Below are 72,089 nucleotides of genomic sequence, written 5' to 3'. Positions count from 1 at the left end.
ATAGCCTTTTGTCACCAGACTTCAAAGAATTAATTATATTCAAATCAGTTGGAGAAGTTTTAACAACAATTAATTATGAAATAAATCAAGGGTGCTGTCTCTTTTTTACCAGTGCAGACAGCTTTCAATCACTTTATTGCACATTTACAAACATACATTCATTGTCATTGGAACCACTGGGCTTTGACCCCTGCAGCAAAAGGTATAGGAACCAGATCACACAAATTGGAGGTAATTGAGTTGTTAGTGTTTGGATTGCATTGTCAGGGAAGATTTTTAACCATTGTTGTATTTTAACTGTTGGTGATTAGGGAAAGGGAGAGGGTTGGTGGACAGGAGGAGGGCTGCATCCCAGCGTCCATGCTACAGTCTCTGAGGCTGATGTGAAAAGATTCTTCAGGAGGGTGAATCCTCGGAAAGTGTCCAGCCCAGACGGTGTTCCTGGCTGCATCATTAAGACCTGCATGGACCAGCTGTCTGGAGTTATAATGGACATTTTCATCCTCCACTACTATGGTCTGAGATCCCCATCTACTTCAAAAAGCCTTCCATTATTCTGATGGCCAAGAAGACCAAAGTGACCTGCCTCAAAACCTATCAGCCCGTAGCACTGACATTTAGCTTTGAGAGGTTGGTTATAGAGCAGATCAATCTTATCTCAGGAAAGACCTAGACCAGGGGTCACTAACACGGTGCCCGCGAGCACCAGGTCACCCGCAGGGACCACATGAGTCATCTGCGGGCCTGTTATAAAAATAGCACTAGTCACCAATGAGCTCCATCTAAAATTTTATTTAATTGTGTTGCTATTCTTTTTGAATCACACTTTCATTGATATAGATTTGAAAACGAAAATACAGGTACCGGCAGCGCGAGTCGAGCGGGTGGGAGACCGGCAGTGCAAGTCGAGCCGGTGGTGGGGGGAAGATCAGCAGCGCGAGTCGGGTGGGTGGGAGACCAGCAGCGCAATTCATGCAGACGGGAGACTGGCAGCGTGAATCGGGCCGGAGATGGGGAGAGACCGGAAGCGTTAGTCAGGCCGGCAGGTGGGAGGGGAGAGACCAGCAGCGCAAGTTGGGTGGGTGGGAGACCAGCAGTGCAAGTCGGTCCGGCAGGTAGGAGGGGAGAGATCGGCAGCACATGTTGGGCTGGCGAGGGGAGCACAATTTGGGTGGGTTTAAATCTGGCTTTCCGAAATCTGGAAAAATCCAAAATTCAGAACACACTATCCCCCAAGGGTTCCGGATAAAGGATTGTGTTGTACCTGTTGGTACCTGTATGAAAAAAAAACATATTTAAAAATAAAAATGTTTAATATACATGAATTCTGATCTAGTCTGGTTCAGAGGTCAGTATTGTGTGCATGACAACCCTCAGCGTTTGCTGAATAAGCTAGCAGGTGCTGCGAAGATGACGAGCTAAATGCGGTTTCTACTCCCAAAAACATGGCAGAAAAATGAAAGAAAACTTATCATTTTCACAGTGATTGGGAGGAAGAGTTCTTTTCTACTACTATGAAAGAAAACTGTGTGTCTCATTTGCGGGGCGAGTGTGGCGACGGCAAAGCGGCACAATGTGGAGAGACACTTCAGTACGTGTCACAAAAGCTACCCTGCTAACTACCCACCGGGCAGCGCACTACGGGCAGAAAAAACCCGTGACTTAAATGCAGCTTTGGGCAAACAGCAGTCTTTCTTCACGAGGCCGGTGAAAAATTCCCGAAAAACAACCGAAGCCTCATTCAGAGCTATACATTTTTTGATAAAGAAGAAGAAAGCATTTTCAGACGGGGAGGTTTTCAAAGAAGCAAAGATGATAATCGCAAACACGGTGTTTAAAGACGAGAAGAATGGAGCCGATGTCATATCCACTCTCTCCGATGTCCAACTGGGGACAAGAACGATGGTTAGAAGAGTCTTGGCTATGTCCGGAAACTTGGTATATGCACAGCAGCTATGAAAGTTGCCAGACTGTTTGGTTCAACCTACCTCTGTGAATCAACCTTTTCTGTCATGAACTTCATCAAGAACAAACACAGAACACGCCTCACTAATGCAAGACTCACGCAGAGTTGCAGTACAGACAAATAAACAGATACCAGATGTTGTCAGTGGCAAAATGGCCGTGCCATAGCAAAGTTAAATTCTGTTGGAGTTGATAAGTTTTTATATTAAATTACCCATCTTTTAATGTTTATTTTTAATGACTCCAACAAATTCAAATATTGAAAAATTGTGACAAATGTGTTTGTAAAGTGTGATAGATTTTGTTAAAAATGCTGAAGATTTGGGGATTAGTACAAATTGTGATAACATTTATTTAAAGATCTGAGAGTTGATTTTTGTTCAATCTTACATAATTGTACAAACATGGTACATAGTTCATGATTTGTTAAAAATTGTTAGAGTTCGTGGCTGGTAAAAATGATTTCCTATGAAATGTTGCAAAAGTGATCATTTGAAAATGAAACAGTTGCAGAAATTAATAGGAAATAAAGTGTTGCATGTTGAAACGTATCTGTTTCCTACCTTGATAAATCATTGTTAATAATTATTGTGAGGAGTCATTAACGTGATCAGCGTCTTCACATATCATTAATCATTAATAATAATATATAATTAAAGGTAAACCGTGCAACTTTGTTATTTAAGGTGTGTACTAAACTGGTAGCCCTTCATATTACTCAGTACCCTTGAAGTCGCTAGACCCACTTCAATTCTCTTATCACCTCAACTGGTCAATGGCAGATTCCATCTCCCAGGCTCTCCATACTGCATTAAATTACATACACCACAAGAACACATACGTCAGGCTGTTTTTCATTGCTTACTGCTCAGTATTTAATGCTGTCATACCAATAAAATTAATAATGAAACTCAAGGATCTGGGATTCTGTTTGTCCATCTGTAACTGGATCCTTTATTTCCTTATCGCAGAGCCCCAATCAGGGCAGATTGACAATATCACCTTTTCCTTACTGACTATCAGAAGAGAGGCATGCCATGGCAGTGTCCTTAATCCCTTGCTCTCATCCCATGAGACTCATGATGGCATAGCCACGATCAGGTCCAACCGAATCCATAAATTAACTGACAGTACCACAGTTGTTGGCCGAATAATGAATCAGAATACAGGATGGGGAATGAGAACCTCATTATGTGGTCCCAGAACAACAATCTTGCTCCAAACATCAGCAAGACCAAGAAGCTTATTGCGGATTTTATGAAGGGGAGGCTAAGGGACTGTGCACCAGTCTGTATTGATGCGATGGAGGTGGAGGTGGTTAGTACCTTCAGGATCCTAGGAGTCCTCATATCAGAGGATCAAATGTGGAGCCAGCACATTGAAACAACCATGAAGTGGGAACACCAACACTTCTATTATCTAAGAGGTCTGAGGAGATTTCGTATGACCTCTATTGAACTGCTTTGGACTACCCCTGAAGTGAACTTGAACCAAACATTCCAGTGGAAGGGATAATAAAAAAGTTTTAAAATGGTAGATTGTACAGCAAGTGGAAATAATTGGCACTTAAACGGAAGGAATAGCAGTAGAGGACAGTGCACAATAGGTCATAGAATAACCACAAGTACTCAGATTGGGGGTAACCTAGAGAAGGGGCTGCCTCTGGGTCAAGGAGCAAAGTAACTGGCTGGAGGAGTAAAGAAAGGTAGTGGCTGAAGACCAGACCATCAGGACCTTCAGGTGGTATTAAGACCATGAGCCAGTTCTATGGACCATCAGGAGGTAGGGAGCCCCACGTGACTATGTGCTCAGCTTCCTCCTATGCTCCCTGTACTCTCATAACTGCATGGCCAAATACGGCTCCAACTCCATCTATGACCAGCTCCTTAGGTTGTCCTGCCACCAGCCCATCAGTCCCCCTGCTGGTGAGGAGATTGGGGATTAATTTGCAGAGAGTTGTGCTGAGGGCAAGGTCATGGTGTTTGGGGATGAGTTTGTTTGGTGTTATGGTCTTGAATGTGGACCTATAGTCAATTATCATTAGTTTCACATAGATGTCCTTGTTATCTAGGTGTTCCAGGGCTGAGTGTAGGGCTAGAGATATGGCATCTGCTGTGAACCTGTTGTGGCAGTATGCAAACTAGAGTGGGTGAAAGGAGGCTGGTAGGCTGGCATTAATGTAAGTCAGGACCTACCCCTCGAAGCACTTCATGATGGTGGATATCGGAACCGCCAAACAATGGTAATTTAGGCCTGTCACTACATTCTTCTTCGGCACCAGGATAATAGGGGCTTTTTTTGAAACGTTGAGTACCACATCTGGCGGGAGAGTAAGAGTCTGTCTAGAGTAGACTGATGTGCCTTGCTGGTCTGTGAAAGAATTTTGAGAGGGTCATAAATACTTTAAGAGAAATGAGAGGCCCCATTATGTATGTTGCCAGGTAACCCCAGCCTAGAGTTCTCCAGACTTATAAAAGCAATGTCTGGGGGAACAAGTTTCTGTGATTTGATTTTCAGATGAATAGAATAATGTTTGTCACTCTTTTGTGATTGGTTAAATTAGATTGTGGCGGAAGTATACAAGCCCATGCGTTCTTATGTTCGGGGTGCTCCTTGATCCACTATAGAGGTGACGGACCTCTCACCAAGCTTGTGTGAAAATAAAGAAGTACTGGGAAACGAAGTGTTTAAGTTCTCCATTCCTTATGATACATTTATTGAAGAATAGAGCACCTCTGTGGACCTGACGAAGATAATCGAAAGACGACCATCCACAAGAGAGGGATTGAAGATGACTGTGAATACAGCTGCCAGTTGGTCTATACAGGTGTGAACGACATGTCAGGGATTCTGTCTGGGCCAGTCGCTTTCCACAGCTTCACTCTCTGGAAGGGTTATCTGCTGGAAGGGATCGGAAGAGAAAATCATACAAGGGAGTCTTGGAGCAACTGATCCCGTGAAAAGCAGATAGAGGTGAGGAGGGGAAAAATGTGGCATTGAAGTTGCCATTGGAAAAGGAAGGTGGAAAGTGAGGATCAAAGGGACTGTGTGTGTGCAGACTTTTGTGCTCCACATTGTCAACCTGGAAGGAGGTGGGGTAACAGCACAAATGGAGGAGACGCAGGAATGGGCTTTATTAACAACAGTTGTGGGGGGAGGAGGAAATCTGCATGTCTTAAGCAAAGAGGAATTTTGAATATTCTGGAATGGAAGGTCTCATCCTGAGAGCATTTCAAAGTTCAGTATTCAGCTTTATTGTCAAAGTACATTCATTACATCGCATACAACCCTGAGATTCTTTTTTCTGTGGGTGAGGCAGGAGTGGAATCCGACCTCCTTTTGATGAATACGAAACTTTTAGGAGAAAAAAAATACTGGTTGTGCAATAAACTTTACATGTAAACAAATAATAAAGAAATGTAAACAAACTGACTGTAACACAGAGAGAAAAAAATCAATAGAATGCAAAAGTAAGTCCTTAAGTGAGTCCTCGATTGAGTTTGTTGTTAAGGGGTCTGATGGTGGAGGGGTTGCAGCTGTTCCTGAACCTGGTGTGAGTCTTGTGGCAGCTATACCCCTTTCCTGATGGTAACAGTGAGAAAAGACCGTGCGGTGGGTGGTGTGGATCCTTGATGATTGCTGCTGCTCTCCAAGCAGCGTTAGCTGTAGATGTTCCTGATGGTGGGGAGGGTTTTGCCTGTGATGTCCTGGGCAGTGTCCAGTACCTTTTGAAGGGCTTTAGCTCTTTTGAAGGTTATTCCCATATCAGATCGTGATGCAGCTGGCAGAGGTGGAGGAATTGCGAGAAAAGGCATATTGTCAATGCAAGAGACAGGGTAAGAAGAGGTGCCAGGGAAGAGAATCTATGAGGGACTAGAGGACCTGAGCATGATTCCTTGGGATACAAACAGGAAGTCTGTCTGATACTGGACTGAGCATGCTGGTCCTGACCTGGTGTATTGATGCAGTGCTCCATCTGCAGGGTTGCTGGAGGCATTGCACTGCTTCTTCCTTCTTTGGCTTGGCTTCGCGGACGAAGATTTATGGAGGGGGTAAAAGTCCACGTCAGCTGCAGGCTCGTTTGTGGCTGACAAGTCCGATGCGGGACAGGCAGACACGGTTGCAGCGGCTGCAGGGGAAAAATGGTTGGTTGGGGTTGGGTGTTGGGTTTTTCCTCCTTTGCCTTTTGTCAGTGAGGTGGGCTCTGCGGCCTTCTTCAAAGGAGGTTGCTGCCCGCCAAACTGTGAGGCGCCAAGATGCACGGTTTGAGGCGATATCAGCCCACTGGCGGTGGTCAATGTGGCAGGCACCAAGAGATTTCTTTAGGCAGTCCTTGTACATTTTCTTTGGTGCACCTCTGTCACGGTGGCCAGTGGAGAGCTCGCCATATAACACGATCTTGGGAAGGCGATGGTCCTCCATTCTGGAGACGTCATCTTCAGCAGCGTGGACTCGATGCTGTCGACCTCTGCCATCTCGAGTACTTCGACGTTAGGGATGAAAGCGCTCCAATGGATGTTGAGGATGGAGCGGATACAACGCTGGTGGAAGCGTTCTAGGTGCCGTAGGTGGTGCCGGGAGAGGACCCATGATTCGGAGCCGAACAGGAGTGTGGGTATGACAACGGCTCTGTATACGCTTATCTTTGTGAGGTTTTTCAGTTGGTTGTTTTTCCAGACTCTTTTGTGTAGTCTTCCAAAGGCGCTATTTGCCTTGGCGAGTCTTTTGTCTACTTGACTGCTGAGTAATTGATACAATAGATGACATCAGTCCATTGCAAATAAATTGGAAAGCTTACTGATCAAACCTGGGCTTAGACAAGGCTACTATTTCTCCTATATTGTTTCTGTTGCATTGAGTGTTTTGTGAGTCCATCAGGAAGGTTGCAGGTATACGAGGGGTAATAATCCTAAGGCAGAATAAGGCCAATGGATGCAAAGTGAAGATTCCCCTGTTACCCTCTGGAGGCAATGGCCTGGGGGTAGGGTCATGGTCCAGTGGAGGATAAGAAGAGGTTTCTCAGAGTTGACATTCAGCCTTTCTGGGGTATGGGTTATTTCATCTCTCAACTGGACATGCTGTAGCCTAAGACAGTTAGTATTTTACTGAACATCTTCAGATATCCACCCTTTATTTTCCTCTTCACAGATATGGTTGTCACTTTGAGACTCAAGTGGCTCATCATCTTAGTTTCTTTCTGAGGTCCTAGTAATCACAGGAGCCAAATTTCACTTAATTCATTTCACTCCTCATGGCATCAGAGCTGACTGGGCAACTCTGTGGGGCCTGGTGGCGTTTTGGCTTAAGATGAGCTCCCAAAATGCTCCATCTGATGGCAAGTCATTCCAGCATGCAACGAGAACAGTTAACTCAGGTTGGTAAGTGCAAAGAATATTCATCCCATGAAGGTACCAGACAAACACATCACACCCTAGACACACCCTCTTCACCCTCCTTCCATTGGGAAGAATGTGAAAACACACACCAACAGGTTTCAAAACAGTTCCTTCCCCTCAGTCATCATGTTCCTCAATAAACTCCACAACAGTGTTCTCAAGTTTTCCTTGATCTTTTTAACATTGGAACTTTATACTCTGTAATTTTGCTCTTTTTCTTTGACGTTATACAGCTGTATGAATATTAGAGTTAACCTGTTAGATTGCTCACAGAAGAACCCTTCTCTTTTTTTAGAAAATTTTACTTATTAATCATAATAAATCATACAATAGAAGTACAAATCAATACATAATATTTTATCCCATATAATCCCCCAACCCCCAACCCTAACCCACCTAACCTCCCTCTAAACTACCCCAAAAGGAAAGAAAGAGCAGATCAAATAAATGGTTTGGAACAACACCATCAATGTGTGGGAAAAATACATTAAAATAATTGGACGGCATATATTTCATATACTACGGGCTCCAAATTTTAACAAAAAAGGAATAATTATTACGTAAATTGTATGTTATCTTTTCCAACGGAATACAAGATCTCATTTCCACATGTCATCTTTGAATACTCAAGTTAGTCTCATGGAAGAACCCTTCTCATTAGTGAGAAATAAACTTTAATTTGTTTCTTGTCCACTTGGAAAGATAAAATATCCATTCTTTATGAAAGACGAAAAGGAAGTACAGTAGTAATTATTGGATCACTAAAAGTGGAAATTTATCCTAAGGTGCTTACCAAAATTTTGACAAAATAAGGATCAAACCAGACAAAAAATTTCTCTCTGCCAGTGCCTTTAGGAGCAATGGTGCTTGGTTGATTCTGTTAGATACAACGCCCTATATGCCCTGAGCTGAGTTTCCAATCCTTTATCCCTTCCTTCACAAGGCATTCACTATTGTATATATTTGCCATATGTAAATGTCATGACCTTTCCTGTTTGACCCAGTTCTCACTGACCAGCTTGTGACTTCTCCCCCTTTGTTCCCCATAAAGGCTGTCATGCCACAAGCCTGTCCCCAGTTCGAGTCCGGGACAGTATGAGCAACTAACACAGGGATGCTGTCCATCTCTTATAAATAAAAGCCTTCAGTCTTTGTGTAATTGATCGTGGTTCAATTTTATTTTCAAGAATTTTTTTGAGAACATGGACATGAAGTTGGATCACCTGGAAATCAACCTGAGAGAACCCGAGTCAGCCGACAAGTTCGTGCTCTGGCGTGGCTGCTTCAAAAAATACCTCATGTCCTCCGAAACTATCCAGATGATGAGGACAAGCTCCATCTGCTGTACTCATACTTCGGGCACTGGGTCTACTGGATGGTCTGGGACTGTCAGACATACGGAATGGACACCCTGAAAGACCAGTATAAAGTCCAGGTGAATGAGGTCAATGCGTGGCATGTACTCCACTCACACAGGCAGCAACCTGGAGAAACCTTCAACAACTTTGTCAGGGCTTTGCAGGAGCTCGCAAGGGAATGCAACTGCCAGGCTGTGAGTGCAGAACAGCACACACAGCTGCTAATCAGAGATACCTGCGGAACAGGCATCTGCTCCGACCACGTGAGGCAGAGGCTACTCGAATCGAGACAACTGAGCCTACCTCAAACCATCAAAGGGGCGAATACTCTAGAGGTGGCCATCCACAATGCCGAATCATTCTACAACGAACACGTGGCCATCTCACGGGGAGCACAGGGGCCATCATCTTGGGAGGAGGTATCACAAGCTTCCTTCCATTCTGAACTGACTTCCACTGCCATTAGTGACCATCCAAAGTGCTACTTCTGCAGGCAGGCTAAGCACCTGGGGAAACGCTCCCCTGCCAGGGACGCCACCTGCTCCAACTGTGAGAAGAAAGGACACTTTACGAAGGTCTGTAAGTCCAAACAAATCCCAAGTTCCACTAATGCCATGTGTGAGTGGGGCAGCATCTTCAATGTCATCACTTCCAATGACCTGGGATGGCCATGCACACACGCTATGGAGGCAACCACCCTTGATGATGTCACTTCCACCTTCTTCCTTTTCTTTCCGGCAAACTACGATGGGGTCACGTGTGTGCCATCTTGGGCGCCATCTTAACGGACTGCCAGCAGGCAATGAAACTCCTCAGATGACAACTGACACTGGCATCCATAACCCTCAATCAGGACAGACCCCATCAACTTTCCAGGTCCATGACGGACATCCAGGTAAACGGCTGCCACGCCGCTTGCCTATTCAATAGTGGAAGCACCGAAAGCTTCATTCAACCAGACACTGTACAGCACTACTACCCTGGGGTGAAGTCCATGAGCCACTGCACCTCCATGGCATCCAAATCTCACTCAGCAGAGATTCGTGGCAGTTGCACAGTAACACTGTCTGTCCGGGGCATAGCATACCTGGACTTTAAATTCCTCCTACTGTCACAGCTCTGTGCACCCATCCTACTGGGATTAGACTTCCAGTGTAACATGAAAAGTGTCACCATAGAGTACAACAGGCTCCATCTTCCCCTCACAGTCTGCAATGAGCAGTTTTTAAACCGCCCGCCCTCCTCTTACCACATGGCTGACTGTCAGCCTCAAACCCAATCACTGCATCCAACATGCGATCTCTCCACGCTCTGGATCTCTCCCCACCCCTGTTTGCCAATCTCACCTGTGACTGTAAGCCCGTCACCACAAAAAGTCAGCGATATAGCGCTGGGGACAGGGTACAAACCCCTGGAGTGGTGGTGAAGAGTGGAGAGAAATACTGGATGGTCACCAGTTACTCCCAGGACATCAACAGGTTCATCAGGCTGGATGCATACTGCCTGCCCAACAGAGTCGAGATGGTGAACCAGATTGCACAGTACAAGGTGTTCTCCAACATCGATCTTAAGTCTCCCTATCACTGACTCCTCATTCAGCCTGAAAACCGCCAGTATACTGCTTTCGAGGAGGATGGCCGGCTTTATCACTGCCTGACTGGCACATTTGGAGTACGAATGGAGTTTTTGTCTTTCAGAGGGAAATGGATCAGATTGTGGACGCACACAGGCTGCGGGGCACTTTCCCATACCTCAACAATGTCACCATCTGCGGCCAAGACCAGCAGGACCATGATAGGAACATCCAGAAATTCCACCACACTGCAAAATGCCTAAATCTGATGTATAACACAGGGAAATGTGTCTTCAGGCTACATCGTGGAGAATGGAGTCATTAGCCCCAACCTGACCAGATGCGTCCCCTGTTAGAAGTCCCACTCCCCAATGTCTCAATGCCTTGAAAAGGTGCCTGGAGTTTTTTTCTTATTAGGCTTAGTGGGTCCCCACCTACGCAGAGAAGGTCTGCGTAGACCAGGACCACTATTTTCCCCCTGTCTGTCAGAAGCTTGAGAGGCATTCAACCATATCAAAGCCGACATTGCAAAGGCCGCAATTCATGCAATGGACAAATCCATCCCGTTCCAGGTGGAGAGCGATCTGAGTTTGCCCTGGCCGCACACTTAACCAGGCGGGCAGGCCTGTAGTATTTTTTCATGCGCCCTTCAGGGCCCCGCAATCCAGCACTCCTCCATCGAGAAAGAGGCCCAGGCCATCGTTGAAGTAGTACGTCACTGGAGACATTGTCTCACCAATAAGCATTTTACCCTGCTGACTGACCAACGGACAGTCAGCTTTATGTTTAACATCAGCAGTGGGGTAAAATCAAAAATTATAAAATCCTGAGGTGGAGAATTGAGCTCCCCACCTACAATTATGACATACTGTTCCAGCCCGGAAAGCTCAACAATCCCTTGGATGCCCTGTCTCAGGGGACTTGTGCCAGAGCACAGATGGATCGGCTGCAGGCATTGCACAATGACCTCTGCCACCCCGGGATTACCTTTTTTTTTCCTTTTATCAAGGTTCGTAATCTTCTTTATTCCATTGAGGACATCAGGACGCTGACCAGAAATTGCCAGGTCTGTGTGAAGTGCAAACTGTGCTTCTACCAGCCCAACCGGTCACACCTGATCAAGACCACTCGCCCCTTTGAACATCTAAGTATGGAGTTAAAAAGACCCCTACTCTCCATGAACCGCAACGTGTACTTCATCAACATCATTAATGAGTGCTCGCGGTTCCCCTTTGCCATCCCCTGCCCAGACATGACTGCAGCTACCATCAGAAAGGCTCTGAACAACCTGTTCACCATTTTCAGATACCCCTGCTTTGTCCACAGCGGTAGGGGTTTGTCCTTCATGAGCGACGAGCTGTGCCAGTATTTGTTGTCCAAGGACAATAAGCTATAACCCCAAAGGGAATGGCCAGGTGGAGCGGGAGAATGGCACGGTCTGGAAGACAGTTCTACTGGCCTTAAAGTCCAAGGGCCTCCCCGTCTCTCACTGGCAAGATGATCTCCCAGAAACCCTCCATGCAATCCGGTCCCTCCTGTGCACAGCCACCAACAAGACAACTCATGAGAGATTGTTTACATTCCCCAGGAGATTTGAATCAGGAACCGCTGATGTTCCTTGGACCGGTCCTACTTCGTAGGAATGAGGACCATAAGTTCGACCCTCTGGTCAAAATGGTCCATGTGAACCCACAGTATGCCTACATGACATTCCCAGATGGGTGTGAGGACACAGTGTCTATCCGGGACCTGGCACATGCAGGAGCATCTGGACAACCCCTCCCCCCCCCCCAACCAGATGACAGGTATCCTCCCCAGCTCTCCAGGGCCCACCTTCCCAATGCTCACAACGCCTGCCAATCTGATGGTCGACACCCCCCCCCAACACCCTCCCCACCCCCCACAACCCAGCCAGGCCAACCGAGATGGACCAGCCGAAACCAGTGGAAACCTCCACGGATCCCCAGATGGGGACTTGCCTGTCACAACGCCAAAGAAGACTGCAGGACAGACTGAACTTAACCACACCCGGGGACTTCTTTTTAAAGAGAGGGTGAATGTGGTGAAACCACTATTGAAAATGACATGACCTTTCCTGGTTGACCCTGCTCTCACTCTCCTCCCCTTTCTTGCCATAAAGACCGTCATGCCACCAGCCTGCCCCCAGTTCCAGTCCTGGTCAATGTGAGTGAACAGCACAGGGATGCTGTCCATCTTTTGCAAATAAAAGCCTTCAGTCTGGGCAGCTTCAGTCCTTGTGGAATTGATCGTGCTTCACCTTTTCAAGCACTTACAGAGGGAAATGGCTTCCTTTGGTTTGGTTGCAAAACTTTTTTTCAGTTTTTTAAAGCATCTTGATTTGATTCTCCACCTTTAACATGTAACTCCTGAGAATTTAATGACACAGAAGGTGGATTCTCCGCTAAGAATGCGCCTGAAGAAGAGAAAGCGGCCCTTTGATTTGCCGTTCAGGTGGCAGCGCTAAAAGCGCACCGCTGGCCACCAAAAGGGACAGCTGCACCGGGAGGCGCATCTGAACGCCCTCCTGCTCCTGTCCCTTGGGCTGTCAAGTGAGGAGAGCTGGCTATCAGCTGGGACATCTCCTGTGGAATGTCCCCATACTGATCCTCCTCCCCCGCGGGGGAGAAGGGGGCTGGAGCGGCCGCCAGGGGGTGGGGGGGGGGGGGAAGGGGGGCTGGGGTGACCGGCGGGGGGGGGGGGGAGAAAGGGGGGCTGGAGCGGCCGGCAGAGGGGGAAGGGGGGCTGGGACGGCCGGTGGGGGGGGGGGGGAAGGGGGGCTGGAGCGGTCGGCGGGGGGAAGGGGGGCTGGGGCGGCCAGCGGGGGAGGGGAAGGGGGGCTGGGGCGGCCAGCGGGGGAGAAGGGGGGTTGGGGCGGCCGGAGGGGGAGAAGGGGGTTCGGGCGGCCGGAGGGGGAGAAGGGGGTTGGGGCGGCCGGAGGGGGAAGAAGGGGGTTGGGGCGGCCGGAGGGGGAGAAGGGGGTTGGGGCGGCCGGAGGGGGAGAAGGGGGTTGGGGCGGCCGGAGGGGGAGAAGGGAGTTGGGGCGGCCGGAGGGGGAGAAGGGGGTTGGGGCGGCCGGAGGGGGAGAAGGGGGTTGGGGCGGCCGGAGGGGGAGAAGGGGGTTGGGGCGGCCGGAGGGGGAGAAGGGGGTTGGGGCGGCCGGAGGGGGAGAAGGGGGCTGGGGCGGCCGGAGGGGGGAGACGGGGGGCTAGGGCGACCGGCGTGAGTACGGCGCTCGAGTCGGGTACCGGCATTGTTTCGGCCAGTCCCCTTCTCCCCCGCCGGCCGCTCTCGCCCTGCAATCCCCACGCTGACAGCCCAGCCAGCTGCCCCTGCCCCGACGTCCTGCGCCGGGGGAAGGGGCAGCTGGGAGAGGTGCTGTCAGGCGCTCGCCAGCTGACTGTCATCCCGAATGCAGCCGCTTTCAGGCGGCTGGTATCAGATGGCTGGGGAGGCCACTGTGCTGCAGCGATTACCCTCTCGGAGGAGGGTTACAAAGTTGGCCTTGCAGGCGCCTCCTGCACATTCAGGTGGCCTCCCAACACCTGCCTATGGCCAAAATTTGCAGCTTCACAAGCGGGGCAATTGGGCCACCTAAAAGTGCCTAGAAATTACTTCCTTTTCATCTATCACAATGAATGGCTGTTACACTCCTCTAAGAGACAGGAGGAGGAGGAAACTATAATCCCCCCTAGAGCCAGCTCTGCCATTCAGTAAGATTGTGGCTGATCTGATCTTGACCTACTTTTAAACTGACGTCTTTGTTCAGAACATTATTAGATCATATTGTACAATGTTCTAAAATCTATTTTATTCAGTCTGTGGGTGAGTGTTTGGAGAGACATTAACTTGTGATATTTCCTAAAACTGTAAAGCAATGGATATAAATAATGAAAGGATGGCACAATTGTAAGGCTAATCTAAAATCAATGCCTTCTTAAATACCTTTCACACAATTGGTTTCATAGTTATTATGGCAATTTGACATTTTTGACTGTGAGGATCAAAAGAAAGATTAAGATGGTTTCTATAAAGGAGCCGCACAGATATAAAGCTTCCTGTCAGACAGACTCACTGAGTGGTTGGTAAATCCCATTTTGAACATAATCAGGGCCTGTCATCTGAACACCACCAAAGTGCTGCCTGCACTATTGCAAAGTTGTTTTTTGCACTATATAAGTATGCATGATATATTTATCTTTTGTATTTGTTGTGCCTTTAATTCAATGCTGTATGCTATTGTGCAATGGATAAATAGGCTGGAGAATCTCAGCAGGTCACACAGCATCTGCAGGATGTTAAGGGTAAACAATGTTTTGGGCCTGAGCACTTCGTAAAGGTGTGAGCAAAAACGAAATCAGGAAGGCCCCTGAATGAAAATGTGGAGGGAGGGGATGGAGGAAGGGGCAGGGGGAGCAGCGCAGGCTAACAGGTTAGAGGTCATAGATGGGTACAGGTGGGAGGGTCGGAGAGGAAAAAAAGCTGAAAAGTGGCAGAGGGAAGGGTAATTCTCAGAAGGAAATGGGTGGGGAAAGGAGACAGGAGGATAGGGAGAAAAAGAGTCTCAGGGAGGAGTTTAATGGAAATTTGAGAAGTTGATGTTAATGCCGTCTTTATTTTAACCCTTTTGATTCCATGTCCCAGTTTTGCAGGACCACCATCAAGCGAAAATACTTCATGTCCTGGTTTTCTGTGACTGGTTTTATACCCAACCACCAGCTGGTTTGTACTGGTGTTCATACTGTAAAAGTTTACCCACAGACCCTGTGGTGATACACCACTAGCCGACTGCAGAGGGCAACCTATGTACCTGCAGGAAGAGCACTGGAGGACAAGGCAACATCTGACCGGCTGTCAATCAGCCGACCTGAATGGACCAAACCCCACCCGGTCGGCTGCCAATCACCCTCCGGGATATAAGCTACATCCGGCCTCTCGAGGTCAGTCTCAGAGCCAGCACAGCTACTCTCACAGCCAGCTCTGTGGAAGTTTGTGTGGAATAAAGCCTGTTGAACAGACTTTATGTTTTGCGTCTGCTTTTCTGTTCGATAGGGCATCACAGGCCCAGTCCGGAGTATGGTATATATTATGAAAGGTTAAAAATTACCAAAGAGTACCAAAGGTTAAGGGTCACCTCAGTTCAGTGAATACTATTGTAATTGTTTTACAAAGTATCTGCTTAGCTGTAGCAATTAAAAGTGATGCTTAGAAAGTGCAGGATAGTTTGCTGTTGGGATCCTTCCCAGTGAGCTCCTATTCTCTACAGTATACCGAACCTCAACAGCTGTTAGAAGAGTGAAATGGCCTCAATTCTTTTTCAGTGATAAACAAAAAAAACACACAAATGCTGGAGAAACTCAGCAGGTCAAACAGTGTCTTTATGTAATGCTGCATCACCAATGTTTCGGGGTGGGGGGGGGAACATGAGGGATGTCTGAACAAAAGGGGGAAGGGGTGAGGGTGGGAGATGATAGATGGAGGGGTGGGGTGGGGGGGGGAACATGAGGGATGTCTGAACAAAAGGGGGAAGGGGTGAGGGTGGGAGATGATAGATGGAGGGGTGGGGTGGGGGGAGTCTAGGCTAGGTGGAGAGAGAGAAAGGAACTGGAATGGCTAGTTAAAGGGTCGGGGGGAGGGGGAAAAAGGAAAGCTGGTTAGTGGAATGCAGTGAACTCAGTGTTCATGCCCTGGGGTTGGTGAGTGCCCAGACGAAAAATGAGGTGTTGTCCCTCCAGTGTGTGGGTGTCAGGGTGGGGTAGTATGAAAGGCCATGATCAGACATGTGAGCTTGAGAGGGTGACTTAGAATTGAAATGGTTGGCTATGGGGAGGTCGCTTTTATTGCGAACAGAGAGGAGGTGCTGGGTGAAGCGATCTCTTAATCTGTGACTGGTCTTTCCGAAGTAGAGAAGATCACCGGATGCAGTAAATGAGTTCTTTGGAGGTACAGGTGAAGTGTAGCTTCACCTGAAAGGTCTGCTTGGGACCTCAGACCGTGATGAGGGGGGAGGAGGAGTGGGTGGATGTATTACACTTCCTACGACCACTGTGGAACGTTGATTATGTACCTTTGCTACATAAAGGCACTGTTTGACCTGCTGAGTTTCTCCGGCGTTTGTGTTTTTTTCCATTTAACCACGGGGTCAACAGAATCCTGTTTTACCTTCATTATAAATGCGCCATCTAGTGGGATTGAGAGGCAATTAGTCTTTTATGATGAAACCTGGTACTGTAGTTTCAAGAGCCTCAGGAGAAATAGCAAATTTTCTTTTTAAAATATTTTCTTTATTTTAATAAAGAGCTTATAATATGAATATTATATAGATAGTTACACAATTCATAAAGCAATCAGTATATCAAAAACAAATGTAAATTTTGAAACATCCATAATTCGTAGACTAGGTAGTATTTTTTTTAGTGTTGTATTTAAAATTTTCATTCATGTAATTGAGCTTAAAATCTAATGTTAGTGATATATTTTGTGCAAGGAATTTATGAAGGGAAGCTTGTAAATTAAAAGCTCATTCTTTTTGGTGTGATGTAAGGAAGCAGAGGGATCTGGGAATTCAGACACATAATTCCCTGAAAGTGGCATCACAGGTGGATAGTGTTGTAAAGAGAGCTTTTGGCAAATTAACCTTCATAAATCAAAGTACTGAGTACAGGAGTTGGGATGATATTTTAAAGTTGTACAAGACATTAGTGAGGCCAAATCTGGAGTATTGTATGCAGTTTTAGCCACCTAACTACAGGAAAGATATCAATAAAATGGAAAGAGTGCAGAGAAGATTTACTCGGATGCTGCCCGGACTTCAGGAACTGAGTTACAGGGAAAGATTAAACCGGTTAGGACTTTATTTGCTGGAGTGCAGAAGAATGAGGGGAGATTTGATAGAGTTATTTAAAATTATGAGGGGGATTGACAGAATAAATGTAAATAGGCTTTTTCCACCAAGGGTAGGTGAGATACAAACCAGAGGACATGGGTTAAGAGTGAAAGGGTAAAAAAAAATTAGGGGGTACATGAGGGGGAACTTCTTCATACAGAGAGTGGTGGAATGAACTTTCAGCTGAAGTGGTGAATGTGAGATCAATTTTAACATTTAAGAGGAATTTGAATACGTACATGGATGAGAGAGGTATGGAGAGCTATGGACTGGGTACAGGTCAGTAGGACTAGGCAAAAAAAAGTGGTTTGGCACAGACTAGAAGGGCTGAAGAGGCCTGTTTCTGTGCTGTAGTGTTCTATGGAAACAAACTTAGCACAACCTGCCTCTTAATTATAATTATACGGAGTCAATACTTAATAAAGTTTGAAAGTTACAGTGATTACATGGTATTAACCCCTCCCCTTACCCTCTCTCCCTTCCCTCTTATCCCCCACCTACTCTAAAGATAATTTTGACAATAGTTACAATATATAGTGATTTAAAAGAATTGCAAACAAAGCATAAATAAAAAAACAGTAGTAATCTGGATTGCCCAAAGGATTAACTCACACACTGGAATCTTCCAGTATTTATATTAAATGGCTTTAGGGAAGAAGATTATTACAGGTCTTGAGAGGCTGGAAGTACATTCTTACATATTTAGCTCTAAACTTTCCATATCCAGGCTTCAAATTTGTTCAAAAGTTGAATATTTATTTCTCAAATTATATGTATTTTTTTCCCAAGGGTATACAACTTTGAATTTCTGAATGCCATCTTTCCATGTCCAAATGCACATCTGATTTCCAAGTCTCTACAATACATTTCCTTGCCACCGTTAAAGCTATTTTAATAAATTTAACGTGATAAAATTATAGTTTTAAATCTGGTCTTGTTCTTTCTGTATTCCCTAACAAAAATAAATCTGGATTTTGTGGAATAACAATCCCAGTAATCTGTTCTAAAATCTTTCCCAAATCCGTCCAAAATGTTCTAACTTTGGAACATGACCAACTAGAGTGTAAAAATGTTCCTATTTCTTCACCATGTCTAAAACATTTATCTGATAAATCCAGTTTCATTTTGTGCAATCTTGTTCAATATAATTGATGTAAATAATCATATTGAACCAAACTGTCTAACATTTATAATATTTGTTACACAGTCTTGCCAATTTTAGTTGATAATCTTCATTTGCTCCTATTTCATTATTTATCTTTTTCTAGGTAGTAATCAAAGGTGCCTCCTTCACACCATTTATTAACTTTGAGTCCCATATATATCAATTTCTCTGCTAATTTCTCTCCTATTTTAGCCATCTCTACATGGGCTCAAGGCAGTTTCCTGATCACTCAAATAAAGAAGTAAGAATTCTCAATTAAGCCACTTGATAATAATTCTAAAAGTTAGGAAGTTGCAAACCTCCCAGTTCATATTTCCATGTTAGTTTTTCTGTAGATACTCTTGACATTTAACCCTTCAAAAGAAATTTTCTTATATGTTTATTTGATTCTTGAAAGAACTTTTGTGGTAACCATACAGGGAATGTTTGAAAAAGATATTTTATCTGCAGAAAGATATTCATCTTAATACAGTTTATCCTACCTACTAATGTCATTGGTAAAGTTGTTCATTTTTTCAAATCTTCTTCAACTTTTTTTAAGCAATGGAAAATAATTCAATTTATATAAATTATTTAAATTATTATCTATCCAAATCCCTAAATATTTAATCACATCCTTTGGCCATTTAAATTGAGTATTTCTTTGACAAAGAGTATTATTTCCTTGTATTAGGAACATAACTTCACTTTCATCCCAATTTACTTTATAACCTGAAATTACCATATTCTTCCAAATTTAAATGTAATTTACATAAGGAAGTCTTTGGTTCAGTCAAACAGATCAAAACATTGTCTGCAAATAAACTAATTTTATACTCTTCATGACCAATCTTGAACCTTTTAATTTTTAAATCACTCCTAATTATTTCAGCTAGTGGCTCTATAGCTAAAATAAACAAATCTAGGGATAAAGGACAACCTTGACCACTGGACCTCAACAAATAGAATGGATCAGAGATTTTTCCATTAGTTATTACTTTTGCCTTAGGATTTTTATATAATGCCTTGATACAATTTATAAAATTTTGTCCAAACCCAAATTTACCTAATACTTTAAACAAAAGTCCCACTCCAATCTATCAACAGCCTTTTCTGCATCCATTCCCTCTGCTACACTTAAATCTTTCCTATTTTGTACTGAACGGATAATACTAATTTATCTGGCTACATTAACTGCTGACTGTCTCATTTTAACAAATCATGTCTGGTCCATGTTTATTAATTTAGGCCATAATTTAGTAACTCTATTTGCCAGAATTTTATCCAATATTTTATCATTTGCATTCAATAATGCATCTTCTTCTTCCCAGCCCCACCCCCAGTGCTGTCATTTTCATCACCATGTGGCCGCCGTTCAGGATCATTGTGGGATATTAGGAATGTGCTTTCTTTACCATCATCTTCTTATCCTTCTTCCCCATCACTTTAGCTATTATTTGCTTCTTTCTACACTGTTTTTTAAAATTTAAAGTCCTTTTTGGCCACTTTTTAAAACAAATTTACTTTGTTTTCCTTGAAGCTCTGGTTTTCTGCTCCTACTCCCTCCTTGACATCACGTGACTCCAAACTATCTCTTCTTACATATGTTTAACAGTCCTTATCTGATAATAATACTGAATTAAAGCACCAGTGTCTTTTAGCTTGAAGCAAATTAGGAAGAGTCAATGATAATGGAACAGAGGCATGATCAGCTATTACAATACTGTGGTATTCACAAGAATAAGTTAATGGAATTAATTGATTATCAATAATAAAAGTAATCAATACATAAGTGTGATGAACATGAGAAAAGAAAGAATACTCATGGTTAACTATATAACCGTTTACAGGGCGGAAACAGGCCATATTGACCCTTTGAGTTATAGGATTTAAAAAATGCCAGACATCTGAAATGCCATAATCCAATAGAAAATAATGTATTAATAAGGCAGATTTGTTTAATGTGGTAGGGTTAGAAAATGAATGATCTAAGATATGGTCTAACCATAAATTCAAATCCTACCTAGAATAAGTGAATTTCAACTTAAATCCAGCAAAGAAGTAAAAACATTTTCAGAAAACTATGGATCATCAACATTAGGATAATAGACAGCAAAAACCCTAGTTTTATCATGTAATTTCCCTGAAACAATAACAAAACAACTGTTAGAATCCAAAACAATATTATACATACTAATGGGAATAGTTTGATTAATAAAGATTGATACCCCTCTAGATTTAGCTGGAAAGGAAAGATGATAGAAGTGGCACTTCCACCACAACATCATGCACAAAACATCCTTGCCACGAACATGTCTCCTGTAAAAATATAACCACAGCTTTAAGATTTATTAAATGTGAATCCACTTTCCTTTGTCTTACTGGTTGATTCAGGCCTTTACATTCCAACTGAGGACATTAATATAATCAGCCATATTAATATAAAATAGTATGGGTTTTCTCTTTTTTCTTTTTTTTATAACTAGAAGAGATTGGTCTATTTAGATAATCACAATGTATATCTCAATATTAGAATATGTGAAATTCTCATAAGGATTTTTCACTTTTTTTGAGAATTATAAAAAGACAATATATTATTGATATGTGACTCATATCCTGTATAGCATTATATAAAAGCTAAATAATTAATTAATATCTAAACATATAAATGTAATATTTCTCTCTTTCAAATTAATAAAAATATTTTAAAATGATGTATCATTTGTAGGTTTAACAAACAATTGTTTAATAACTCAATTCAAATATTGTTTAATAATTCAACAGTTCATTTCAAATGTTGTTACCCACAGTTGAAAATGTGACTCAACTGTCGAGTCAGAGAGGAAAAGCAACCGCCCTGCTACCCCCAACCCATCACATGCCAGGCACCTGATCCCGCAAGAGTCCCTACCTCCAAATGCTGGTTCAAGAACCAAGTGGCGCAATCTGCCACATGACCCCTCCCCCCCAAACTGGAGTATTGGAGGTGTTCAGGTTGTCGAGTTGAGGGTGGGTTTGTTGTGGTGGTGGATGTCCTCTGTAGTGGAGTTGTGCCATCTGCACTGGTTGGTCAATGTCCAAGTGTGTCGGCTTGAGACAGTACACAGAAACAGTCTTGGGTCTGCCGCCCACGTCGATGATGAAAATCATGGCATCGTTTTGTAGTACACTGAAGGACCCTTTGTATGGCTTTCGCAGAGGTGTGCGGTGGGAATCTCTGCAAAGGAATACATACTGGCTGTTCTGGAGGTTGGGTGGGATGTATGTGGTTGTGAGACTGTGTCGGGTTTTTGGGACTGGAGAAAGCATGCTCACCTTCTCACAGAGGTGTGTCAGCATGTTTTTGATGACCACGTGCTGCCAGGATAAAGTCCCTGGTATGGAAAGTGGGGTTCCATACACCAGCTTGGCCAAGGAAGTTGCCAGGTCTTCCTTTGCTGCAGTGCATGTTCCTAGCATGAACCATGGCAATTCATCCATCCAGTCTGAGCTGTTCCTTGAGGAATGCTTTCGGAAGCGCTGGTGAAAATATTGCACTATACCGTTTGCTTGCGGGTGTTAGGCCACTGTGTGGTGCAGCTTAATGCCAAGCAGCCGGGCCATTGCTACCCACAGCCCTCTCCTGGCAAGCCAAAACAGGCTATCCAGTAGGTGGTGAGGGCATGTGCACAGGTCACAGAGGAGGTGTCTGAGAGTGGCCATCTTGTGAATCTGTCCACAATGGTAAAAAGGTGGGTGACACCTCTGGATGGGGGCAGCGTTCCCATGATGTCAATATGAATGTGGTTGAAACATTGGTGTGTTGGGGAAAAGTTCTGCAGCAGCACCTTGACTTGATGTGTCACGGAATCTTGGAACTTTGACAGAGAATGCACGCTCTGGCCCAGTCGCTGACCTGTTTGCACAACCCATGCCACATGAACTTGGCTGCAATAAGTTATTTTGTTGCCTGAATGGAAGGGTGAGCTACACCGTGAACCATGTTGAAGATCCGCCCTTGCCAGGCACTGGGGGTGAAGGGTCTTGGATGCCCCGTAGACACATCACAGTGGTGTCAGTGGGCACAAATCTCACATCCTCTAACTTTAGGTTTGAGATGTCAGTGCAGTAGGCAAGCTTCTCTTCATCCTCTGGCTGGGCAGCCGCCACTCTGCGCAGTCGACACCTGGGGCCAGAGCGTGGATGGCATTGATGGCCGTATGGGATAACACATCAGCAATCTGGTTGCTCTTGCCTGTGATGTGCTGGATGGAAGTCATGTATTCCAAGACGTACATCAGTTGGCGCTACTGTTGAGCTGACTAAGGATCAGACACTTTGGTAAAGGCAAACGTGAGTGGTTTATGGTCCACGAAAGCCGTGAAATCCCTGCCCTCGAGAAAGTAGTGGAAATGTTAGATAGCAAGGCAGAGAGCGAGGAGCTCCAGTCGAATGTGATAGATTTCTATTCGGGGAGTCTCAGGTGATGACTAGAAAAGGTGTTGGGCTGCCAGCTACCGTTGATCATTTACTCCAGCATCCCGCCCACGGCTGTGTCAGATGCATTGACCATAAGAGCAGTTGGTGTGTTGGCCCATGGATTTATCAGCATTGCTGCCTTTGCCAGGGCTTCCTTGGCATTGTTGAACGTGGTCCAAAATAGCTCTTTCGGCTTGTTGGCCAGGACCTTGAAAAGCGATTGCATTATCTTCGGTGCTGCTGGCACGGATTGGTGATAGAAGTTGACTGTGTCTACAAACTCTTGGAGTTCCTTCACAGTAGAGGGTTTGGGAAACTTGCAAATGGCCTCGACCTTGGACGGGATCGGGGCTACTCCATACTGGTTGATGCGGTGGTTGAGAAAGTTGATGGCAGTGAGGTCAAGCTGACACTTGGCAAGGTTGATTGCCAAGCCATGCTTGTTGAGCCTCTGGCAGAGCTGTTGGAAGTGTTTTAGTGTTTCTGGCGAGAGCAGCTGGCAATGAGGATATCATAGAGGTAGATGAACATGAAGTCAAGCCCACGGCTTACCGTGTTCTTAAGTCTTTGGAAAGCTTGGGCAGTATTCTTGAGGCCACAAGGCATGTGCAGGAACTCAAAAGAGCCCGAATGCGGTGATGAGAGCTGTCTTGGGGATATTATCCAGGTGGATCAGAATCTGGTAGTAGCCACATTCCACATCGATCTTGGAAAATTCCTTGGCACCGTCCAGATTTGCTGTGAAGTCCTGGATGTGAGAGATAGAGTACCGGTCAGCTGTTGTGACCTCATTAAGATGGTAGTAGTCCCCATGGGGTGTCCAGGCCCCAGATGTATTGTGGAATGAACTATGCCCATTTCCTCCATCCTACAGAACTCATCTTTGGCCAGATAGAGCTTGTTAGGGGGCAGCCTGCGTGCGTGTGCATGGAGTAGTGGTCCAGTAGTGGGGGGGTGGCTATGATGGTGCACCCCATGCTTGGGGCTGGCCATTGTGAATTGGAGAGTTATGATGTCCAGGAAATCGGCAAGGATCTTGGCATTCTTGTTGTCGGAGAAGGTCACTGAGCCGAGGTGGGGTGCAGTCAATTTGGCATGGCACAAGTTGATCAATTCAAATATCTTGAAATTGATGAGACATTGTCTTTCAAATTGACCAGCAGGGAGTGTGTCCGGAGGAAGTCGGCAATGGTAAAGGTCCACTTGAAATGGGAGGAGTTGAAGTTGAGTGAGATCGTGAAGACCCCATATATCTTGATGCTGCTGCTGCTATTGGCAATGCCCTGTGGGGGCAACACACTGACCTCCACTCCTATGTCAACGAGAAAAGACCGCCCCAAATGATGATCCCAAATGTAGAGGAGTCAATCTTTTTGGCCTACCACTGTTGCTTTTTCTGGATGCATGCAATGTGGTCGGCATCAGCAGGCCACAGCGCTCCATCGTTAGTGTATTAGCACCACTTGTCCTTACTGGTACTGATCGAGGATGACGTCGCTGTTGCCCTTTCCGTAGAGGCTGGGGCCATCCGTACCACCTGGTGAGGCACAGCCGCAACCTGGTTGACGGTTGTCCCCCTCTGCTGTTTGACTTATCATTGAACATCTGCACAGGCTGCTGGATGTCAGGGGCCAGTGATTCATTATTTATGAAGATCAGGCAGATGTCCTCAGGCATTTGCTCAAGGAAAGCAGGTCCTATGTTCATCCATCAGGCATTTGCTCAAGGAAAGCAGGTCCTATGTTCATCCATCAGGGCGAGCATTTCATTCATGAGTGTGGACGGTTTGCTGCCCTGTCACAGCGGGAGAGACCAAATATATGCTTGAGGAGAGTTTTGATCCTTTCGTACTTGTTGGCTGGTGGTTAGTGAAAGAAAATCAATGATCTGCCCGGTGTTTGGGGAACCATGTGGGTCAAAGCCATTTTAATCCCCTCACTGTTCCCACACAGACATGTCAGTCCTTGGTCTTATCCATCACAAGGTGAAGCTAAATGTAAACTTGAGGAATAACACATTATATTCCTCCTGGACTGCTTTAAACCTAATGGTGTGAACATGGACTTTTTCAATTTGAGGTAACCCATCTGGTTCCAGTTTCCATTTCACCTTTACCTTCTCTTGTTATTACTTTTTACTCTAAAATTCCTGCCACCGGTACCCTCCAGTGGATGTTTATTTTTCAAGTTGATGCAAGTAGAGGTGATGCAATTTTGTGTTATGAACACCACTATATGGATAGTTTTCTAAGAATGCAATGTCCCCCATAACTCAGATGATGTCTGTATATAATGCTTGAAAATTTACTTTTTCTCATGAGTCTTTTGAATCCACCAGTTTTCTTTTTTAAAAATTAAATTTAAATTTAGACACACAGCACGGTAACAGACCCTTTCGGCCTATGAAGCCCATGCCACCTAATTACACCCAATTAGCCTACACTCTGGCATTGGGAAGGGTTGTGGCTGTCATGTGACAGCACTGCCCCCTACCTAGTCGGAGGAAACACCAGCTGCCAATCAAGATTTGGTTCCACCCCACCCATTAGTACGCACCTTGCTGTTGGTGCTATGTAAATTACCTGGATGGGACTCTCCATCCTGCCTGTACAGCCATTGGCTATTGTAATTGGATCAACCCTCCTGGGACTGACCCATTGGTCCTTCCAGCACTATAAAAGTGCCATGTGCTCTTTGTCCTCTCTCTCTTTGCCAGCTTGAGACTAACCTGCTTCACTCCAGGCTTAGAAACATGGAAGGGCACTGAAGAAACTTGATAAGATGTGCACTGTTAAAAGGGTTGGAAGCATCTAATTAGTGTCTCTTGTAGCATAGAGCTGGGCCTGCACTGAGTCAAGGGGTGATAGGGCATCATAGTGATTTTCCCCTGATCACTGTGTGTTAATGTGTGTGTGTGTGTGTGTGTGTGTGTGTGTGTGTGTGTGGTGTGTGTGTGCTGCATTGGTTTATTATTTCCCATACTTGCCTTCTGTAAATAAAATCCTTCCCTACCAAAACTGTGTCAAGAGTCCTTGTCTTTGAGACCTACCAAACCAAACTATCGGCCTGTAAGTTTGACGTCTGTGGTAGGTAAATTAATGGAGAAAATTCTTAGAGATAGTACTTATAAACATCTGGATAGACAGGGTCTGATCAGGAGCACTTAACATGGATTTGTGGGAGGAAGGTCATGTTTGACCAATCTGATTGAATTTTTTGAAGAGGTGACTAGGAATGTGGATGAGGGTAGCGCAGTGGATGTTGTCTATATGGACTTCAGTAAGGCCTTCGATAAGGTACCACATGGAAGGTTAGTTAAGAAGGTGCAGTCATTAGGTATAAATTTTGAGATAGTCAAATGGATTGAACATTGGCTGAAAGGGAGAGGCCAGAGAGTGGTAGTGGATAATTGTCTGTCAGGTTGGAGGCCGGTGACCAGTGGTGTGCCTCAAGGATCTGTATTGGGCCCATTGTTGTTCGTTATATACATTAATTATCTAGATGATGGGGTGGTAAATTGGATTAGTAAATATGCAGACGATACTAAGATAGGTGGAATAGTGGATAATGAAGAAGGTTTTCAAGGATTGCAGAGGGATTTGGGCTGCTTAGAAAAGTGGGCTGAAAAATGGCAGATGGAATTTAATGCTGATAAGTGTGAGGTGCTTCATTTTGGTAAGAAGAACCAGAACAGGAAATACGTGGTAAATGGGAGAGCATTGATGAATACAGAAGAGCAGAAAGATTTAGGAGTAACGGTACATCATTCCCTGAAGGTAGAAACTCACGTGAATAGGGTGGTGAAGAAGGCTTTTAGTATGCTGGCCTTTATCAATCATTGCATGGAATATAGGAGTTGGGAGGTGATGTTGAGACTGTATAAGGCGTTGGTGCGGCCTAATTTGGAGTTCTGTGTGCAGTTCTGGTCGCCTAATTATAGGAAGGATATAAACAGAGTGGAGAGAGTGCAGAGAAGGTTTACCAGAAATCTAGAGTATAGGGAGAGATTGGACAGATTAGGTCTTTATTCTTTGGAGCGTAGAAGGTTGAGAGGGGATTTGATAGAAGTATTTAAGATTATGAAAGGGATAGACAGAGTGGATGTGGATAGACTATTTCCGTTAAGAGGAGGAAAGATTAAAACAAGAGGACATGAGTTAAGAATTAAGGGGCAGAGGTTTAGAGGTAACATGAGGGGGAACTTCTTTACTCAGAGAGTGGTAGACGTGTGGAATGAGCTTCCGGGAGAAATAGTGGCGGTGGAGTCAATTGTATTATTTAAGAAAAGGTTGGACAGGTATATGGATGAGAAGAAGATGGAGGGTTATGGGCATTGTGCAGGGAGGTGGGACTAGAGAGGGGTGTTTGGTTCGGTGTGGACTAGAAGGGCCTAATGGCCTGTTTCCGTGCTGTAAATTGTTATGTTATATCACCTGGTACGTTTTGAAGGATGGGAGGAAACCGGAGCCCCCGGGGTAAACCCATGCAGACACGGGGAGAACGTACAAACTCCTTACAGACAGCGAGGGATTCAAACCTTGGTCTCGATCGCTGACGCTGTAACAGAATTGCACGAAACACTATATTTGCTAACCATGCCACCTAACCGAACCGTTCATCAAAGGAACTGCTCCCACTAACCATCCAAGATCGTCATATTCATTAAAAATTTTAAATTACTTGTCCTGCATATGTTTGTCTGTATATGCGTTATGTCTGGTTATTCTGGTCAAGTGTCTGCATGTTTTGCACAGAGGACCAGAAAACACTTTTTTGTTGGGTTGTACTTGTTGTGCAATCAGATGACAATAAACTTGACGATTTAATTTTTTACATCAGTTATACTAATACTCCATATAAATTAAATGGACAACTCAAATTATTCTTTTTTTAATAAAAAATATGGAACGCTTCACGAATTTGTGTGTCATCCTTTTGCAGGGGCCATGCTAATTTTCTCTGTATCGTTCCAATTTTACTATATGTGCTGCCAAAGTGAGCACCTAACTCAAATTATTCTGATAAATGTTTTAGATGTAACAAGGAAGTAGGGTCCTTTCTACATTCAGTTTGATCCTGTGTTAAAGTGGGAAAGATTTGAGTATATTACTAGGACAAATTATGAAGATAAAAATACAAAATGTCCCTAGAATACTTTTACTGGGTAATACATATATGAAGCAAATATAAAATTGAAGTTAGATAAATATCAAGTACAATTTTTGAGTAGCAAAACAATGTTTGGCAGTAATGGGGAAAACAGAAAACTTTATAATGATGGGTAGTTGGAATCCTGAAATACAAAATTGTATACCATTAGAAAAAAATTACATAGTTTAAGGAATCAGATGGGGAACTTTTATAAAGTTTTGGAACCATATATGAAATTTGTTAACAAAAGTCCATCCACAGCATCCACATCATCCACTCCTCTCAATCAATAATTAGAAGATGCAAAATTATGTTAGGAAAATATGAATAGTAATTAATATATAGTTTAGGTGTTTTCTTTTTTTTTCTTCCTTTTTACAGGGGAGGGGAAGAAATTTAAAAAATTAAAAACCTGACTATTTGTTTTTAGCATAAAAGGCCTAATTCCCTCCGAATGCCAGTAGATGGCACATGTCTTTCATTGAAGAAATATTGAGGCTCATTCAGTCACTCACAACAGCTGTTAGGTCCAGTTAGACAGCACATGTGTCTCTCAATAGCTGTATCTTCACCTCTCTCACCTTCTGACCAATCCCCTCACCTCCTAGCCCCTCCCCAAGCTTCTTCCTCTGCTCTCTCTGATATCACCCCTTGCAGTGAACTGAGATTTACTGGTGGTGTGTTGTACTGATGGCTGGCTCCGCCCTCATCTACCCAGATATAACCCTGGTTTCCCACCTAAACCCTGAGCCCTTCCGAAGACCATTGTAAGACCCTACCCTCAGTTATGCTAATAAAAGCTTATGTTTTCCCTACAGCCGTGACAGCTTTTATTTGCACTACAATTACATCAGCTTATATTTCTAGGATGGAAGCGCTGTTCAAGCCAGGTTTGCTGCTAATAAACCTTCTGTTCCCTGATGTGGTAGAGGAGTTTACTTATTGGCTAGAATGCTTCCAGGTCTACCTGAACGCGATCAGAGATGTCTTCTACACTGTAATGTTATGGATGTATGTACAGGCTGCCCACCCTCCTGATGACATTCTCTACTAGATTCCTTCCTGGACTCCTCCCATGTGACCCAGGCCATAAAGTTCCCTCTTCCTCTCCTCATTTCCCTAGCCTTAACCCGGGCCAGCAATCTCTAGTGGAATAAAGCCTATCGTTCCCCTCAGTCTTTGTCTGTGTATTATTGGGGCAATTGGTAGTGCCCAATGATTTATTACACCCGATTTTTGAAGATCTCTGGTAATGGAGAAGTTGCTGCACCCTGAACAGCTAGAAGTAGACCCCCAAGTCCCAGATGCACCTGAACTCTTCAAACAGTGGGTGATCTGCTTTAATAATTTCCTTAACGACGCCGCTTAAGTGGTCGATTCCAACGAAAAGAAATTGAAGATCCTACAGGTGAGAGTCGGCCAGAGGGCCTACCAGGCCATCCAGAGCAGCACAACTTACGTCGAGGTCATGGCTGAACTACGGGCGCTGTACAAACCAAGGGTGAACGAAGTTTACTCCCGTTACTTGCTGGCGTCCAGAAAGCAACAGCCTGGTGAGTCCGTTGAGGAGTTAATCCGATCTTTGGTCACAGTGGGAAAAGACTGTTTGAGGAACCCCATGGCCACGATATCGTTGACCCACTGTGTGGAAGACCTGATCCGGGACACCTGTGTGTCGGGGTTGAGGTCAGACTATATCCGACAGCGTCTCCTTGAAGAGGATCAACTCCTGCTAGAAAAGGCGATCAACCTGGTCAGGACTCTAGACTCGGCCCAGCGCCACGCGGTGTTGATCACGGGCAGAAGTGGGCCTCTGCATACGTTCCACCACGAGGTCTGCTGTCATGGGACTCAGTGTCGAGGGTTACCGACCCGACCACTGCTGTGGTGACACCAGCATTGCCATGATGCAACTTCTGCGGGCAGGCTAGACACTCAAGACACCTCTGCCCCTTGAAAGGAGCCACCTGCTCGGGCTGCGGGACGAAAGGCCACTACCAGAAGATCTGCAGGTCCAGAACTCTGTCCAGGAGCAGCGACGTGTGTGTGCCTGAGGAGCGTCCGGTGCCGACCAGGTTGCGCGGTAAAGGGGGCGCCATCTTACCCGCTCCCAACCTCTACGCCGCATCCTATCCCTATGATGACATCACTTCAGCCCGCCACAACTCCACTTTCTCCTTCTTTTCCAATGAGTGCAGTATGGTCAACATGGAGGTCACCATCTTGGGCGGGCCTCCCCCCAAACAATGACGATGATGAGATGCCTATATTGGCATCAATCACCCTGGATCAAGCCAGCCCCCACCCAATCATGAACTCCATGATGCAGATCGAGGTGAATGGGCACAAGACGATCTGCCTCTTTGAAAGCGGCAGTACCGAAAGATTTGTCCATCCCGACATGGTCCGTAGACTCTCCCTTCCCGTCAGGCCGATGACCTGATCAGTATTGATGGTGGCGAGGGATCAACAAACTTGTATCCGGGGGTACTGTGGGGGGGGGGGGGGGGGTGGGGGGATGGTACAATGACTTTGTATTGTTGATTATGGCCCATCTCTGTGCGCCGATCCTCCTGGGCCTTGACTTCCAGAGTCAGTTCAGAAGTGTGACAATGGCGTTCGGGGGCCCCCAACCGCCACTGACTGTTCACAACCCCCAGCTCTTGGACCCCACTCCCCAACCAAGCACCCAGTCTCCAGCACCGTCCTGCAGTCTCACCACCCTGCAGGTGGCCCCTTCATCATTATTCACGAACCTCACCCCAGACTGCAAACCAATTACCACCAAGAACAGGCACTATAGCACAGAGGATATGCAGTTCATCCGGGCTGAAGTTCAGCAACTCCTGGCAGAGGGGATCATAGCCCCTAGCACCAGTCCCTGGAGGGTGCAGGTCCTCGTGGTCAGAGGGGCAGGAAAGCCCCAGATGGTGATCGACTATAGTCAAACTATTAACCGCTTCACCCAGTTGGACGCATACCTGCTACCCTGGATAGCTGACTTGGTCAATAAGGTTGAGCAATAGAGTTTTTTTGACCATTGACCTCAAGTCGGCTTACCATCAACTCCCCCTCCGTCCGAGCGATCAAATATACACAGGATTCGAGGCCGATGGGGATCTATTCCACTTCCTGCGGGTGCCTTTTGGTGTGACTAATGGTGTCTCTGCTTTTCGGAGGGTGATGGACTGGATGGTGAAGGAGCACAAGCTGATGGCAACGTCCCCATATCTCGATAATGTCACCATCTGTGGCCACGACCAGCAGGACCATGACTCTAACCTCACTATGTTCTTGCGTACGGCCAAGCCCCTCAACTTGATGTACAATAAAGTCAAGTGCATGTTTTGTACAGAACACCTGGCCCTTCTCGGATCCGTCGTGACTCATGGTGTCATTGCCCTGGACCCCGACCGCATGTGACCCCTCATCGAGCTCCCAGTCCCAAACACCCCGAAGGTGATGAAGAGGTGCCTGGGGCTGTTTTCCTATTATACACAATTGTTGCCCAACTACACCGATAAGGCCCACCCCTGATTAAGTCCACAGCCTTCCCATTATCACCACAAGCCCAGGCTGCGTTTCACCAGATCCGAGGAGACATCACAAAGGCCATGAAGCATGCCTTGGATGAATCCATCTCCTTCCAGCTGGAGACCAATGCCTCTGACTTCACATTGGCCGCCACACTTAATCAGGCAGGCAGGCCGGTAGTGTTTTTCTCCTGCACCGTGCACAGTCCCAAAGTACGGCACTCCTCTGTCAAGAAGGAGGCACAGACAATTGTTGAGGCAGTGCGTCACTGGTGACACTACCTGGCCGGCAAAAGATTTACCCTGTTGACAGACCAAAGGGCACTGGCCTTCATGTTTAATACAAAACAGCGAGATAAAATCAAGAATGACAAGATTCTTCGGTGGAGGATCGAGTTATGCACCTATAACTACGATATCTTGTACCGGCCAGGCAAACTCAATGATTCCCCAGATGCCTTATCCCAGGGGATGTGCGCCAGCACGCATCATGACCATCTCCAGGCCCTAAATGATAACTTGTGCCACCCCGGAGTCACGAGGCTGTACCACTTTGTTAAGACTTGGAACCTCCCGTATTCCGTTGAGAACGTCCGGACCATGACCAGACGCTGCCAGATCTGCGCCGTGTAAGCCACAGTTCTACCGGCCAGAAAAGGTATTAAGGCCACATGGCTCTTCGAACAACACAGTGTCGATTTCAAGGGCCCCCTTCCAACCTTCAATAGGAACGCCTACTTCCTGACGGTGGTGGACGAATTCTTCAGGTTCCATTTTGCTATTCCCTGCCTGGATATGACCTCGACGACAGTTATCAAGGCGCTGTGTAGCATCTTCACTCTGTTCGGTTACTCCAACTACATTCACAGTGATTGTGGGTCCTCGTTCATGAGTGAGGTGCTGCCACAGTACATCCTAGCCAGAGGCATATCCACCAGCAGGACCAGCAGGGGTAATGGCCAGGTGGAAAGGGAGAACACCACCGACTGGAAGGCGGTGCTCCTGGCCCTCAGGTCTAAGAACATGCCAGTGTCCCACTGGCAGGACGTTTTGCCCGAGACTCTCCACGCCATCCGGTCATTGCTATGCACTACCACTAACACTACCCACATGAATGCCTCTTTGCTTTCCCTAGGAAATCGGCGAACAGTTCATCCATCCCTCCATGGTTGGCAACCCCAGGGCCGGTCCTGCTACGGAAGCACTTCAGGGGCTATAAGACAAACCCACTGGTGGAAGGGGTGCACCTCATTCATGCCAACCCTGAATATGCATTCATGAGGTACCCTGATGGCCACAAGGACATTGTACTGATCCGAGACCTGGCGAGGGCCGGAGAGCCCGAAATGGCCCTGCCGGCCACAGACCAGGCAGCAGATCAGATCGCACTACACAGGAGCACAGTCCTGGAGTCCGATCCACCTGTCTCTCCACCAGACCTCCAGGAGCTGATCCCCAGTGTGGCAGCGGAACACTCACGCCCTCAGGAGTCCCCCACCAGCACCCCGTCCCCTGCGGTCCACGTCCCGTATTCTTCCATGGCAGACCCCCTCCAGCGGAGCAGTGTTCGGACACACCGGCCCCTTGGCGGTCCAGCAGAAGGAGGAGGTCGCCCATGTGACTAACCTCTAGTCTGAAGGAGCCTTCTCCCTCCCCACTCTGTGTTTTTTTTCTACTCATGTTTGTTACCAATGGTTTCTATTTAAAAAGAGGGGGTGAATGTAATGAGATATATACAGGCTGGCCCACCCTCCTGATGATATCCTCTCCTAGACTCCTCCCTGGACTCCTCCAATGTGACCCAGGTCATAAATGTTGAGTCCCCTCTTCCTCTCCTCATTTTCCTAGCCTTAACCCAGGCCAGCAATCTCTACTGTAATAAAGCCTATCGTTCCCCTCAGTCTTTGTTTGTGTATTATTGGGGCAACTGGTAGCACCCAACACACACCAATGGACTCAGGAGGTCCACACTCGTTTCCAGGGTAGGAATGAAAGGGTATGCAGTCATCAGGGACTGCACTACATATGGTGCTGCCATCAAGGCTTTGAAGAGTCGGTATCTGAAGTTGCAAAATGAGGTCCTAGCATTCTATGTCGCCAATGACCAGGACACCCAAGCAGCCCAAGGCCCTCCCATGCTTAGGCGCTCCACCAGCATCTCTAGAACCCCCAGATTGCTTAAATTTGTAAATTTGTAAATAACTATATTTTATAATTTTTTTTTTCCGAACCCATGTTCTCTGTCTTCATCCACAGACCCTAAATTCTGCAGGAAGAGGTGAATGCAGTGAACTTAGATTCACTAGTAGTGATGGCTGGCCCCACCTTCCAGGTTCACCCCCAACTACCCATATATAACCCTGGTTTCCTGCCTAAACCCTGAGCCCTTCTGAAGACCACTATAAGACCCTATCCTCAGTTATAATCTAATAAAACTGTATGTTCTCTTTTCAGTCATTAGAGATTTTATTCGCGCTACACCCCTTCCAAATTTAATCTGGATAAAGAGTCTCAACTGAAATATTGGCTGGTCTTGGTGACCTACAGGATCAAGCCTCTGACATGAACTTTTACCCTGAACCCACCATTCATAGGACCGGGCTTCACACGTTTTGGCTGCGGTGACCTACAGGACGTACAGTATCGAGCCGACAGCATGAACTTTCATCCTGAACTCGGCATCCAACAGAAACAAGCCTCAAACGTTGGTTTTCACCTTGGCCCCTGTGATCTACAGAACTGATCCTCTGTCATGAACTCCCATGCTGGTTCTCAGAGCACACGGACCTCTCTCTCTCCATCCTCTGACTTTCCCAATCCCCCCATCCTCCCCTGGACCCTTCCCATCCTCCACATTCTGATCCACCTCATCCTCCTCCCCTCTCTGGCACTGTCCACCCCAATGAACCTCCCCCTAACCCCTGCCTGAGACTGAATGCTCTGTCTTCAGTAAAGGCCTTACCTCGACCCCTTTTTCCCACACTTCCATGCATGCTAAGCTTTTGAACTCTTCTTCAGTTGGCTCCATCTCCATGGATACATCCACAACCATCATTCTCCACCCTCCCACCCCCCGCCCCCCACCACAACCACTACAGATTCCTTCTCCCACTTTAATATGTCTTCCTCTTCCTGGTCACCTAGTTCTGGTCTTCTACCTGTTCTGGATCTTTATATTTCCAACTGCTGCCATGACATCAACCATACTGATGTCACTACTCCCCTCATCCATTCCCATCTCACCCCCTCAGATTGCCTGGCCCTTCACTCTCGGTACCGATCCGAACCTCACCATCAAACCTGTGATCTGGCGCACTGACATCTATCTGGCCACAGCCAGGCAATAACTCTCAAATTCCTCCTCTTACTAACCCCTTGCAACAGGATCCCACCGAAACTCATCAAATCACTGCATCTTGCACAATCTCAGAATCAGAATCAGAAATTATTGTCATGAACAAGTCATGTTTTACGGCAGCCTCATAGTGCAAACGTTCATATTATAACCATCTTACAACATTATATATAAAAAAATTAAAATAATAGTGTACATAAAGTAAGGCAGTGTCTTTGGTTCATTAATTATTCAGGAATCTGATGGCAGCGGGGAAGAAGCTGTTCTTATGCTGTTGAGCAATCATTTCTAGGCTCCTGTACCTTTTTCCTGATGGTAGCAGAATGAAGAGGGTGGTGGAGGTCTTTAAGTATAGAACCTGCTTTTTTAAGACACTGCCTCATGTAGAAGTCCTTGATGGATTGAAGTCTGGTACCTGTGATGACGCAGGCCGAGTAAACTGGAGTTTTTTCAACAAACATCTACTATAAACCTATCAACTCCCACAGTTTCTCAATTACAGCTTTTCAAACCTGTAAGGGTCTCATTCCATTCTTTCAAATCCTCCATCTCCCTTGCATCTGCACCCAGGATGAGGACTTCCATGCTAGATAATCAGATATGTCCTCCTTCTTCAAACAATGTGTCTTTCCCTCTACCACTATCAACAAAGTGCTTACCAGCATATTCTCCATTACCTGCACATCTACCCTCCATCCCCATGTGTAAGGACACATGTCCATGTGCAAGGACCAACCTTCATATCCAATACATCCTTCTCTAACATTACCACCATCAATTACGTGGACCCACCTCTAGACATCTATTCCCCTCCCCTCCCCTCTACATCTTCCATAGGGATCGCTCCTTCCGTGACTCCCTTGTCCACTCCTCCCCTCCCATTAATCATGCCCTTGGGACCTACCCCTGTGATTGCAAGAGATGCTCCACTTGTGCCACACCTCCACTCTCAGCATCATTTGGGAGGCCCAAATAGTCCTTCCAAGTGAATCTGCAGGGCTCATCTCCCGCTGTGGTCTCCTTTACATCGGAGAGACTGGACACAAACTGGGAGATTGTTTTGTTGACCACCTTGGCTCTATTCGCCAGAAAAACATGGATCTCCCAGTGGCCACTGTTACGAACTAACAAACCTTATTAGAACTAACAAAGGAACAGCAATCGAAAATTCACCAGACAATGGTAAATTCAAAATAATATTTTTTTTATTAAACATGACATTTCTTATTTATTTCTAAACTTAACTCTATCTTAAAATCCCAATGTGCACATTATATATGTGTGTTTGATTGATTAAATTACAACCATTACAGTTTAAGCTTGATTCTGAAAAAGTCAGTTTTAAAGTCCAGTTTCAAACATCTCATTGAACTTGATGATCTTTTTAAAATCATGGTTCAGAAGTAATTATGAAGCTCTTTTAAACATTATATCTTCAGACCTCTTTAAACTCCCAAGTCTCTTTCAGAGAGATATTCCTCCTGAGTGTTTTCACAATTTACCCCCTTTCGTGTTAGGGTTGTGGAACGGTGGTCTTCACAATGAGTTATTTCTTAAACAGGAGTGACCATCATCTGGCACATGAGGCTGCCTCTTAAGAGCAGACAGAGGTGGTCTTACTTATTTAAAAGCCACTTGTGTTGTGTATCTCCTATGATAAAGACAATCTCCTATGATAGAGCAGCATCTCCCTCTCTTTCCAAAGATTATTGCCCTAGTCTTGTCTTTCCAGGATGTCAAGTTTCTTCAGTTTTATGCCTTCTGATTCAAAATGTCTTTTTGCCTTAAGGATATAGTTCTCCGACAACATGTGATGTGACACCTCCACAGTTTTAGTTTCATTTCTGAAAAACATCCTGCCTTTTTTTTTTCAAAAGCACTCCATATCCATAACAGCATCTGACCTCATCTTAGTCCAAGAGGCTTAAGTGGTTTGGCTCCAGCAAGTCCACACCGGTCATTTCAAATGATACTTGAGGTTTGAAACAGCTGCCAGCATAATGCTGACTGTACATTAAAAAATTGTTTTTAAGAACCACACCTGGTACTTGAGTTTCTATTAAGAACACATGTTATGGCTTTGTTTTTCCCAGATGCATCGACTCCAACTAAATTCTTTCTCTTACTACAATAATGTTTTTGCAAATGTGCTGTGTTCTGTGTGTGACCCTGTATCCAGCCCCCAATTACCTCACTGCAAATATTTTTAACTCTATAACTTACTTCACTAAAAATATATATTTTATAACAAAAGATTTTAACTTTAAAGATTAACACAAATCCATTACACCGCCTATTTCAATTCTCTATCCCATTCCCTTTCCGACATGCCTGTCCATGGTCTCATGTACTGCCAGACAGAGACCACCTGTAAATTGGAGGAACAACACCTCATCATCTGACTGGGCACCCTCCAATGTTCTCTGGCTTTCATTAAATCCACCCCCAACCCCTTTCTTCCGCCCCCCTGTTGTCTCTCCATTCCCTGTCTCCTTTTGCACAGACATGATAAATTCTCACCTAGTCCCTTATCAGATCCAATTAACACCTTTTGTTGGTTTGGATTCCTCCCGCATTGTTGGAATTCTGAGACTTTCTGTAATTTCCCACTTCTGCCTTTTCTGATTTTTCCATTGAAGGAGGGTTCAGGCCCGAAGCGTCGGTAATATATCTTTGTCTACTATAGATGCTGAAAAGACCAGCTGAGTTCCTCCTGTATTCCGTTGTGTTTATTGGCCACGAGTAATGACAGGTTGCTGCTGTGGTGGCAATGATGTAGAGAGACTATCTAGCAATGAATGAACGTGAAACTAAGGGTGCCAAGGGACTTTGAACAATTTTCTTTTTGTAAATAATTTATTGTGAATGAAGTCTATTTTTGGTCCTAAAAATATCTCTCTCTGCTGAATCCCTCCAGCTTTTCTTTGTTCACTCAAGATTCCATCATTTGCGGCTTTTGTGCTTCTCTGGCCATAGAATCATAGGACATGACAGAATAGAAACAGACCCTTTGGCATTTCTAGTCTGTGCTGAACTATTTTTCCATGGCTCTCCATATCTCTCCCATCCATTCACCGGCCTAAATCCTCTTAACGTTAAAATTAAACCTGCATTCACCACCTCAGCTGGCAACTTGTTCTACACTCCCACCACTGGAGAATTTCCACCTAAACCCGTGCGGAAGCCTGTTTTTAAAATAACCGATCAGCATTCAGGCCCAACATGTGAGGAAGAACGCAAAGATGGTGAGGTTGAGAATCTTGGATGACAAGAGATGGCACAGAGGCTGAGGGAAACTGCGAGAGGCTGAGAGAGTGCTGGGGGGAGGGGAATCAGAGGTGGAGAGGGTGAGCAAATCTAAGTTCTTGGCTGTCACTATCTCAGAGGATCTTTCCAGGACCTAACACTAATGGCATTGTAAAGAAAGCATGTCAGCACCTTTACTTCCTCAGATGTTTGCAGAAGTTTGGTAGGACATTGAAATCCCTGCCAAATTTCGACAGATGTGTGGTGCATCTACAAATGACTGGCTGCATCATGGTCTGATATGGGAACACCAATACCCCTTTGTGGAAAGCCATGCAAAAGGAAGTGGACACAGCCAGGACATCACAGGCAAAACCCTCCCCACCCTTGAGAAGATCTACAGGGAACACTGCTGTCAGAGAGCAGCTTCAATCATCAAGGATCCACACCACCCAGCACATGCTCTGCTCTTGCGGCTACCATCAGGTACAGGTACCACAAGACTCACCACAGCAGGTTCAGGAACAGCTGCTACCCTCCATCATCAGACTCCTCAACAACAAACTCAATCAGGGGTTGATTTAAGGACTTTTACTTTTGCACTTAATAAAATATTGATTTTTTTCTCTCTCTCTCTCTGTATTGCAGTTTGTTTACAATTCTTTATGTTTACATGTATTCATCTTCTTGAGTACAGTTAATTTTTGCACTAACCATAAGTGGTTGTTCTGCCTTGCCCGCAGGAATTAGAATCTCAGGATTGTATGTGATATCACGTACATACTCTGACATTAAACCTGAAGATTGAATGCACGGATACTCATTGACTCTGAAGGGATTTTCTTTTGTTTCTCTTTCCTTTCTTTTCTTTGGCTTGGCTTCGCGGACAAAGATTTTTGGAGGAGTAATGTCCACGTCAGCTGCAGGCTCATTTGTGGCTGACAAGTCCGATGCGGGACAGGCAGACACGGTTGCAGCGGTTGCAAGGGAAAATTGGTTGGTTGGAGTTGGGTGTTGGGTTTTTCCTCCTTTGTCTTTTGTCAGTGAGGTGGGCTCTGTGGTCTTCTTCAAAGGAGGTTGCTGCCCACCGAACTGTGAGGCGCCAAGATGCATGGTTTGAGGCGATATCAGCCCACTGGCGGTGGTCAATGTGGCAGGCACCAAGAGATTTCTTTAGGCAGTCCTTGTACCTCTTCTTAGGTGCACCTCTGTCTCGGTGGCCAGTGGAGAGCTCGCGATAGAACACGATCTTGGGAAGGCGATGGTCCTCCATTCTGGAGACGTGACCCACCCAGCGCAGATGGGTCTTCAGCAGCATGGATTTGATGCTTGCGGACTCTGCCAGCTCGATTGGAAGTCATTCCAATGAATGTTGAGGATGGAGCAGAGACAGTGCTGATGGAAGCGTTCTAGAAGCCGTAGGTGATGCCGGTAGAGGACCCATGATTTGGAGCCGAACAGGAGCGTGGGTATGACAACAGCTCTGTACACGCTGATCTTTGTGTGTTTCTTCAGGTGGTTGTTTTTCCAGACTCTTTTGTGTAGTCTTCCAAAGGCGCTATTTGCCTTGGAGGTAGGTAAACTGGTTGACCTTTTTGAGTTCTGTGTGCCCGATGGAGATGTGGGGGGGCTGGTAGTCATGGTGGGGAGCTGGCTGATGGAGGACCTCAGTTTTCTTCAGGCTGACTTCCAGGCCAAACATTTCAGCAGTTTCTGCAAAACAGGACGTCATGCACTGGAGAGCTGGCTTTGAATGGGCAACTAAAGCAGGATCGTCTGCAAAGAGTAGTTCATGGACAAGTTGCTCTTGTGTCTTGGTGTGAGCTTGCAGGCACTTCAGATTGAAGAGACTGCCATCTGTGTGGTACCGGATGTAAAACTTCATTGTCGAGGTCTTTCATGGCTTGTTTCAGCATCATGCTGAAGAAGATAATAAAGAGGGTTGGTGCGAGGACGCAGCCTTGCTTCATGCCGTTGTTAATGGAGAAGGGTTCAGAGAGCTCATTGCTGTATCTGACCCGACCTTGTTGGTTTTCTGTAGTTGGATAACCATGTTGAGGAACTTGGGGGAGGGGCATCCGAGGCGCTCTAGTATTTGCCAAAGCCCTTTCCTGCTCACGGTGTCAAAGGCTTTGGTGAGATCAACAAAGGTGATGTAGAGTCCTTTGTTTTGTTCTCTGCACTTTTCTTGGAGCTGTCTATGGACAAAGACCATGTCAGTAGTTCCTCCGTTTGCGCGAAAGCCACACTGTGATTCTGGGAGGACATTTTTGGCGACACTAGGTATTAGTCTATTAAGAAGAATCCTAGCGAAGATTTTGCCTGCAATGGAGAGCAGCGTGATTCCCCTGTAGTTTGAGCAGTCTGATTTTTCGCCTTTATTTTTGTACAGGTTGATGATGATGGCATCACAAAGGTCCTGAGGCAGCTTTCCTTGGTCCCAGCAGAGCATGAAAAACTCATGCAGTTTGGTATGCAGAGCTTTGCCGCCAGCCTTCCAGACCTCTGGGGGGGGATTCCATCCATACCTGCTGCTTTGCCACTTTTCAGTTGCTCAATTGCCTTGTATGTCTCTTCCCGGGTAAGGACCTCATCCAGCTCTAGCCTCAAGGGTTGTTGAGGGAGCTGGAGCAGGGTGGATTCTTGGACTGAGCAGTTGGCACTGAAAAGGGATTGGAAGTGTACTGACCATCGATTGAGGATGGAGATCTTGTTGCTGAGGAGGACTTCACTGTCTGAGCTGCACAGAGGGCTTTGGACGGGGTGAGGGGCCGTACACAGCCTTTAGTGTCTCATAAAAACCCCTGAAGTCGCCAATGTCTGCGCTGAGCTGGGTTCGTTTGGCGAGGCTAGTCCACCACTCATTTTGGATCTCCCGGAGTTTGCGCTGAAGGTGGCTGCATGCGAGACGGAAGGCTCATTTTTTCTCTGGCCAGGAAGGCTTTGCAAGGTGAGCCTGGTGGGCAGATCACTTCTTTGCCAGCAGCTCCTGGATTTCCTGTTTTTTTTCGTCAAACCAGTCCTTGTTTTTCCTGGAGGAGAAGCCCAGTACCTCTTCAGTGGATTGCAGTATGGCCGTTTTCAGCTGATCCCAGAGGGTTTCAGGAGACATATCCGCGAGGCAGTTTGTATCCTTAAGCTTTGCTTGGAGGTTTGCCTGGAAGTTTCCTCTCACTACGTCTGACTGAAAGTTTCCAACATTGAACCTCTTTCTGGGGGCTCCACTGTTCTTGAACTTTGGCTTGAAGTGAAGGTTGAGCTTGCAGCGAACAAGCAGATGGTCAGTGTGGCATTCCGCGCTGGGCATGACCCTGGTGTAGAGCACATCTCGTTTGTCTCTTCCTCGCACCAGAACGTAGTCCAGGAGGTGCCAGTCTTTGGATCGGGGATGCATCCAGGTAGTCTTCAGGCTGTCTCTCTGCTGGAAAAGGGTGTTAGTAATGACAAGACGCTGTTCTGTGCAGAGTTCCAACAGGAGGCGCCCGTTGTCATTGCACTTGCCGACACCATGCTTGCCAAGGATTCCTGGCCAGGTTTCTGAGTCTTTGCCGACGCAAGCGTTGAAGTCGCCAAGGATGACAACCTTGTCGGCTGTAGGGGTGCATTGGATGAGGTTGCGCAGATCAGTGTAGAACTTGTCCTTTTCTGCTGGTTCTGCCTGAAGGGTTGGAGCATAGACACTGATGAGGGTGATGCGTCGCTTATTATTGTCATGTATTATTACGTGACAATAAAAGGAACCTTGAACCTTAATTTAAGTCAAGGAGACGGGAAGCAGAAGAGAATGTGAACAGGAAATCAAGATGGCTCAAAGGTGCAATGAGCAGGATGAAGGAGAATCTCAGGGAACTTAAACAAGTGGATAACTAGGGAAAGGGTATGGCCACTCAAGAACAAAGGAGCGATTTTATGTCTGCAACCAGATGAAGAAGGCAAGGTTCTATACATGTACTTTGCAAGTTTAAATAATGAGCTTCAGGAGACACTCAATTGATCAGAATCCATAGTTTGGCGTGTTGGATACACTGCTGTGGATGGGCTTTGCGCATGTGCCAAGAAGAGACTCAGCGAGCAAGGCATCTGCGCATGTGCTAGGAAGAGACTCAGCGAGCAAGGCATCTGCGCATGTGCTAGGAAGAGACTCAGCGAGCAAGGCATCTGCGCATGTTCCAAGAAGAGACTTAGAGAGCAAGGCATCTGCACATGTGCTAGGAAGAGACTCAGCGAGCAAGGCATCTGCGCATGTGCTAGGAAGAGACTCAGCGAGCAAGGCACCTGCGCATGTTCCAAGAAGAGACTTAGAGAGCAAGGCATCTGCGCATGTGCCAGGAAGAGACTCAGCGAGCCAGGCATCTGCGCATGTGCTAGGAAGAGACTCAGCAAGCAAGGCATCTGAGCATGTGCTAGGAAGAGACTCAGCGAGCAAGGCATCTGCGCATGTGCCAAGAAGAGACTCAGAGAGCAAGGCATCTGCGCATGTGCCAAGCAGAGACTCAGCGAGCCAGGCATCTGCGCATGTGCCAAGAAGAGCCTCAGCGAGCCAGGCATCTGCGCATGTGCTAGGAAGAGACTCAGCGAGCCAGGCATCTGCGCATGTGCTAGGAAGAGACTCAGCGAGCAAGGCATCTGAGCATGTGCTAGGAAGAGACTCAGCGAGCCAGGCATCTGCGCATGTGCCAAGCAGAGACTCAGCGAGCCAGGCATCTGCGCATGTGCCAGGAAGAGACTCAGCGAGCCAGGCATCTGCGCATGTGCTAGGAAGAGACTCAGCGAGCAAGGCATCTGAGCATGTGCTAGGAAGAGACTCAGCGAGCCAGGCATCTGCGCATGTGCCAAGCAGAGACTCAGCGAGCCAGGCATCTGCGCATGTGCCAGGAAGAGACTCAGCGAGCCAGGCATCTGCGCATGTGCCAGGAAGAGACTCAGCGAGCCAGGCATCTGCGCATGTGCTAGGAAGAGACTCAGCGAGCAAGGCATCTGAGCATGTGCTAGGAAGAGACTCAGCGAGCCAGGCATCTGCGCATGTGCCAAGCAGAGACTCAGCGAGCCAGGCATCTGCGCATGTGCCAGGAAGAGACTCAGCGAGCCAGGCATCTGCGCATGTGCTAGGAAGAGACTCAGCGAGCAAGGCATCTGAGCATGTGCTAGGAAGAGACTCAGCGAGCCAGGCATCTGCGCATGTGCCAAGAAGAGACTCAGAGAGCAAGGCATCTGCGCATGTGCCAAGCAGAGACTCAGCGAACCAGGCATCTGCGCATGTGCCAAGAAGAGCCTCAGCGAGCCAGGCATCTGCGCATGTGCCAAGCAGAGACTCAGCGAGCCAGGCATCTGCGCATGTGCCAGGAAGAGACTCAGCGAGCCAGGCATCTGCGCATGTGCTAGGAAGAGACTCAGCGAGCAAGGCATCTGAGCATGTGCTAGGAAGAGACTCAGCGAGCCAGGCATCTGCGCATGTGCCAAGAAGAGACTCAGAGAGCAAGGCATCTGCGCATGTGCCAAGCAGAGACTCAGCGAACCAGGCATCTGCGCATGTGTCAAGAAGAGCCTCAGCGAGCCAGGCATCTGCGCATGTGCTAGGAAGAGACTCAGCGAGCAAGGCATCTGAGCATGTGCTAGGAAGAGACTCAGCGAGCCAGGCATCTGCGCATGTGCCAAGAAGAGACTCAGAGAGCAAGGCATCTGCGCATGTGCCAAGCAGAGACTCAGCGAACCAGGCATCTGCGCATGTGCCAAGAAGAGCCTCAGCGAGCCAGGCATCTGCGCATGTGCCAAGCAGAGACTCAGCGAGCCAGGCATCTGCGCATGTGCTAAGAAGAGCCACAGCGAGCCGGGCCTTCTGCGCATGTGCCAAAAGTCAGCCGAGGTCAGAGCGGTGTGGTGCGTGCGCATGCGTCGAGACCTCAGGCCGGTGAGGCCTGAGAAAGCACGGATCGTTTCCATTTTGTAAGGTAACTGAAACGTATCAATGCCTTTGGAGAGCAGCGTGTAAGGTGCTTTGAAAGATGATGGAGGGCCAAGGGCTGAGAAGAGCGAGGAGGTGACCTTTGAAATGCTGTGTGGCTGGGTTGATTGGCGGGCCCACAGACGGGGCAGGAAGGCTTCAAAGTGTCGGAATTGCGTGCATGACCTCTGGGTAATCTTGGAGTAAAAAATAATCACATGTATTTTAATTTGAAATATGCAGCTCAACAACAGGCCCTTCCAGGGCACCAGTCTGTCCTATCCAAATGTGACTTTTGTGACCAGTTAATCTACCCACCCGACCATGGGGACATGGGAGGAAGCTGGAGCACTCAGAGGAAACTCACGCAGTCCCCAAGCTCATGGGGGTGGGGGTGGAATGTATAAACTCCTGACAGACAGGTGGATTCACACCCTGGTTGCTGGTACTGCTGCAGCCAAATATTTCAGTCGCTCCTGAGGGGCATGGAAATGCTGGGATGTGGGTTTGCTTATCCTGCCATTGGATTGCTTGCTGCAAGTCGTCTCAAGCCTGCAGAAGGGACTGTGAAATTTGAACCAGATTTGAGGTCTTGGGTTTTGTACTCCAGACTACCCTGGGTGAAGGATGCATTTCAATATCAACCTCCGCCTTCCCTGAGAAGCTAATGGGGAAAGACATGGTAAGCGTGAAGTAAATGAATGGCTCCAGCAGGGCTGAAGTTGGCTGTTATTTTCATGGTGGATATACATTCAAGATTCTTTTTATTGTCAAGTAATGTCATGTAGTATTACACAAAATTGCCTTCTGCCTGCTGTAAGGCAAAGATTTGCTATTGGTGTCACCCGGCGCACCAGAACTGCCACAGCCTCAACAGCTGTACAGACTCCTGTTCGGCAGTATTAGGAACAGCATTCATTGATGTGAACTATAATACATGATTTAAAAAAAAAATAATTTGGTAGACAGACAAGGCAAAGAACATGTTTTTCCCTTCCAAATATTCAAAGGAGGTATTTTGTACTCTTTCATTTTGGATGTTTTACAAGCAGATACCATCAATATGCTTGTGGTTACCATCTTATCTTGGTTAGAATCATTTCCACTCCTGATTGTTGATGCCTTCTCCCCAAGTAAAACATAAGAGCTCTCAGGACAGGCCATGTTCCTACTGAAATCTTAAAATTTGGCAGTGAATAATTCACATGTAAGAAAAGAATTTTCCAGTGGCACTCTGAGTATATAAACAAGTTTGCGGTAAATGCAGAAAGTTTTCCTGGCTTCCAACCTTTGGGAAAATAATCACCATCCTACCTTTTCACTGCTGCTGAATCTAACAACCCAGAGGCACAATTGACTTGACCCTCATTGTGCAGGAAAGGTGCAAGGTGGGGCTGCAGCCACTATTTTATGAGCTCACCATAGACTTGGACTCCATCAGTGAAAAGTGACTGGAATATCCTCCTCCAATATGGCTGGCACATGGGCTATAAACATGTTGGCTATAAAGTTAACCAGAGGGTCTGAACAAATTTCAAGTTTATTTGTCACATTATACAAGGAACAGTGAGAAGGGTTCTTTTGCAAGCAGTCTAACAGATGAACTCTAATATTAATACAGCCAAACAAAATCACAGGACAAGAGCACACATTGTAATGAGAAAGATCAATTAGTACAAAGCAAGAACAATATGAGAGCACTGTTGTGGAGTTCATTTAGGATCCTGATGGCTCCAGGGAAAAATGGTCTAAGCCTCATGGTGCACTTGTTCCCTTTTCCAGATGGGAAAAGGGAGAAGAGAGTATGTGGTGTGTAAAGTGTCCTTTAATATGTTTGACTGCCTTTCCTAACGGGTGGGTGATGTAGATGGAGTAAGTGGAGGAGAGGCAGGTTTGCCTAAGGTTCTGAGCTACATTCACCACCATCTGCAGCGTCTTCCAGTCTTGAGCAGAATAGTTCTCAAGCCACACTGTGATGCAACCACTATGTGCTTTCCACAATTCACCTGTCAAAGTTGTTGATGGATAGGGAGATATGCTGAACTCTAAGTAAATCACAAAAGATTTGATATTCAGCAGGACTATGGTGTTGAAACAATATTTGGCTCTAGCATCACGTATTCTCAGGAGATTCTGTTGTCAGATAAAACAATGTTATTTCAATCTTTCTTGCCACAATGTTGCATCTCATCTGCAAGTAATTTCTCTCCTGAGTGAAAGTTGACCATCAGAACTAATGGGAAGCTATTCAACTTGCACAACAACACTGCAGAATCAAACTGCATTCTGGAGAGGGCATTTGTACTTGTCCACACTCAGTCCAAGTGCTAAGCTGCCATCAACACTTTAATTGAATCATGAGAGGGTGGGTCGCATGTTCAACATCCACAAGGCAAATGACCAACCTGGCCATGCTGCATTGTATGGCGAAAGATAAAGTAATGCAACATGATCCTGGAAAACAATCCACTGAGCAGTGATCCCTGTCTTTGTATATGTTTCTGTGATCTCAACCACCTGGAGCATACATCCTAAGGCATTGAGAAAATACCACCGTACAATCCTCAAAAATCATCACAAAGACAAGCAAACCAGCATTGGTGTTCTCTCCCAGGCCAACATACTCAATATTGAATGGATTGTTACACTCTGCTATGTTGGAGTGATGAGTGTAAATCTGAAGAACATGGGAAGGCTCTGCATCCACCAGATACAAGTGTTCTGTTGAATATCAGTGTAGAATTGATAGAATGTGTTTCACTACTTTCCTGTGTAGGTATCTTTTTGTCATAAAGCAGAAGTTGACTATTGAAGGTGATCTCCGATCCCTCGGGAATTTTTCAATGAAATTGTTAATGCTCGTGACCTTGGAAATTCAAAGCCCAAAAGCACTTATTATTCTGCATTTTTTTCAGTACTGGAGACACGCCAAGACCCCCCACACTTCACCGTTATGGCTCTGGTTAACTTCTGGAAGCTTCCCAGAAGGATCTGCAATTGGCGAACATATTCAAAAAGCAGCAGATGCACTGAAGAGAAAAGACCTGAAGAAAAGACAGAGAATGCTAATAATAAGTCAGGTGTAAAGTTTGACAGAACCAACCTCTTCCTGTCTATCACAGACTTGCCAATGTTGGACTATAAACTACATTCCCATTCTGCAGCTTATGCTTGCACTAAAATACAGACACTGCAGAATGTTTCAAATGAGGTAGATAATTACAGAGATGCTTTCTCACTCCTGGTGGAGCATGTTCCATCCAACGTGGGAATCAAGCAAATCCGCAACACCTACATGGTGACTTGTTCTCGCCGACTGTTCAGTGTCACAAACACACTGCTGGATCTAGCTTATAGTAAGTCCAGTGAAGAACGGCATGGTAATGCCCAGTGGCCCGTTGCTTCAAAGGAAAGTCAGGAGTCGGACATTGTGGAGGTGTACGATACAAAAGAAGATCCTCGAGGGTTCCAAAAGATTGGAAGTGCCTACAGAGCTCTGTGCTTCTGGAGCTCCGAGCAGAGAGAGGAACTCTCTGCAAAAGAGGGGCAGAGGATTCTGGGTTATGTTTCCTTCCTGAAAAGTAGCCTGACCCCAGAAAGAATATCAGACTATGTTTGGCAGCTTAGCTGGTTGCCAACTGATCAGCACGACCTGATGAAGGCAGATTCCCGCTTTGCAATGCTTTGCCGGTATAGCTTTGACAACCTGGGAGCGTTTACTTTGACTCAGCTCCTCCACCTTCTTGAGGCCATGGTTCGTCTTCAGCTGCCCCCTTCCCATGCATTCCTCAATGCCTTAGAGGCTGAGTTCTGCCGCCGTGTGTGGGATATGGAGTTTAATCAGCTCTTGTTCCTCGCCGACTTGTGGCGCTGCCTTGGGCGATCTGTCCCACGGTACATGAGGCTGGTCCTGAGTTACGTGAGCTTGCGGTGGAAAGAGCTGACCATGCCCCAGCTGGTTCAGCTTCTCTACATCATTGGGGAGAGCAGACAGGCACCTCTTGATCTCATGCAAAGGCTGGAACTGCTGCTCTCCACTCACCTAGACCAGATGAACATGGAGGAAGTTGGAGCTGTTTGCCTAGGTTTCTTCAAGTCAAATAATGGATTTTCTGAGCAGCTGATGAAGAGGATCGGTGACAAGGTGGCTGCCAACATGGAAGACATCAGCAATTATAGCTTGGTAAATGTGATGAAAATGTTCCGTTATACACACATGAGCCACTGGCCTTTTCTGAAGCGACTAGGAGAGGTGGCAGCAGAACGGATTCCCAATATTGGCACTCAGGGGGTAATGCACATTGTGCTGGCATGTGCATCATTGCACTATCGGGACAGTCGCCTCTTGGATGCTGTCGCTGCCAAGGTGCCTTCAAAGGTACGGTACTGCAGAAGCAAAGACATTGCCAAATACCTCTGGTCCTTTTCAGTTTTGAACTATGAGCCTGAAAATGCAGAGGAATTTTTTTCTCGCTTAACTGAGCAGCTACACCACAAAATGCATGAATTTCAGCGTTTCCCGGAGCATTTCCTCACTGCTTTGTTGGGGCTGGCATTTACTGAACGCTTCCCTTACGACCTCATAGATGTCGCTTTGAGTCCACAGTTTATCAGACTAGCAACTGAAGCAAGTAAGTTTGAGCTAAAGAAAGATCTCTTCACGCTTGATGGAACGGTGGCAATTGAGTGCCCCAGTTACAAAGGCCACCGTCTCCCTTTGCATCTACAGCAGGAAGTCAGAGAACTGCTCTGGAATTTTGCCAGACAGGATATTTGTGTGAAGCCTGAGATGGTCGAAGCTGCCACTTTGCTGCAAGTAATGTTGGGTGGCCCTCAGTTTGTGAAGAATCATCTGATTTTGCCGCATACCAGGTCAGCTGACCTTGAGGTGCACTTTGACTCCACCGGTAAGCCAATGCCATTTCACACTGAACTGCTGAACAAAAAGGCACAAAAACTTGAGTTCAAGTTCAATGGCGTTCAGATCACTGATGAGTTAATTTCCTTGCTTGCTAAAAGCCAAACGAGTAAGTCCATTTTAAAAGGTAACCCTGACAACTTGGAAGTGAGAGAAGATGTGGAAAACCTGCACAAAACTGAAGATGTTAAGGAAAGAAGCTGCATGGAATTGAATGCAAAGCTATTAAGAAATGATGTGCACCTTACAGGCGATCTTGTAAACCCACTGACTAACTCAAAGATGGCAGACAAAAAGACCGTTTCCCTGCCCAATGAACGATCAGAAATCAAAAAACTGGCCATTCAGGTATCGAACCGTAATCACTACTGCCACAATTCCCACATCCTCCTGGGATTGCACAGTATGAAGAGGAGGCAGTTGGTTCGAGCAGGCTATGTGGTCATTGAGCTTCCATATTGGGAATGGGTCCCATTACTTAAAAGAACTCGATCTGAGAAAATCTCCTACCTACATCAGAAACTCTACAATTCACTGGGTTGAAGTAAAAGATGCCTTCCAGGAAGGAGATAATACTTTTCTGACCAGAATTATACATTCTGAAGCTCAGTGATTCCTGTGCTAATGCAATTAAGAAATTCCACATAAAAATCCTTGCTGTATCTTGGGAAGAAATATTTATTTTTTAGGAATGTCATGGAGCAAGAACCTCTATTATTTGATCAATTGGAGTTGGCTGATCTTTTGGTATTTATTGATCCAAAACAGCTGTTGTGTGTTCTGACAACAAATTTCTCCACTTTGTTCTTTTACCCCTTTTCTTCCAAAGGCAATTCTTACACTGAATGAAAACTGACTGATTTACCACCTGAGCATCTCCATTTTCATTTTGTGAAATAGAATTTTGAATGCAGGCAGACTATTCTGTGTAATTCCATCATTTACTGATTCAAAAGGTCCGTGAACAACTGAATCCATCATCTGACATGGGTTGCTATAATTATCCCCTTACAGCCAAAAGACCATGACCTTTGTTCCTCTTGCTGGACTGAGATCAGTTGTCCTTCCTGTGCCTTATTCTGAAAACTCTTCAAACAACATAGTTCTTTCAGAATTGTATCAGTGCAGGCGACGTGAGAATAAACTTGTGCAGATGTAAAATAGACAGCATTTTATTATATCAAACATTGTTGTAAATTAATAATAAAATACATTGCACTAACGTTCTGAATTGACATAATATATGGAATGACCTGAATTCTCTCAGCTTGCAAAGAAGGTCTACAGTACAACTCTGAATGTGGCTGGGAGTCCAAATGCTTAATCTGAGAAAACATTATTAATGCATTCTATCTTCATTCAGGTTTTGTAAATTGTGGTCTAGGTGCTAAACTTCAAAGATTGCACCAAGGGAACAACTGAAATGAGAAAGAATATTTCACACTCATTACTTTTTTGTAATGATTGAATGTGTAAGGGATGATATTGTAAGAGGCTGTGTTATAGTTTTACCCTGTATTTCATTTCCATCATCAGGATGTGTATTTATCCTGTGGAAATCGGATAAAGACTGCTTGTTTTGCTGTGATTCTGTTACCAGCTCATTTTGGAGTTCTGTCTCAACCAGCCTCTTGCTATGCAGAATGAGGAATTTCACTAAAAAAAAGAGAATGTAGATAGATTTCCACTTTAAAAAGGGAAACCTGCCAAACTTTCATGATCTGAACTCCAGCCCCACTATTGTTTTGGCCACTGGAAATCAGACATAGCTATCATTGTTGCCAAAGTCCGATGTTAAAAGTTGTGTGGGTTGATAGATTAATTGGCTACTGTAAATTTCTCCGGTAGTACAGACAGATCTTTAGTGTCTTGTATTAGCAAAATGACTAGGGTAATATTGGGAGGTTTAAGAGCCTAATAACTGTGGGAAAGAAACTGTCCTGAAACTTAGATCAAGTTCAAAAGGGTTTTAGCAACAAGGAAATCTATGAATATGAGAATTAGGGCTAAAAGAACACAATATAGACCTTTCGATCCTCAATGTTGTGCTGATGCATACTTACCTTAATTAAAAAGTACTAAACTCTCTCTTCCCTTTAACCGTCTATTTTTCTTCTAACCTGTCTAAGAGTCTTTTAAATGCCCCCAATGTTTCACCCTCCACCACTATCCCTGGCAAGGCATTCCAAGCACCCACAACTCTGTATATATAAAAAAATTACCCCTGATGTCTTCCCTAAACATTTCTCCTTTCACTTTGCACATATGTGGTATTTGCTATTCTTGCCCTGGAAAACAGGCACTGGCTGTTCACCCTCTCTATGCCTCTCAATCTTGTAAATCTCTATTAAGTCTCCTCTTATCCTTCTATGCTCCAAAGAAAAAAGTCACAGCTCTGCTAACCCTGCCTCATAAGGCTTATTTTCCAATTCAGGTAATATCCTGGTAAATCTCTGCACCCTTACCATAGCTTCCATATCCTTCCTGCATGTGGTGACCAGAACTGAACATATGTTTGACCTCACCAGAGATTTGTAGAGTTGCAACATGACCTCTCTAATCTTGAACTCAATTCTCCAATTAATGAAGCCCAGCATCCCATAGGTCGTCTTAACTTTCTTATCACCCCGTGCTGCGACTTTGAGGAATGTATGGATTTGGACCCCGAGGTCCCTCTTTTCATCTCTCTGTTAATCTGACAATTAACCCTGTACTCAGCCTTCTGGTTTGTCCTTCCAAAATGCATCACCTCACATTTATCCGGATTGAACCCCATCTGCCACTTTTCTGCCCAACTGCATCCTACCTATATCCTCTTGTAACCTTCAAAAACCTTCAGCTCCCTCCACAACTCCTCCAACATTCAAATCATCTGCAAACTTACTGACCCATCCTTCTGCCTCTTCATCCAGATCATTTATAAAAATCACAAAGAGCAGGGGTCCCAGAAGAGATCCTTGTAGTACTCCACTAGTTACTGACTACCAGGCAGAATACTTTCTTTTCACTACTCTCTGCTTTCTACCTGCAAGCCAATGTTTTATCCACAAAGCCAAGGTTTCATGGATCCCATGCCTCATGACTTTCTGAATGAGTCACTCATGGGGAACCTTGTCATTTGTCTTACTAAAATCCATGTAGACCACATTTACTGCCCTACCCTCATTAATTTTGTTACCTTCTCAAAAAATTCAAATAGGCTTGTGAGGCATGACCTTCCTTCACAAAGCCATGCTGACTATCCTTGAGTAGACTGTACTCCAAATGCTCATAGATCCTATCCTTAAGAATCATCTCCAATAGTTTGCACACCCCTCACAAGACTCACCGGTCTATAATTCATAGGATTCTCCCTATTACCTTTTTAAACAAGGGGATTATATTTGCCATTCCCAATCCTCCGGCACCTCCCCTATGACCAAAGAGGACTCAAAGATCATAGCTACTGCCCTATCACTTTCCACAATATCCTGGTGTATATCGTGTCTGGCTCTGGAAACATCGATCTTGATGTTTTTAAAAAGATCCAACACTTCCTCTTCCTTAATTGTCAACCATAGTTCCATTTTCCTACCATCTTTTCCTCGTGGCATAAGTGGTCCCTAAAATTCCTCCACATTAGTTCTGTACTTTCACCCTTGAACATCTCTTTCCAATTTACTTTCACTCATTCCTGCCTCATCCCATTGTAATTAGCCCTTCACCAATTAAGCACTTTCCCATTTTGTCTGCTTTTTTCCATAGCTGTGCTAAAGCTTAGGGAGTTGTGGTCTCTCTCGCCAAAATGCTCCTCCACTGAGAGGTCCATCACCTGACCAGGTTCATTACCCAGGATTAGATCCAGTATGGCCTCTTGGTCGGCTGGTCCACATACTGTGTCAGGAATCCTTCTTGGAAACACCTGACAAATGCAGCCCCATCAATCCCTCTTAGGAAGAAATATTATGGAAGTTGAAATCGTCCATAACTTCAACCCAGTATTTCCTGTACCATTCCAAAATTAAGCCAGATACTCAGCCAGGATGTAATGAAAGGAAAATTGAACTCCAGGGTCATAGCTCATTCTTGCTTCTCCATTGTCCTTGATTTTAATCAGGCAACATTCTCTATATGCTTACAACATAATTATGATGTAAAATTGGAGTTAAAAGAAAAAGACCTACTTATTGATTTGTGCTTTTAAAATTATGAAAATCATTGTTATGTGCTGAGATTTGGGAAAATTTTTAACAAGTTGGGTAAATCTGATTTTTTTTTCATAATTTTTGTCAGGTTACTGAAATCTCAGCAATAATGTGAAGAAATTAGAATCTATGAAGTTTTCTTGACTTGTGCAGAAAGTATCTAAATTTGTTCCATGTAAATAAATTGTCAAAATTTATATGTAATAAAAAGGCTTATCTTTTAGGAATATGTCTTATTCTGGTTTGGAAAATTACAGCTCCATGTCTGAGGAAAAAAATGAATTATTTTTCTGATTCTGCATTCAACTACCCAGGACAGCCTGAAACATTATTTTTCTTTCTCAAGTTAATTGGCAAAAGTATCTGTAATTTATCTAGAAATTTGATGTGAAAAATACACTGCTACAAAAAGTGGTAAGAGTCGAAAACTGAAAATTAAATCTTGAAAACATTAAAGACTACATCCTTTATCTAAGAGTATAGTGTCTAATGTGTACCTCCAGGTCGTTGATTTCAATGGGGATATTTCCATTAAGCATCTTAGTTGTTTGCAATTTGTTGTGTTGAATTTTACAACCATTGGAATATTGTGGTGTTTTGTTTTTTTTTAGTGATTTATAAAGTGATCAAAAAGAAATGTAAGCTTAGCACTTATTCCAATGCTTTTCTCACAGAAACTCTACAATAGAATATAACCAAAGCATGTTTTGGTCAGATGTACATGACACCTTATCACCACTGCAGGAAGTAGCTTCACCATTTTTATTGTGCGAAGAACTGCTAAATGGGGATATGATGTGTGAAGCTTTAATGTGAAAACCATATGATTTCAAGATCTAGCGGCAAGCGATCCCATCTCTGTGACTGGTAGGGTATTAATCACTTACACATTGTGGCTGAAGACCAGTTTGGTGTTTGATTCTGATAACGATTCAATGAGTTAATACATTTTCCCCCTCCATTACAGAAGAAACATCTTTTGGGACTTGTTCTTTGGGGTCAGAGAATGATCAATCTTTGCCTCCCAAATTTAAAACCTAGGATACAATGCAATAAGGTAACTGATCACTTTATACTGATATTACCTGCAATTGTAAGAATTCAAAATGCCACTTTCCTCCTACATTGTGCAATTAGAATTGTTTCTCTTTGAAGTCAGCAGATTAGCAACATGTAGATTTGGGAATCAGGCAGGGTGAGGCAAGGGTTATTGTTTGAGAATAATCAATTTCCCTTCCTCCAGCTTCCACATGGTATTGGCTAATAATGAAATCTGGATGTTGTTTTCAAAAGCAGGCAAGGCAGTCCTCCATAATGATTCATTAATGCAAAGTTGTTTAATTCCCTTAACTCGTTATAAATGGATCACACAATTTTGGAAGAGTAAGTTCCAGTCACTCATGCTGCCTGACAGAGATTACTAATTGTAGGCAACATTAAACTGCAACTAACAGCCACAACTCTAGTTTTGCACTAAAGGCATGACCACACCACTGGTGGTACACAAATGGTATGAAAGACAGGGTGGACTTTCCCTGAGGTCCCAACTCTTGTACTCAATTCCTTAGTCTATAAAGGCAAGGATGCCAAACATTTTTTGCACTACTCTATCTACTCCTGCTGCAACTTTCAGGGAGTGTGAACTTGGACCTTGCGGTCTCTGTATATTAACACATCCGATGTCTCTGGGATTTATTCTATATGTCCTACTAGAATTTGACCTCTCGGGTGCATCACCTCACACTTGTTGGGATTCGATTCCGTCCACCACTGCTGCTCAACTTTTCAGTTGACCCATGTCCCACTATATCCTTCAACTTTATTTTTCTATATACAAGTTCACCCATTTTTGTCTTCTGTAACATGAGTAAGGAAACCACTTGCAATGTCAAGAAGCTGTTTGTTATATGCAATATAATATAATTAAATAAAGGTCCTAGCACTCATTACTGTGGTACACCGTTTGTTAAAGATTTCTGGTCAATAAAACCCCATACACCACTACCCTCAATAGAAACTCAATGTCATTTAGTGCCTTGTTTCTGAATCCCATCAACCACCTTAAATATTTATGCCCTTCACAGTATTCTGAGATTTCATACAATCTACAACTGTAGAAACAATCTATCAAGCTGACAAGTTTGCAGATTGGGTAACAAAGATAGTATATGACAGTGTTGGCCAAACCGTGGCTCGTGGCCACATGTGGCATTTTGACATAAAATGTGCGGAAATATGTTGGCTAATTCAGGAATTGTGTGATCCAATGCTCGCATTGGACATGTCAGTGAATGTGGCTTGCGATTGAAAATGTATGGTATGTATACTGTATATGACCCGTGTAAAAGTCAAACCCCCCACCCTCCTTATTTTTGGCCTCGGGTCAGAGATCCCAACACCCCAATTGCAGACTCTCACTAGGACCCATCCTCTGCCCTCTGGAGCTCCCAAAGCCCTGACCACAGACTCTTGGCAAGGCTCCCCATGCTTGCCCATTCAAGCTCCCTATGCCCTGTACTTACACCGAAAAAGAGTAATATATGCGTGTTATAGTTGATCCCCTAAATTTTACTCTAAAAATTGGTCCACAAAATTCGACTATTGCACGAGTATATGTGGCATATATACTTTTTGATTATTGAAACAAATACAAATTAGCAGTTTAAAAACTATATCCATGAATAAATATTATTACATGTATTTCTTAATATTTTTGTAACAAAATGTGCACGTAAGGAGTAAAAATATGAACGCAATTTTTTTTAATGACTTGCTGTAGTCAGACATCTAAATTTTATTGAATGGGGCTCTTGCGTTAAGCAAGTTTGGGCACCCCAGTGTAGGAGGCAATCTTTATATTGTATGCAATACATACATGTGGGTGTTGCATATTGCAGATTCATCAAGCTTGGTCACCACCCCCCCCCACCATCCCCCATCCCTAGTAGCAACAAAGTATCAAATAAAGTTTTTAATCAAAGTGACAGAAGACATTACTTTTGTGCATTTTTCACAGGTCTGTGCAGATGGCTACGAAGTAAGCAATTTGATATCTGCGGACCCTGTGAGCAGAAAGTGTGGATTCCGTGCTGAATACTTCATCAAACCTCCACTACACGTTACTGTTTCATTCCCGTTTAAAGTGGAGCTTTGTCGAATTGACTTGGAAGTCTCAGTGGGCTTCCAACACTCTTTAGGCTTGGACATCTATACATGTACAACACGTAATAAGTCTCCAACATGGAGTGAAACTTCCTCGCAGAATTCTCAGCCTGCTGGCCAGACCTTTTCTGAGAATGATGTTTTCACACTGGTGGGGAAGGTTTCGCTGAAAAACCAAACCAAAGTATCTTTCAGGCACAAAGCATATCAACCCAGAGCTCCTTTTAATAAGTTTAAGGGGCCTACTGCTTTTGACAATGATACTTCCATGCAGGATTTGTGGAACAAAGGGCAATTTTCTTTGACAAACATAAATCACGTCAGAATTTGCATCACTTATGTGTCGGGGGGCAGTGTGCCGGGTTTGAGAAGGGTGGAAATCTGGGGGCAACCAGCTAGATCATCCCCTCATAAACTTATTGAAAGCATCCTCAAGGTTTACCAAGAATACAAGGCTGAGCAGTCAATTCCAGCAATCAAGAAAGGAAACTCTTTTGTCATGCCAGCTAGTGATGGTCTAGAGCCAAGTGCCAGTGGATCTCTGCTGACCAGTGAGAGCATTCCAGAGGAATTTCTGGATCCCATCACTTCCGAGATCATGGTCCTTCCGATGTTGCTTCCTAGTGGCAAAGTAATCGATCAGAGCACACTGGACAAATATAATCGGTGTGAGGCTTCATGGGGCCGAGTGCCAAATGATCCTTTCACCAGTGTCCCCTTCAACTGCCATTCCAAGCCAGTGCCTCACTTGACACTTAAATCAAGGCTGGACTATCTCCTGTTGCACAACACAGCATCAGGCCATGGCGTTGTGGGTAGAACTCGAGTTGGTTTTGTGGCCTCGTCTGCAGTGAAAAGAAAATCAGACTCCATACAAGATGCAGACAACGTGAATACTGCCTCGGAACAATTAAGTGCCTGCTCGAGTTCAAATTCTGCTCTTGTTCCCGCTTTTGATGAAAAGAGATTCAAAGCAGAAACAAAAGGAATACAAAAGCCTGAGCAAGATTTGGGTATAAACCTTATTTCTTTTTGCATTCTGTCAGCATTGCTATTTACAGATTTTTATCTTCCAAAGGTATGGATTGGGACTAGGATTCTCTTCTACCCAGTGTCAACTATAGTATCAGAATGCAAGTGACTATTGCATTTGAGAGTGTCGATAGATTACAGGGCAAGGTCAATTTGTAGACACGGGACTGCAGATGCTGGAACCTGGAGCGTAAAACAAACCTCTGGAGGAACTCGGGGTTGAACTGCTGAGTTCCTCCAGCGGTTTGTTTTTGCCAAGGGAAATTTGGCTAAGATTCATCTTTACTTTTGCAAAGTTATTGAATGCTATTAACAGTCATTGACTAATGAGAGCAGGTGGTAAATCTCGAACAATTCATTTAGTAAAGAATTCAAGATACCTCCTGTACTCAGTGGCAAAAATATGGAGCCAATTTGCTTATAGTTGGTTAAATCGCAGGAATTATTTATGGTGCAATTAGATCAGTACTACGGGAAGAAAGGAATAGATGAGATTAAGGGATGAAAACAGGACAGGCCTCTCAATCCTGTTCCATCATTTGTTAAGGACATCGCTCACATCTGCCACCTATCCCTTTAATATCGAAAAAAGGATAACTCTCAGCCTTGAATATAGTATCTAATCACTTTCACCTCCCTGTTCTTTCCACGCAGCCTAATTTATTAATGAAATCTTGGTGACTGTTGAATATTCTCTCACCACCTTTCAGACTGTATTTGTCGTTATAATTCATGAGATATAAACTGTCTCGCATCAGATCCAGCTCTTTTTCTCAACCTGCACAATATTTGCTCTCCGGATTTGGGCTCTTTGACTGGAAAAGGATGCTCCTTTTAACTGTCTTGAGCAGCATCTGTGGGGGTGGGGATTGGGAGGTTGAAGCCCTGAATCAGGACAGAGAGTAAAATATGGAGGTTGCCAATGTAGAGAGAAGGAATGATGGGTAGATGGAGCTGGGGAGGGGAGAGGCAGGTGAGTGATAGATGGAAGCAGGCAAGGAGGGATGCAAAGATTAGTTTTGTGGGGGTTGATGAAAAACTAGTGGAAACTGCCAGAGCTGGGGCAGGAGGCGCATGATGTGTTGGCAAGTATGAGGTTTGGGAGGTGCTGACGACACATGGACAAAGAGTGCTCCTCTGAGCAGTCAAAAGCGTGGGATTCTGATGTTTTGATGGGTTTTATTTTTAAATTAGACATACAGCATGATAACAAGCCTTTCTGGAATTGAAATGTTCCACAGGTGGCTGAGAAGGCCAGGATGTTGGGTGTATTTAAGGCAGAGATTGATATGTATCTAAATTGTCATGGTATCAAGGGCTATGGGGAGAAGGCAGGGGAGTAGGGCTGTGGGAGAATGGATCAGCTAATGATGGAATGGCAGAGTGGACTCGATGGACTAAATGGCCTTCTTCGACTCGGATGTCTTATGGTGTTGTTGTCATTTACACTCATTGTGTACAAAAAGCATTTTTATTTTCCTCACATTCCCATCAGTTCCTCCCAGATTCTGCCACTCAAGGGACAATTTGCCATGGCCAATTAAACTACTAATCTGCACATCTTTGGAATGTTGCAGGGAACTGGAGTACCAGATGAACCCAGACAGTCAGATAGAAAATGTGCAAACTTCACAGCAGATCAGGATAAAACTCAAGTCACTGGAGCAGCAACAGCTGTACTTGCTGTGCCACTTTCCTGACTAAGGCTAACTTCTTGCTATACATCAACCCCGGTGTTGAATACAAAAATGTTTCTGTGACACATAATAATGTATTTACTGAGCTGTTGGGAAACTCGAGGAACTTTTTGTTTTAACATGAGATGACCTCAGGTTATTGGCCCACATAGGAAGTACCAGTTACTTTTTCTTTTCAATACTTCCCATCATGGTAAATCAGAATCACTGATTCTGATCAGTGATTCTGATCTTTTGGGATCACCTCAAAGTTCAGATTTATTGTCAGAGTACACACATGACATCATATATATCCCTGAAATTCTTTTTCCTCTGAGACTGGCACAGTTGGTGCGACACTTGTAGGTTCACGAGGCTAATTTCTGGGGTGGCGGGACTGTCATAAATTGAAAGATTGGAGTAACTGGGCTCGTATACACTGGAATTTAGAAGGATGAGAAGGGATCTGATTGAAACAAGATAATTAATGGATTGGACATGCTAGAGGCAGGAAACATGTTCCCAATATTGGGGGAGGCCAGAACCAGAGGCCACAGTAGGCCATTGAGAGCAGAGTTGAGGAAAACATTTTCACTCAGTTGTAGATCTGTGGAATGCTCTGCCTCAGAAGGCAGTGGAACCCAATTCTCTGGGTGTTTTCAAGAAAGAGTTTGATAGAGCTCTTAAAAAATAGCAGAGTCAAGGGATATGGGGAGAAGGCAGGAATGGGGTATTGATTGTGGATGATCAGCCATGATCACAGTGAATGGTGGTGCTACTTGAAAGATCGAATCCAGCACTGTAAGTAGTTTGTACGCTCTCCTCATGACTGTGTTGGTCTCCTCTCACACTTAAATGTACAGGTTTGAACATTAATTGGTGGCACAGGCTTGTGGGTGCAAGGACCTGTACCATACTGAATGTCCAAATAAAAATGAGCTTGTTTCAAGTAATCCTGAAAAGAATCAAATTCTTTATGGCTCAGTATTGTTTGTGTCCAACAGGTTTGATTTCACATGAGCAGAAGTTAGTACAGAGCCTGGACAGCGCATTGGCTTCTGTCTTAAGTACGTTCCCATCCTTTACTACAAAGCAAAGACAAGACATACGACAGCCAGTGGGTGGCAGCAACACTGACAATTTGCAAGGTACACAATCAGTGATTCTGATTTACTTTGTGTTATGTTTCAAACATTGTCATCTGGGGTAAATCCGCATTATCGTGACACTTCAGAATGTGATGCAATCAACCCCATGTTGTAAGTTCAAACAGAGAGCGGAGCAGTTTTAAGAACGTAAACCGACACTGGCTCACGTCTTTGTCGGGAGGGAGGAATTTAAAGGGAACCTGAGGGCGGTGATCATCTGGAACAAACTGCCCGAGAAGGTGGTAAAGCCAGGTACAATAATGGACAAGTTCTTGGATAGAAATGCCAAAGAGGATTAAAAGCCTCCTGTCGGCAAAAGGGATTGATGTAGGTGGGCATCGAGCTTGGCATGGGCAGAGGGGCATGTTCACAAGATATAGTAGCAAAGGTAGGCCATTCAGCTCATCAAGTTTGTCCCGCCATTCTATCATGAGTTGATTCATCCTCCCACTCAGTCCCACTCCCCAGCTTTCTCCTAATAACCCTTGATGTCCTGACTAATCAAATACCTGTCAATCTCTGCCTTAAATACACCCAAAGACTTTGCTGTCTTAGCCACCTATGGCAACAAGTTGCACAGACTCACAACCCTTGACTAAAGAATTTTATCCGTGTCTCTCTTTTAAATTGATGCCTTTTATCCTGAAGTTGTGCCCTTTTGTCATAGAATCCCCTACCACGGGAAATGTCCTTGCCAGTTCTATTCTGCCTAGGGCAGTGTTTCTCAACCTTTTTGTTTCCACTCACATACCACTTTAAGTAATCCCTATGCCATTGGTGCTCTGTGATTAGTAAGGGATTTCTTAAGGTGTATATGAGTGGGAAGGGGAGGTTGAGAATCACTGCTCTAGATCCAATTGTTACTGAAATATTTCGGTTGAGAAAAATTGTCATTGGCCTATTTCCTTTGGAGTTATTGAGTCAATTAAGTACGATTAAAACAATGGTAACCTCATTCCTGATAATCGAATCCCAACAGCTTCCCAATCACCGATGTCAGGATAAAAGGTCTATATTTTCTTTTCTGCTCTCTCACTTCCTTCTTAAACAGTGGAATGACATTTACAATCCTCCAGTCTACCAGAACCATGCCAGAATCCATTGATTTTTGGAAGATCATTACCAATGCCTCCACAATCTCGACAGCTTTCTCTTTCAGAACCTGAGGGTGCATTTCATTCGGTCCTGGAGACTTATCTACACTTAGACCATTTAGCTTCCCATTACCTTCTCTCTTGTGATCTTGACTGCACTCACTTCTCTTCCCAGAGAGCCATGAAGGTCCGGTATTCGACAAATGTCTTCCATAGTGAAGATTGATCCAACATATTCATTCAGTTCCTCTGCCATCTCCTTGTCTCCCATTACTATATTTCCACCATCATTTTCAATTGGTTCTGTCTACTTTGATCACTTATACTCTATATTTTGTAAAGTTTTTTGCATCCTCTTTGATATTATTTGCTAAACTCCTTTCATAAATCATCTTTTCCTTCCCAATCACGTTCTTAGTTGTCTACATTTTTAAAAGTTTCCCAGTCCTCTATTGTCCCACTAATTTTTGCTTCCTTATCTCCCCTCTCTTTTGCTTTTTCTTTGGCTTTAACTTCCCTCATCAGTCACAATTGTCTGATTTTTTTTTTCCATTTACAAATTTTTTTTGGTATGTACCTGTCCTGTTTCTTGCAGAAACATTGCTGATCTGCTGTCTTCCCCATTGATGTTCTTTTCCAATTGATTTCAGCCATTTCCTCCCTCATGTGACTGTAATTTCCTTTACTGAATTACTGACTTTTGCCTCTCCTTTTCAAATTTCAAAGTGAACTCAGTCATATTGTGATCACGGCTTCCAAAGGGTTCCTTGACCTGAAGCTCTCTAGTCACCTTTGGATCATAACACAGCACCCAGTCCAGAACAATCAGTCCCTGGTGGGATCATCATCATGCTTCTCCAAAAAAGCCATCCCATAGGTATTAACGCTGTCCTTCTGACATGCCTTATGTATTTCCAGTTGTATTTTGAGATGCACATCCTACCTGCAGTTTGGAGGCTTGTATATAACCTGCCACTAGTGTTCTTTTACTATTCCTTAACTCAACCCAAAAGGATTCTACCTCTTCTGATTTCGTCCCCTTTTTGCAATGATTTAATATGCTTACCAGCAGAGCCATGCCACCCTTTCTATATCCCTTTCCATCCTTGTGATTCACTGTGCATCTTTGGATGTTCAGCTCCCAATGACCTCCATCCTTTAACCATGACTCAATAATGGCCATCATACCCTCCAATCTGTACCGCAAGATCATCCACCTAAGTACAAAACCTTCAGACCAATTTTTGAATGTGCTGGTTCTCTCATCCTTCCAGCTATTATTTTGTCTCGTTGTCTACTTGTCATCCTTGCTGCACCCTACCTTCGCTTTACTGCTGTTTCCCCCTTCTTCAGTCCTAGCACTCGGTTCTCATTCCCCTGCCAAATTAGTTTAAACCCTCCCTAATGGCTGTGTAAAACCTTTCCGCCAGGATATCGTCCTCCTTTGGCTTCAGGTGTAATCCATCCTTTTTGTATAGGTTGTATCTTCCCCAAAAGAGATCCCAATGATCCAAGAATCTGAAGCCCCCCTCCCCCGCACCACTTTCTCAGCCTCGTATTTATCTGCCTGATCTCGCTCCTTTTGCCCTCATTAGTACATGGCACAAGCAGTAATCAGATTACCACTGTGGAGGTCCTTGTCATCTTTCTCCTTAATTCCCTGTATTCCTTCTTCAGGAACTCTCTTTCCTATGTCATTGGTACCAACATGAGTCAAGACTTCTGACCATCTGCCCTGTCCCCTCAGAATGATGTGGACCCTATTAGAGACATCCCATACTACCTAGAACAATAAACTGGTTGCTGAGGGGGAATGACCTCAGAGATGTTCTCTACCTACTCCTGTGGCTTCAATCTATCACTTGCAGCTCTTTCTGTGCTGAATATTTCCTAAGATTCTACTACTGTATTTGACGGCATACAAGACATGTTGGCATACAAGACCCCTCCCCCTCCTAATTTTAGCATAAGATTTCAAGAAAAAATTATTTACCTCAATCAATTTGCTCAAGGGTCCTGTCACTTGCTTTCTCCTTCCTTCTCTTCCATCAATCGCTGTCTCCCGCAGTGCTATGGGGAGAGTGCTGGGCCTCAGTGCTCAGGCTTTGTTCGACGAGCCTGATCATTGAGCCTCAGCACTTCCCTCAAAGCACTGTGGGAGACAGCGAGCAACTGGACCACTGAGCAGCCTGAGCTGCTCGCTACTGCCACCTGCCCCCATGCCTCATTCAATCTGTTCAGGGAGCTATGCTCGTCAAACAAAGCCTGAGCAACAGGAGAACTGGTGGGCGGGAAGGAGGGAGAGAGCCTTCTTATCGGGGGAAGTGAGCGGCGGTGGCAATGACTCCTGAAAGCACAGGTGAGTAGTTTGAGCACTTTCCTCCTGTCGCCATCTTGCATTTACACCAACATGCTACCTTCATATATAAGACCCGGGGTGGTTTTTGAGGCTATTTTTCTTGGGGGGGGGGGGAGCTATGGCATCAAATATGGTATGTTGTCAGCAAATACAGAAAGATGATCAATAATAGGCTTACCAACTGTGCTCACATCCCTTATAATGAATGAATAAAGAACACAACTTCTTGGTTCACTGCATTACTGAAAATCTGCTGTATCTTTGCACAACCTCTCAGACAGGGATCTCCACCACCAAGAATAAAGGATGCATGGAAACACTGTCCTTCATGCATTTCCTGGAAACTCCCTACCCAAAATATTGAAGGAGATCAACAAGAACACAGTGATTTAGGACCAAAGGGGTTAATTTGGAAGAAATGCAGTGAATTGAACACCATGCTTAACCTCCCCTAGATTATCAGGTTGTCAAAGAAAATGGAATAAAATCAGAAACTGCTGGAAATACTTATGCATTCTGTGGAGAGAAGCTGAGTTAATATTTCAAGCCTATCAATTTTTATTAGATGTTATAATGAAAGGCCATCAACATTTAACTTCATTTCTGTCTGACCTGTGGAGTTGTTCCAGCTTTTTGTATTGTTGCTACAGATTTCTTGCAATATTTTGCACTTATTGAGGAAATTAGTTTACCAGTGATCAGTATCAAAATGTGAGAGTAATGGTACAGGTTCAAATTGCGGATGCAGCAATGCAACCTGGGATTTTCATTTATGTTAACATGTTGATTTTTTAATCCACAGAGCAAAATCCAGTCAATTCTGATGAAGCTTGTAGCACCTGCTCTGAGCCATTCTCTGCATATTCCCAGCTCCTGGTGGTGTACAGATTGTTGTGTGGACACCTCATCTGCAGGCCCTGTTTATCTGCGAGGCAGAAATTGTCAGCACCTTCCTGCTCGAGATGCAATAAGTCCATCTGTACCAGCGATGTGGTGCGAGTGCACCTTTAGATTAGTGGCACTTGGAGCTCCGTGCATTGAGGAAATGTTGGAAATCAAATCTATTGTCAGAGTACACCCATGACTTCACATCCCGCACTGTCTTTTTCTGTGGGCCAGGCAGAATTTCTAATTACTGGAAACTGTAAGCGCAAAGAAAGAACTGTAAACAATGTGCAAATATAAATATACAATAATAAAATATGAACAAAGTTTGAGTCCTTAAATGAGTCTCTGAATGAGCCTGATGTTCAGTTGAGGGGTAAGTATGAATGAAGGTATGTATGAATCGTGTGGTACCTCCACCTCCTTCCTGGTGACAGCAGCAAGAACAGAGCATGTCTTCGTTGGGGTGCATCTTTGATGATTGCTGCTGCTCTCTGTCAGTAATGTTTTCATGCCTTTCCTCATCCTGACTGGATGAGCCCTCCAATATATCCTGCCACAGTACCGAAAATGTTTTCTCTAACAAACAATGCGATTCCTCCACCTTTTATCCCACCCCCCCCCCCCCCGATCTATCACTCGTAAAACAACAGAATCCTGGAATATTTAGCTGCAATCACGCCCCTCCTGCAACCAAGTTTCACCGATGGCTACAATATCATATTTCCACGTGTCAATCCACCTTTCTTACAGTGCTCCTTGCTTTGAAATATATACACTTGCAAGAATGTCCCCCAAATACACTCTTGATTACCATTTACTTTTACCAACACCCCACCCCCCACTTCATTAACTTTAACCTGGTTTCTCCCTTCAAATCTCGGTGATTTACACTAATCTCTGCACTCTCATTCTGATTTCTGCTCCCCAAACCAAGTTTTAAACCCTCCCCAACATCTCTAGCAAACCTGTCTGCCAGGATATTGGTGCCCCTCCAGTTCAAGTGCAGCCCCTTGGTACAGGTCAGATCTAATCTTCCCTGGAAGAGATCCCAATGATCCACAAATGTGAACCCCTGTCCCCTGCACCTATCTGCCTTTTAGCCATATTGCTTAATTCCCTCACTATATCAAAATCTACAACCTTGTCTTAAATATATTCACTGAGGTAGCCTCCACTGCTTCAGTGGGCATCAACTTCCATAGATTAACCACACTCTGGGAAAAGTAGCTCCACCTCATCTCCATCCTAAATCTACTACTGTAGTGGCTGCTACCCACAGAAAACACCACTAGACTTGGTGGGGATTCCAGTAGAACTGTGTATTTGAATTTTGCATGTGCCCCTTTATGGCCAATGGGAGTTCCACCCTGCGCAGCGGTGACATCATCACGTGACCCGGGGCGCAAGCTGTGACCTAAGCCATAAGGCAGTGAGCAAGCCCTGATGGTGCCATCGTCTGCAGCAGTATGCCAGTACAAGCAGGGCCGGTTTGCTCACAGAAATGTGCACCGCCGCACAATCCTCCACCACCCCCAGAACTGGCTTACACATCCCACCTCTTGGGCAGACGGCCCCTCCATTTGGGTTGTTAGCCTCATGGGCTGGTTTAAGTCCACATGTGCTGGCTTTAGCTGGTTGACTAAAATGTTCCTCCCTGCCCCCAATGTCCAGAGTAAAGGCTTTTCCCGATCGCTGGAGGACTCTGTACAGGCCCTCGTACGGGTGTTGCAGGGGGGCCAGGTGCGGGCCACGTGGGACGAACACGAACTCTGCTGAGTCCAGCTCTTTGGGGATGTTTACCGGGTGCTTGCCGTAGTGGGTTGGCGGTGGGGATGTTAACGAGGCAAACTTGCTGCGGAGGTCCGCGAGTAGTGTCGGGGTCTCACCTCCCGGCTCAACGTCTAATCTGAGAAATTCTCCCGGCAGCGACAGCGGTGCACCTTAGATGAACTCTGTGGACGAGTCTTGGAGACCTTCCTTCGGAGCTGTTCAAATGCCAAGCAGGACCCACAGCAGTTTGTCTGCCCAGTTAGGTCCTCTCAGCCATGCCATGAGAGCCACCTTGAGGTGTCTGAAATGTTTTGAGACCATTCGCTTGGGGTTGTTTGATGGAGCTTCATCTCAAAGCAGTTCGCCAGATGCACCGAAATGTGCGACCCAGTTCGTGAGCAGGGCTCTGGCACAGGACTCAGCAGAAGTGTTCCTGAGGGGCATGGGTTCCAGCCATCTCATCATCTGATCAACCATGATCAGGAGGTAACGTGCATCCCTGGACACCAGTAGGGGGCCCACTATGTTGACATGGATATAGTAAAACCTGGCTGGCGGGTCGATGTGCTGTATAGAGGATCTGACGTGGTGCTGAACTTTGGTTGCTTGGCAATGCGTGCATTTCCTTGCCATCTGGGCCACTTGTTTCTTTAACCCATGCCAGACAAAGCACTCCGCCACCATATGCTCCGTCGTCTCGACTGAGGGGTGAGCCAGGTGATGGATCACCCGGAATGCTTCCTACCTCCACAATGGGGGTATTATCAGTCACGGGGAGCCTTTCAAGACATCGCACAGGACCACGTTGTGGCCACCTGGCAGCTTCAGGTCCTCGAGGCGCAGGCTGGTGATGGCAGTTCGGAGGACCTGAGCTAATTGTGTGTAGTTCAAGCCAGGGGACAAGTTGTGGATGGTAGGCCTGGAGAGCGTGTTGGCAATGACATTGTCCTTACCTGCCCAGTATCGGGTGTTGGTGGTGAACTCCAATATATAGGAAAGGTGTTGTTGCTGGCATACTGAATATGCTTCATGACCTCCCCACTATTTTTCTTTACTTCAACTGGTTCAACATTTTTTTCCCTAGTGAATACCGAGGCAAAGAAATCATTCAAAATTTCCCCCATTTCCTCAGACTTCTCACTCAGCCTACCCTCGCTATCTACAAGGGGTCCAATTTTATCTCTCACTAATCTTTTACTTTTAATGTACTTATAGAAACCCTTTGGATTGTATTGTATTTTACAAGAAATTGATAGTAAAAAAGACTGGGATAAAGATAAGTTGAAAAGGGAAAAAGATTTAGGACATAAAATAGCTGAAGAAGCTTGGATGGAAATTTGTCAGAATAGTATTCGGAAATTAATTAATGCAAGACTAGCGATGATCAATTATAATTTTATTCATCAGCTATATTTAACGCCGGAGAAATAAAAAAAATTGGTTTTAGTAAGTTGGATTTTTGTTTTCGATGTGATCAGACAGCCAATACTTTTTTGCATACTGTTTGGCTTTTTGATCGATTGCAACAGTTTTGGAAAGGTATTCAATCTGTTTTTAACAGTTTATATAATATCCATCTTGTATTAGATCCCGATATATTTTTATTAGGGAACATGCAATCATTAATCGATTTAGGTTTAAAGGATTATCAGATTTCATTTATCTATTTAGCTTTAGTTGTGGCTAAGAAATGTATAGCACTTACTTGGAAAGATATAGATATATTCTAACTTTAGATAAGTGGTATTTGGAAATGAAATTTTGTTTGACTATGGAAAGGATATCTTTTTCAATTAAGGATAAGATGTCTTTTTATAAGTTAAAGTGGACTCCGTTTGCTAATTATATGCATTTAAGTTTGATTTAAATATATGTTTAAGCGTGATATTTTAGTATTGACAATTTTTTTTTGTTGTTGTTAGAATTTTTTTTTAGGTTAAGTTTTATCTCTTTTTTTTGTAAGTGGGTTTTTTTTCATATATAATATTGTCAATTTTATTAACTCCACTCTTTATTTTGGGTGGGGGGGAGGTTGGACTAATTTTAAGTTAGACTATTAATATTGTGTTACAATTAATGGGGGGAGGGTTATTTTGTGTAGTTTTCTGATGTAATATTGCAATCATACCTTTTTAAATTTTGTTTTTCTATTTTTCTTTAAATGTAATTCTTTATTGTATTCATGTTATAAAAATTTTAAATAAAGTCTTTATTAAAAAAAAAAGCAGATGGGGCTCTGTCCCCCAGGCCATCGAGGTGCATCAGCCTGGCCGTGCAATGCCAAACGGGAGAGTGCAAAGGTGCTGAGAAGGAGGGATTTGAGGGTGATGTACTTGCCATCCTTGGGAGGATTGTGGATCAGGTTATCCACTCTGGCCGCTGTTTCCTCATCAAGGACACTCACCATGTGGTAGAATATGGTGGAGTCCGAGGTAATCTGCTGGAGTTGAAACTGTGCCTCCGCCTGCCGGAAAGACGTGCGGGGCCGGTGGGTCCAGAGGAAGGGAGCTTCACTGAAACAGTGCTGATTGCCGATAAATCCATGTTTTGAGATTAGATTTCGTCTGTGCTCATCGGGGTCATTTGAAAGAACTAATCCTCTCCACCTCAGTCACATCAATGCTGACAAGTGCGTTATCCCTCAGTCATGCCTTCCTAAAATCTTCCGTGAGAAGATTGCGAATCTCTGGAATTCATTCGCCCAACTGAAGGCCAGGATTGATTTCTGGATTGCAGAGGAATTCAGGGAAATAGGAATCGATCAAAAACTAATAGAGGCCACAGAACACACTTCACTAAATGGTGGAGCAGACTCATGGGGGCTGTCCGGCCTAGTTCTATTTCTTGTAAAGGTTCAGAAAGTAATTAAACAGGCGGATGAGATAGTTAATGATATTTACAACATGATTGAAGCCGATTCCCTCTATTGAAACCTGTGCATCCATTTGCACCCAATTAACCTACCGACCCCAGAGGGTGAGAGGAAACTGGAGCACCTGGGAAAACCTACGTCGGTCATGGAGAGAAGGTACAAACTCCTTAAATTCCGTGCCGGATTCATACCCAGGTTGCTGCCACTCAAATATTAGCCTTTATTTCAAGGGGTGTGCAATTCCAGCTGAGAAATCTGAAGAGAACATGTTTCCAAGGGACAGACTCTTAGTCGATCAGAGGGTCAAAAGTTAGTTGGGTCAGGAAGAAAATTCAAGTGAGACCAAGGTCAGAGCAGCTGCACTATCATTAAGGGATGTGGATATCCATGTAATGTGTAAAAGGCAAGTGCATAGTTAAGAAAGAATATGGAATTAATGCAGGCAACTAGGTCTAGCTATGGTAGATAATATGGAGACGGTTGGCGGAAAAATGTTTATGACTGATTAATTCGTGGTGCAGCACCAATTTCCATTTCCCAGAAAGACTGCAATGGAGCAAAAAAATATCCTCGATATAATTCACGAGCGCACTATCAACCTTAAGCTACATAACTGAGAGGTATGAGGATAGATGACAATGCCTTGTTTAAAATAGGGCACTTCAGGGAGGTCAGAAAAAGCTTATTTTCCAAGGGGGTGGAAATTTATGGAACTTGCTACCACAGGGAATAGTTGAAGGAATAACAATGATACATTGTAGGAAAGCCTACACTAGATAAGCATGTAAGAGAGGGGAATAAAAGAAAGGCTGTTTGGATATGGTTAGCTGCAGGAAAGTGAGGAGATTCATGTGGAGCATAAATGCTGGTACAGACTTGTTGGACCAAATGGCCTGTTTTAATGCTATAAGGCTGCTGGATTAGATGTGAGTCCAATCTTAAAGGGCCAGCATAATCTCCTAATAAAGAGTGTAATCTATTTGATTTGTAGCCATTCAGACAAAAGCTAAATACTCGAATGCTAGAAATTTGAAATAAAAGCAGACAACGTTGAACTAAATCAGAGAACAGAGAATCAGAGATGATGTCTTTAGTGGGTCAGAACTGGCATAAAATTATTGACCAATACATTTACTTTATTTTATTCTTTATCTGCTGAGTGTTTCCAGCAACTTTCATTTTGTTTTGGAGATTGAGAAAATCAGTTTTGATGGATGATTTAAACAGGAAATCAAAGAACTCTCGAGTTCTTTTTTCCTGGTTCGATGCGTCATCAGGTGTTGATTAACCGCACACAGCATGAACTTGGGTGGATTAGTTAAGATTGCATGATATAAATGAAAGTATTTATATTCACCACCAACTACCGTATAAATATTACTATGCATGAAATCTTAGGTAATGCATTAACTCCCCAGACGGAAGTTGTTTCCAAAATTCTCCTCTTCTAACTCGTCCGTCTGATGCGTTAAGAATGTATTCAGTGTATTCTGCGTAATTTCTTAGAGTGATTCTCAGGACTGTAGGCAAGCAGTGATTAACAACTCACTGCTTTATTTGAGCATGTGTGTAAGTTTCTTCTACGTCTGGTAATTTGTATAATGAATGTCACATTTAAACCATTGATAAACATTTTAACTGATTATTAGATGATTAGGAAGCATGTTGGCGCAATGCATTTTTAAATTCACATACAGTGGAGGAATACGAGATAATTAAAGTCATCGAGGATATTAATTCTGAGTTATGAATGCAAAGCATGGGCTGATTTTTTTTCTCAGAAACAAAAGCTTTTAATTCACTGACGCTCACTAACTAATTTATTCAGTGGAATAAACATTCTCTGAGAGAGCAACAGGATATAAATCTGCATTTCATGTTAAACATTGTTCAAAATTAATAATTGGAGAGTCTCCTGAATAACTCAGATTAATGATATGATGAAAGGAAATAGCATGTATTAAAACAGCATCTTTCTCTATTTAGTTAATCAGGAAAGTCTGCAGATGCTACTTTTTATCATGTTCCTGCTGGAGTACATTTAATCTTTTAAGTCCTTGTATGATTTAGTGAATTTCACCTGCACCATATAAAGTGTGGTACTTGGAGCTGAATCCAATATTCCAGTTGGACCGTGTCAAGTTTATTGTCATCTGATTGCACAAGTATGAAAGAGTGATCTCCGGTCCTCAGTGCAAAATAGGTAGACACAGTACCAAACATAACATGCATACAGATAAACAATGCATATATAGGAAAAGTACTCATCTTTACAAATAGATAAATAAGTATTGTTTCATGAACATGACAGTCTTGGATGGTTAGTGTGAGCCGTTTCTTGGGTTGTTCAGCATTCTCCCCGCCTGTGAGAAGAAACTCTTCCTCAGCCTGATGCAGCTGGCTCTAATACTCCTGTATCTCTTCCCTGATGGGAGTAGCTGAAAGATGCTGTGTCTGAGGTGGAAGGGGTCCTCAATGATTTTGCACACCTTATTCAAACTACGATCCCAGTAGATCTTGTCGATGGGGGGAGGGAGGAAATCAAGACTCCAGTGATCCTCTTTGCTGCTCTTATGGTCCTGTGGATTGAACCCCAATCGATTTCTCTGCAGCAACCTAAGGTTATGTGCACTTAGATTATAAATACCCTTACTTTGTATTGCTCTTTTGAGATAAGGACCAATATTCTTCCAGTTATTTTTATTGTGGAGCCACCAAATGGAGATAAACAAGAAAATCTGCAGATGCTGGGGTCTAGTGCAGTGCTGCAGAAACTCAGCAGGTCACACAGCATTCATCAGAAGTAAAATTCCGAGTTACTAACTTTTAATGTATGATATCGAGTAGATGTTCATCCTGGGTCAATGGCGCTAAACCTAGTTTCAGTTGTCCATAGCAGTTCCACTCTAAAGTTCAATTCATCAAAATCAATGAAAACTAATCCTAGAAGTAAAATACAATGC

General features: G+C 44.5%; 2 protein-coding genes and 1 non-coding gene across 3 annotated transcripts; 2 read left to right on the top strand and 1 right to left on the bottom strand.

Annotated features, from left to right (window-relative positions):
• Nucleotides 1-27,693: 27,693 nt before the first annotated feature.
• Nucleotides 27,694-27,800, bottom strand: LOC138759672 (U6 spliceosomal RNA). Its single transcript, XR_011355015.1, has one exon. It is a non-coding gene; the product is annotated as a U6 spliceosomal RNA (small nuclear RNA).
• Nucleotides 27,801-43,940: 16,140 nt separating this feature from the next.
• On the top strand, nt 43,941-64,822 carry ubox5 (U-box domain containing 5). Its single transcript, XM_069923592.1, has 6 exons — nt 43,941-44,030; nt 53,800-53,992; nt 54,093-54,182; nt 56,142-57,300; nt 60,000-60,143; nt 64,399-64,822. The coding sequence occupies exons 3-6, from the start codon at nt 54,132-54,134 to the stop codon at nt 64,605-64,607; spliced, it is 1,563 nt and encodes a 520-aa protein (XP_069779693.1). The 5' UTR covers nt 43,941-44,030; nt 53,800-53,992; nt 54,093-54,131; the 3' UTR covers nt 64,608-64,822.
• On the top strand, nt 43,948-53,595 carry LOC138757013 (FAST kinase domain-containing protein 5, mitochondrial). Its single transcript, XM_069923591.1, has 2 exons — nt 43,948-44,030; nt 46,939-53,595. The coding sequence occupies exon 2, from the start codon at nt 46,977-46,979 to the stop codon at nt 49,482-49,484; it is 2,508 nt and encodes an 835-aa protein (XP_069779692.1). The 5' UTR covers nt 43,948-44,030; nt 46,939-46,976; the 3' UTR covers nt 49,485-53,595.
• Nucleotides 64,823-72,089: the final 7,267 nt, after the last annotated feature.

Source organism: Narcine bancroftii, chromosome 3 (genome assembly GCF_036971445.1).
Source record: "Narcine bancroftii isolate sNarBan1 chromosome 3, sNarBan1.hap1, whole genome shotgun sequence".
NCBI lineage: Eukaryota > Metazoa > Chordata > Chondrichthyes > Torpediniformes > Narcinidae > Narcine > Narcine bancroftii.
The sequence above is the reverse complement of the archived record's forward strand: the minus strand, read 5'-3'. Positions and strand labels throughout refer to the sequence as shown.

Bases quoted from the DNA above. Each gene is read 5' to 3' on its own strand.
- LOC138757013 (XM_069923591.1), top strand. From the start codon at position 46,977: ATGGCTCTGGTTAACTTCTGGAAGCTTCCCAGAAGGATCTGCAATTGG.
- ubox5 (XM_069923592.1), top strand. From the start codon at position 54,132: ATGATCAATCTTTGCCTCCCAAATTTAAAACCTAGGATACAATGCAAT. The intron at 54,183-56,141 runs GTAACTGATCAC...CATTTTTCACAG, and splicing joins CTAGGATACAATGCAATAAG to GTCTGTGCAGATGGCTACGA. The intron at 60,144-64,398 runs GTACACAATCAG...TTTAATCCACAG, and splicing joins CAACACTGACAATTTGCAAG to AGCAAAATCCAGTCAATTCT.